Here is a 72,089-nt window from a genome sequence, read left to right as displayed (position 1 = left end):
AAAGAGAAAAATACGGGTTAAATGTCCTCTTCATCTAATGTAATCTGCCTCAATAAGGTATACTATATTGTAATTATTTTCATATTTTTAAAGTACCCTTTTCCTCATACTTAGAAATTCCCTCTCGGATTTGCAACCTAAACTTAACTAATGTCAGGCGTATTCTGAATGCCATTTAGGATAATAAATCTTTAGTACGTTTAAATTTATACCCGAGCACATCCTAATTTAGTATAAATAATCTATACCTCAGCAGATCTGAATTGGAACGGTGTGAGAGTATTCAGCCGACCTTTAAGGATATACAACTATTAAGAGAACATGTTTAATCCATGGTTCATTTATAATTTTACTACAGATCATTAACATTTGCCCTTATAAAGCTGCATAGCATTGTTACAACTCACAACAAACTATGATTGGCTGCATGACAAGGCATTATGGGAGGGATTTGCCACAAATAAGCCAACATTACAGCATATCCAGTGCTCAATGTCGTCTCTATATCGTCGTAATCACCCCTGCCTCAGACGTTTATTGGTCTGTGTATTGTTTGCTGCCTTTGTTTCCAATGGTGAAAAGAACAAAAACCTTTGAAATGTCTATGAAAAAATACACCTAGAAATTAAATTGGGGTTGTTAGATTTCATTGTTGGTTGAGTGATTGTATGTGATTCATTAATGAATCATTATTTGTTGTTTGATAAGAGTATTGGGTTGCTACTTTATTCAATGTCTTGTACATTTATCGTAGGTAAGTTTTATTACTGTATTTGCGCACAAATTCATAAAAAAATAAATCAGGAAAATAGAAACACAAAGCATGTTTAACAAGGTAATAAACACATGATATATAATATGAATAAATGACCTGTAAAACATAATTATGGATAGTGTTTGCCAAAGGCATGTATTTTGGTTTATATTTTTCTTGGAATGCCATTTGTTCTTTTAGTTTGTAGGATGATATAACAAAGATATGTACAACTTCACCGTCAGTGTTTTAGCTATTTACAATCGTTGGGAAGCTCAATTTTAAGGCCCACAACTTATGTAAACCTAACTGGATATTGATCGCGAGGGACAGAAAAATATATTACAATTATTATTGACATATATTGGCGTATGATTACACGTGTTTGAGTCAAGATACAGACAGATTTTAAACAGTGATTCAGCTCCGTAAATACTCAACTAATCCGTAAAACGATAGATTAACGACGAAAAAATACTGTTTTAATATATATGTGATAGTTTTAATATGTAATTAAGGGTAGCAAGCTGCTGTATTTGTAGAGCGCGGGACTACGGTCCCTGAAGTTCTGGGTTCAAATCCCGATAAATCACCAATGGATTTGATCCAAGTGATAATGGCACAACCCCTAGGTCTAGCCTGAAGTAATGTGAAAAACAATCCCAGGCTCGCGCCTAGCGTCCTAGGACAAAAAAGTATATATTTAAAACATGGGATGGTTCTAATGAAATATTCATATTTCAAATGCCTCAAAATCAACAATGTTTACCTAAAAAACTCAATTTTAACATAATTAGCGTATATTTGTTCCTTCCTTAATTTAAATGTCTAATCACGTTCAAGTACACTTATACCAAGTTGAAGTAAGAGAAAAGATACCTGACATTAAGGTAAACGTCAAAGTGCTCACTTATAGCTTACTAATTAATTGTAATTGTAAAAGACAAGCAAAAGTTGACAAAAATAGCATTCTATCAGGTATTTCCGTTTTTAAAGTTAGTGAGAATCATAGACAACTAAATTTTAAACATTTCAACCTATTAAATTGACAAAAATATTTAGAAATAAATGTAATATCAGAATTCTACTTGAAATATTTTACTTGAGCAATCAAACGAGATTGTTACCGGTTCTGTGAAAGAGTAATTCGCATGTCAAAGGAAACGAGATCATTGCCAGGATCCAATTTCGCTTGAAGCCTTCTGTATTCCTAGTATCATTGCTTGACGAAATCAGTTCAATTACGTACATAGGTTATTTGGGGAATGTATCAAACTAAGCTGGCTGCTACTTTTATAAGGTATCTCTCTATATGAACTTTCCATGGACTCTGCATTGGTTATTACATTAACCGTTTGTATATCCTAAAAGTTATTTTGTGTGTTTCGTGTTCAGTTATACTTAAATGCTCTGATGTTAACCAAATAATTTATCATAATTAAAGTGGCTAAAAGAAAGTGTGTGTAATATAGGATGACAAGCAATACTTCAATAAATATATTATTATATAGTTTTGGTTAAATTAATTAACTGTTCGCGGGATGGAAAAAATTAAGCAACAAAACCACATTTTACCAGATATACCAATCAAAGATTCTTCCAAATTATCTTCCATTTATCTAAATATAAACGAATCTAAGACGGAGTTAAATGAGTGGTGTAGCTCTTCCATCCTAATGCAGCCTAGCTGAGCTGTAATCATTGTTAATTAATTTTAACAATTTAATTTATAGTTAATTTTGTTGTATTGGCAGAATCACAACTAGTATATTATAAGCCTGTATAAGCTCTAAAGATCCTTTTTTGATAAAGACTGGCAATCATAAATGTTTAAAATATCAGTTACATTGAATACATTTCTAGGTTTATACTGATAGATTAATCGTTGCTGGCTGACTATAAAATTAACTTTATTAATTAGGAGCTATTTAGCAATAATCCAAAGAAAGATAGCACCAACAATTAATTAATATAATTTAAAAGTACCTAACGTAGATTTGCATATTATTTGTAAACAAAGTTTATTTGATAATTTCTAATCTTATGTAATATTTTAACGCATTGCAACACTATTCAAATAAGTGTTTTTCATTTACTGAACAATTAATTGGAGTCTACCTCTTTCTTGTAGTTGTTTAAAATAGGTAAATCAAAACGTAATATAAATAAATATTTAAATATACTTAAAATATATTTAAAACAGCAAATAAGCATAGAACGTATGATTTAAATAATCCATGTATAATGCTAATAAATATTTAATGTAAACCCCTTAATCTAGACAAAACTGTAGTGCTGCAAGCAGTATTGAGAAGATGCTGTACATTTCTGGGCTACAATTTCAAGAGGGCATTTTGAAGTTGAGGAAAAGGGTACCTCAAAATATACAAATAATTACAATGTATTCTAAAAACTATTAAGGCTCGACAGGAGACATTAGTTTGGAGAGGATATTTAAACCCAGGACACATTTTTTTCTTATTCGCTATAATTACTTTTTTTCACTATCTAAATCATTGAAACCTAGAGTGGTCAAAAGGCCACTTTTAATAAAATCATGATTTATTATTCAGGTCGTAAAACAATCATGCATACCAACAATAAAAAAAAAAATATAATCTGTAAGCCGTAATTTTAATCAACTCAATTTATAAATAAAAAAATATTAAAAACAATAATAATAAGTTGAAATAATGAGTTCAGTAAAAGTTAGTTGCGTTGAGTGTAGGCCTCTTCATTGCTCCAAGATGGTCGATCCATCTTTCTGTCTAGAGCTTAAAAGGGAAGTCTTAACAAACGATGCAGATTAAAAGTATCTAAACCTTTTATTACGAAAATATAGCTCACAATTATAGCGTGTGTAACATAGTAATTGAATATAATAATTATTAATTGCATGAATTTATTTATTTTTTAAATACAGTACATTGTTTGTTTTACGTACTTGAATTATAGACTATGATTTTAAAATATAATAAATATTAATAAGTATAAGGGTACTAAGTTTTAGACATGGAAAGTAAGAGACTAAAGAGCTATGAAAAATATTGATTATTGGCTTTCCCTATTGTTTAGCATTTTTTTAAATTTTTAATCTTAGCCAGTTCGATAGTTATACATACTAAAAGTTTTAACGAAGGTCTATTAGTTAAACTTTATAATCGTAATAACAACAAATAACTGTTTCGACTATTTAATGTTTAGACATCTTATGTTTGGATTTAGATCTAAAGGCGCAAAGTTTATTGATTCGTAAGGCATATAAAAAACTAACTGAAATTTAACTGAAAACTATAATTATTGCAAGTCATAATTTACAAATATTTTACGCCCTTTCTAGATTATCCAATGAATCGATCGGTTCTATTCTCAAACACGTTTACGGAAGGTTTTATTCGACTTTTACGGTATTTGTATTATTACAACGCCTGAATGCGTTTTATGTCTTCAATAAAACCGTGTTATATGTTCGATTTACTATCGGAGATACGGGGCGGAATGTTTCGGGATAAATACAGATGAAAGCTATTTCATATTTCAGTGCGTTCAGGTAACAAATTCTATGAATTCACTATTTCATGTGTCGTACAATACAGGCTCGTCACAATACATTGTTGCTTTGATCAATCACTTGAAAAAAAGGATGAAAAACTGTTTATTCGTAGAACTTTGAATTATATTGCATCTTTATTTTATTTAAAAAGTGACACAATAATTAATTACCAATTATGCAGCTACTGTCATGACAGAAAGGTCATGTTCCTTTTAAAATTGTTCTCATCGTCCTTTATAAGATACGTTGATTATCAACAATGCATGTAAAGGTCACTATTTACGCAACAGCCAATTTACAGTGTTTTCTATTTCGAAATTCAGCATTGCTTTGTCATACGCATTTTGTATTTGTTGTTAATGAAACCACACGACTTAATGAACGAGGTCCCTAAAAGTTCATGAATAATAGCCAATTTCACTACAAGTATATTCCACCTAACATTCCGAAGAGAGATTATAATTATATAGACAACTTGATGTAATTGATAAGGAAGAGACAACTGACATCCGCATGTCAAGGAATTCCAGCTTTAACAGTACCCCACGACCAATTTCTCCAATTTATGCTAGAGGATATTTCACTATCACAGAAGTACGGTATGACCGTCGTGACGAAGGAAAAAATCAAAGTTACATAGCTTAAGGGTGGAACTTCCTTTGAAGTAAGAAGGTGCCTTCTCAACAAACAGATATTTTTGTATCAAATAAAAGCATAGATTTAATCTGCATTGCACTGATGAAATCGTGGAAGGGGTTTACCACAAAAGATCCACAAAAACGATTTTAATACTATTTAAAGTTTCTTACAAAAGAAGAGAAACCATCTAACATAGTAACTCCTATAATAACTCCTATGACGTATGGTATGGGAAATATTTAAATCATTGAATCATCAACCTTTTTTGTAACTAACGTTACACTTATTACTCTTTAAGAGTGCTAAATGAAAAAAATTGTTTAATTTCACCCTATTTATCGCAGTTAGATGAATTGGCACAAGCCTTAAAAGCAACCGTCGATTTCGACGGGTTTCACCTAGTAAATTATAATATTTTTAAACAAAACTACTGTATTGCAAAGATCTATACTTAGTTGACTTTATTCTTTGCTCCACATTATTGGTTTCAAGGCTCTACACGACATGTAGCTAATTACAAGTCCGTAGTGTTTGGCCGAGTTCCGGTCTGGTTGCAATTTCCGGTGCAATCGTGATTTGTGGTCGCAGGTAAGCTGGGCACAATCTGTAGGTGGACAAAGGATTGGTCACACGCAATCCCTTCTAAGTCATTATGATTCGATATTATATACAAGGGCGGATAATAAATTGTTAAGGCCTATTATTATAATCATTGGCTTAAAACAGTAGGTGCTCATGAGATTTATTATCTTTGAATTTATTAACTACATCGTAGCACTGACTAGAAGGTGGACACTACTCTTTGTCTGCTTTCATTCTATAACAGTAGAGGTTTCGCTTTTTTACATTGAAATGAGTTGTATCCTTAAATTTGGTTTATAAACAGACATGTCACAACAGATAAAATGACAATTTAATGTTGATAGTAGGTTAAAAAGATTATCTACCCATTATAGATTAAATATACAACAAATCTACTATAAATATAACTTAAAATATACTATAAATATACTATCACCATTCAACACCCTCCCTGCGTCCATTTCTAGTAAATAATGCCATTGACTTTATAAAGTCAATGATAATACTTACCCAAAAGTCAGTGCTACCCTAGCAAAGTAGTTATTAGTTAGACTATTAAAAATAAAAATATAAAACTGATGGTATTAAGAAGCTCTAATGATCTTCGATTAAAGTAGAATTTTGAGTTTTAAAACACAAATATAAAATTAGTGGATAGGATTATATATACATTTAAAGTTAAGTGTAAAAATTAGGATGTCTTAAAATGATGAAACCTCAAGTAAATGAATTATATTTTTATTTAAATCAATAATTAATTTGTTGTTGCGGATTTAATTTACATATCTGTTAAATATAAAACTATAAATAAAATAAAATAATTACAAAGTTAATCCGAAGTAGTAAAGTAATCACATTTTGTACTAATCGTTTTAGTGATGCGGCAAAACCACTGCAGGACTAATTAACCTCTAATAAATATGTGAACGCCTAAAACCTCTGGCAAATAATTAAGGGCGAGATATTGACTTACCTTCTCGACATTGGCAATTAAATCAATTACGCTTCACGAACACTCATTTCCATCTGCTCGTGGAATCCATTCTCTGCTAAAACATTTTGCCTTCATAAATATGGACATTTTTATATTGAAAACAGAGTTCTAGGAAGGTTCTTTGTTAGAAAATGACAGCAAATCATATCCAATTTTATACAAGAAACATCTATTTGTATAACAAATATTTTGATTGTCTTTACACTTAGTACAGATTATACAACTTAATTTTACTTGTTAATACAATTGATACATCAGCCATTTTAATAAATTATAATTTGAAGGTGTGTGAACGTTGATGCCATGCCCTTTAGTAATAGGATATGAATAAGTTCGAATTAATTTTACGTAAAAAATATATTTGAAATCAAACTTCTGTAAATATTTTAAACGCAACATAACAAAATTTTCCAAAAAATAAATCTTAGAGCAATTTGTATAGTATCATTGTTGTAATGGTTTGTTCAAAGTGTGCTGGTGACACAAGATGCTTTATATCATCAAAATAGAACGGATAAACAACTTGAAAGCAACAAAGTTAAATTGTATTCCACTCCAGTTAACTAATGACAAAACCATGTTTGGAAACTTACAGAGAAACCACACTGAAAGCGCACGTGGCCAGTTTGACAAAACACACTTTCCTGCTAAATTTACACCTGTAAGGATAATGTTGACATAGGAGTAAGGATCAGTTATAAAAATGTAACTATTGTGGTTTTGATTCATTCAAGCTATCATAGCCAAAGATAGGAACGAAATTATGAATACTTAGACACAAGTATGTTTGAATAAAGAATTAAGAAGGAAGAAGTTAATTAATGAAAGAGTTAGGTTGCTAGTGAAGTTTTATTGCTGACAACGATCAAAAGAATAAACAATGTGTACAATGTGTAGTGAAAGTCATTATCATTAGCCAAATGTTCAAAACCTGATTCAAATTTTAAACCATCAAAAAACTTTTTTTCTCACTCCAGTGCGGTGATTCTCTTTAGCACTATTACCACTGAGCTAAGCGGCTATGTTGTTAAATATCACTCATTATTACTATTAACAAATAAGCTGTAGATACATTGTTAGAGTATAATGTAATTACGTTTTCTGTCAAATAAATAACCTTAATAAAAAAAAAATACCTTAATAAAACCTTAATAAAATATGGCTTACAAGTTTTACAATTTTAAAATTATATATGTGCAAAGGATTGCCATTAAAACATTTTGCCTTGACTTTTGTGATTGAATATATTACGGAGACGCTATCGGAATGAGTAAAGACTTTAGATTTAACTTTCTACATATCTATTACTTTTCAATCCCAATAAGCAATAACCAAGAAATGAGATTTATAGTTTACATAATTCTTTTGGGTAACGACATTAATACCAATATATTTAGAAAAGAATATTAATATCATAAATATATTAGGTATGTAGTCTTGCGAAGGTAGTTTTACTGATATCATACATAACTGTTAATTTGTTTGTAAAAATAAAATATATTTAAACAATTTTAACCGGTGTAAGTAATTCCAATATCTAGGAATTATCTTGAAACCAAATGACGTTAGTGATATTTATAACACCAAATAATAATTCAAAATACATAAAAATTCTAAATTTGTAAAACTGTAATAATAATTACATGACAAATCATCATCCTTAATTTTTCATTATTTGTAATAATTAAACCCTGATGTTAACCCTCATTCTGTAATGTAAAAATATTAACTAGCAGAACAAACACTTTATGAAACAGTAACGAAATTAAAAGGACCCCTAAGAGAGTTTTTATGCAAATAGAAAAACATAAACCAACATCTTTATTGTTGTGGCTGTACACTGCAACATCTAACCCAGAATGTTAGCACAACTACAGCTTTTGTGATGTTAATAAATAATCATTTTTGTTATGGGTTTTCCGGAATTGTTAATAAATGTAGTGATCTGATGTTACCGCACGAATATTGCTTTATGAATTAATTTCAATTGAATATTCATCCATACCAAAAACACCGTATTCCAATAGACCATATTTTAACCATATGGTCCATATTTTAGACTTCTAAAAACACATAACAAGTAACAACCCCTCCAATCAATAGAAATCACAAAAATTAAGTTAATACTTATTTGTTCGGGGAATGTCTCAATAACCACGTATCTTCTTTAGGTATTGTATATTTGACTAGCGCTAGTGATCCGTTTTCTTACAACAGCGAAACTTTTATTCTAAGGTACTTTAGCAAAGCTCAAACTTCACAAAAAGCTCCTCGAAAACTTTGTGGGTTTGAATTGCTCTAACGTAAGTGTTTGTTTCCTTCAATGTACAAAATGTCTTTAAAGTGGATACGTGACAAAGCAAGACTCCAAAGGATTTTTGACAGCAAAGTTAACCACGTTTATTTATAGGGTTGGTGTTGTGTACAACTGATTCATGACCTATTTATTTTAATTTTTAGAACATAGGTGTAAACATAGCTACCATTTTTAATTACTTGGCGTTATATTTCGTGCAAAAAACCCAACTTTAGATGAAAATATGTTTATGAGTTACAAATGCCCAATGAATTTAGAATCTTAAGTTCTCTTATTCTATTTATCGCTGAAATTAATTACTACTTCGAGTCAGCGACGCATAATACTTGTAGAGGAAGCATGTGTTTTTGTAAGTCTAATTGTATGGATCAATGTTCAGTTGAATTTAATTCATAAAGTAAAAGTCGAACGATAACACTGGATCCTTACATTTATTAACAATTCCGGAAATACCACAACAAAAACCAACATTTATTAACAACACAAAAGCTTTAGTTGTACTGGAATTCTTGGTTACATGTTGTAGTGTACAGCCACAACCATAAAGATGGTTAATTTTAGTCTATTTGCATAAAAACTCCCTGAGGGTACTCTTCATTTTGTAAATGTTTCATTAAGTGTTTGTTCTGCTTGTGAATTTTTTCACACAACAGCACTAAGGTTAACTTAGAGTTAAATATGATAAAAATATTAATATAATAAGGATTTTTAAAATTTTTGACCTTGTTTTTCGTTTAATGTAATAGATTATTAGTTACCTTCTATGGTTTATAGGCAAAGATAATTTCAAGTTTTAAAACACTTTTCATCGTCTCTAAAATCACTTGGGATAAAAAAAAAAACTCTTTAAATATATTTCTTTTTTCTTCTTAAAAGTTCACAGTGATACAGTAGATAAAATCAGTAGCAAAGCATTCTTGAGAAATATGAAATAAAAGATTTGATCTTAAATAATTTTTTAACCAGGCTGGGGATGGTTTTGTTAAAGAAGATGTTAAATAAAAAAATATCTTCTTGAACTACTTAATTAAAGTCACATCTATAAAATAATCTTACGATATCTCAATAATATATTCAATAACAAAAGTCAAGATAAAACGTTTTAATAAAAATCCTTTGCATAGATCAAATTGTAACATTTTGAGGCTTGACAGCTATATTTTTCTCTTTCTTTATTTTCAGAGAACTGAATTACATTTTTCACCACACTATGATGTTTTAGCTGTTTTACGTACGTTAATTAGTGGCTGAAAGTTACGTTTTGCTGGCCATGTCAGTTGTCATCGTCATTTGGGGACCGAGCAGGTTTTTACATCTCTAGGGCCGCAAAATCAGCTTCCCGCTTACTTTCTTAATACATGAATGAATATTAAATACACAATCAGTATCCATAGCATTGCAGTAGAACTGTCACCACTGCCTAGCAACTATTTATTATTATTTTTGCTGATTCCTCAAATTATTTCTTCACATAACCTTAAAGTTGTTGTTGTGTTGAATATCAGTGTGCATTATTATTGTGGTGAATAGTGGTAATAGGGTATAGTGTGGTGAAAAATAGCATTCGTCCCACGGACCGAAATGGTCTTGCAGCTCTCGTTCGTTCGTGATTATAGTCTTGTTACCCAAAGGTGTCTTTACGCAATAATCATTGCAAAACTATTTTGAATATATTGATGATGGTTTTCAAAAATACAGATGTTATTTATTGACTGTCAACCTCAGTTTTACCTATAATATACTTTTGGATTACCCGGCCCTAGGTACGAAATATACTATTACTCTAATGATGTGTTTACAAATCGTATGTTAGTAATTTATAATTGACAGCTAACTAGCTAAATATCTGAGAATTATAGGTACTGGGTTGCAGTTGAGGGGCTTCGGCTCTTTCGACACAAACAAAATGGAAAAAAAACACTCTATTATTCATTAGTCATCTTCTTCCTTCTTAATTCTTTATGCAAACAAACTTGTGTCTAAGTATTCATAATTTCGTTCCTATTTTTGGGTATAACAGCAAATAATCAAAACCACAATACCAACATTTTGTTTAACTGATTCTTACTCCCGTGACAACATTATCCTTACAGGTGTAAAGTTAGCAGGAAAGTGTGTTTTGTCAAACTGGCCACGTGCGCTTTCAGTGTGGTTTCTCTGTAAGTTTCCAAACATGGTTTTGTCATTAGTTAACTGGAGTGGAATACAATTTAACTTTGTTGCTTTCAAGTTGGTTATCCGTTCTATTTTGATGACAATAAGTATCTTGTGTCACCAGCACACTTTGAACAAACCATTTCTTCAAATATACCATACAGAAAGCTTACACTAAGATAGATTTTGTTTTAAAGATTAATACGTTTTTAAAATGTTATTTGCTGCGTTTTGCGTTAACTCCAACAACAATGAAAGTTAAAATGTGGTATCATTACAAGTTTAGTCACATATGAGTGATCACTTATTATGAGTAGTGATTGTAGTAAAATAAGATACTAATGCCATATGAAGCAGATCTCAAAGATCAATGACTGGCCTAAAACCCAAAATGGTATGGACCACTGAGTTTGATAGCCACTGTATAGACAAGGGTGGTCCAAAAAGAACTTAAACATTTTTAACATACATTTTTATTTTCAAAATTTTAACTACATGGTAACGTGTAAACGTGATATGTACAGATAAAAAAACTCAAGCAGTTTTTGGTGATATTCAGCAAATCTCAATATGGCCAATGTTTAAGGCTCTGCTGGCAACGCCGGCATAGCCCTAATTGGTGGCCATATTAAGATTTATAAAATAAAAAAAAAACTGTTTGAGTTTTTCTACCTTTACATATGTAAATTCTTATTAGCATGAAGTTAGAATTTTGTAAAACATTTATGTTAAAATGTGTCAGTTCTTTTTGGACCACTCTGTATTAGTACATAGAAGTTTGATTTTAACAATATTTTTCATAACGTATAATGGCCACGCCCCCACTACATCAATGTGTTGATGTTCTATTGGAATAGTTTACATTCATATCATAATTTATTAAAATGGTTACTGTATTAGTTGTACCAACATAAAAGTATGACTAAGGGGTATAATCTGTACTAAGTGTAAAGGCAATTAAAATATGTTTTACATAAATAGATGTTTTTCATTTAAATTAAAGATAACCAGCTTTTCATGTTCTAACAAAGAACCTTTCTAGAACTCGTTTTTACCAATATAAGAATTTCCTTTTTTACCCAGGCAATTTTATGTTTTAGATAAAAATGGATTCCATGAGCGGATGGAAATCAGTGTTCGTGATGCGTAATTGATTTAATTGCCAATGTCGAGAAGGTAAGTCAATATCTCGCCCTTAATTATTTGCCAGAGGCTTTAGGCGTTCACGTATTTATTACAGGTTAATTACTCCTACATATTTTTTACAAAATGATTAGCACAAAAAATGATTACTTTTTAATTTGCTACTAAATGGATTGACTTTGTAATTATTTTAGGTTTTATGTCCAACGGAGATGTAAGTTAAATCAACAAAAACAATGTAGCTATAGATTTTTATGAAAATATAATACATTTACTTTAGGTTTTATAATTTAAAGACTTCTTAATTTTCACACTCAACTTTCAATTTAAAATAATCGTATTCATTTTAGTATAATTTAATTTAAATGTGGTCTTACGATATTTCTATTGTAAAATTGAAAATTATATTTTAATCAAAGCACATTAGAGCTTCTTAAGATAATCAGTTGTAAATATATTTTTTAATGGTCCTTCGACAAACTACTTTGTCAAGATAGCAATGCCATTTGGGTGGTTATTATGTACTAGAAATCAATACAGAGTGGTGTTTGAAGTAGTTGTTTTACTATGTTGGATCATCTTTAGCCTAATAGCTTATAATTTATTTTAGACAGGTTGGCACATTAGGCTCCAATTTGTACCATTGAAACCTGATTGATTTTGTCCAAGACCGACGATTTCTAAATATCAAGGACAACCTTGCACAGTAATAATTTCAAGCCACCCAGTAATAATTTACAGATAGATAACATATTCATATTATTATTTTTCGTCTCGTTTAAAATTTTTGTTATGTTTTAAAGTAAAATAAACTTATTGAAATAACGCACAAAGAATATGCTGAATAAAAGAAGGAATAGTATTATTGGTTAAACCGCAATACATTACATGTTATCATTATTTTAAGAATTCAATTTTTCTCTGTGACTTTACATCCTATTGTAAAAATTGGGTAACACATACTACTATTGAATAAAAATACAATACCTAAAACTTCATTATGGGAATAGCTATAGTTAAATTTATTATAATTCACTTAATACCCAATGGTCAAAATACATAATAAATAAACGATAAAGTTGTAGCAATGAAAAGGTTAAAAATTTCAATCAAATAGTATAACAAACAAAGGCAACTAGTCCACACTGTTAAGTCCACTAAAGGTTTCAAGCCGTGGTTTGAAGATTTAAAAAGTATGATGAAAAAAAGTCTGATGGAAAATAAAAATGTCCGCCATTATGTATCTTGAGATGTATCTTGAGATCTAGAGGTACCATTATGTACCTCTAGTTTTCACGAAAATTTGTTTAAACTAATAATGAGACCTTTAAAATGAGGTGTGACTTGATGGGAATTTGGTTTATTTGTGAGTCGCATTTTGGGGTTTCGGACGAAATTGAGATACCAACAAAAAGTGCTATGCCATATAGATGTGTGTAGAGTTAGGTTTCCTTGATACAACCCAGAAGTTAATAGGGGGGTCCCATAAATTTGCCCAAACCTGTAAGTTTAATAATTATATATATTTATAAAAATAATATAATTTCGGGATCGAAGAGACATATTTGCATCTCATCAACATCACGTTCAGATCCCTCGTTAAACGCTCGTTAGGCCTCGTTTGGCTCTAGACGTTGGACCGTTGCCAGCCAAGTGTACGATAATGTTTAAGTGTCATATTTTAGCGGTTATTTGCTCTATGATTGAAATAAAAGAGAGGTTTATTAGATCTCAAAAGAAAACTTTAACTTAGATTCATCAGTTTTATTGGTGGTAATATTTTCGTGTTCGTAGTTAGTTATCGTATATTTTTTAATTTTTCATACGGAAGAGAATATTAATTTAATATATTCATGCAAATGTTGTATACTGTCTAACGTTGAAGTTTTAAAAACACTAAGGATATAGCTTGGAGCACAGTTGGCGGGTTATATTTTGTTAACTATTTTGAATACCTGTATACTTTGTTATCCTAATAGTTTCGGATCACATAAGAAGCGTCTTTTTTTTTACTGCAGTGGCATTTCACAAGAAGTAGTAACATGAAGAGAATCAAGTTTGTGTAGGTGTGCCAGGAATTGACGGCTTCAAACATTTCCTTTACATGTTAAAAAAATATTTATGACCTAAACACTGCCAATGAAAATCCAACTACGTAAAATATTGAAATTGAAAGTCAAACATTTTTAACAGTAAGCCTTATGGGTTTACTACTCTGGCAACGAAATAACGACGACAATTTTAAACATCAACAAACTAACAAAAATAAACAGCTGTATAAAGAAACATAAACCAAAGAGGTTTTCAATTTATGACTGGAGGACAGTGAAATGCTATCCTTACAACAGGAGCTAGCGCGTAATAGTAAACTGGAGGCACCGTTGATTTTATTGGGTTCGAAAGCCTAGCGAATCTCGGTCTTCCTGGTACTAAGCAGTAAACTTAAAACTACAATCCGTAAAATACTATACCACAATATTCCTTTAAATTTTCCCCTGCTGATATAATAAAATACAAAATGTGTGAGGGAGTATGTAATGCAACTTTTAGTCCAAAGACATTAGGAATACCAACATCAGTAACATTAGTAAAGGCTTAATGTTATTGGTAGATTTTCATCGATGTTCTGCGTTGCCGTAACTAAACACAATTAAAATTACGTTTCTTAGATGTACGTGAAAGTAATATGTTTTACAATTATTAAATACTAGCTGTGTGCCCGTTCTACGCACGGGGATCTTATAGTAGTCAGTTGAAACCTTCTTATATTAAGATTAAGAACAACAATTAGTTTGTATATTTGCAGATATGCTGGCAAAACTATTATATATAAACCCTCGCAAATACAGAATCTGACTGTTCAAGCCAAAATAAATGCTTCGCAATTAAATGTCACCCGGATCGTGTTGGTCCATATGTCCAATGATTAAACTAAAAAATGTTTTATAGATCCATGAAGCGTAGCCCTAATGTAGGCCTATACCTAATTGAAAGTTACTTTCCACATCGGTTAACTTAAACGTATTTAAAGTACTACCTCAACCTCACCATTTAACACTTTATTCCGGTTGACATTTTCAGTATCAAAGGTGCTCTTGTCCATTCCGTGAAACACTGATAAATAAGGACGTTAATGCGTTACCAACATACAACAAAACAACACAATACAACAATCCAACAAAGGCCACGAACTATTGATACATAAACAATATAAAGGCGTAAACAATTCATGATGGTTTGCCCAACAAATGTTTTACTCAAATAGGTTATCATTTTCTTAGCATACCGGGTAAGCTAAGATTTGGAATCCAGACAGAAAAAGCAAAACTTATACAGAGTTAAGACATCACTTAAATTGAATACGGACGGCTCTAATAAATAAGGTGCAACACCAACGATATCAAATTTGTAAACTACCAGTACCTACGTAAGAACCTACCTAAGAACTATAGTAAATCGGACCAATTAAATACATTAATATCTAGTCCCGAGGTTATTGATCTCTTGCTTTTGGATTTTCTCGTAAAAAGTTATAGCGTAAACTTATCGGTGTCAGTTTTAAAAAAAGCAACCTTACCCAAACAACTTTTTGTTATTTAATAGATTACGCATTCTCTAAACAATGATTAGTATATCTATTAACATTAGAAGGAAATGTGACGAAAAGCACACAATGTTGGGGTTTTGGTCATTTGTAATTTTATTTTTTAAGTAGGTAGGCCATGTATTCTATGGAAAAGTACCGGTATCAAGGATCGTCATCAAAAAGGTTGTTACAAATAAATATGCAGGCTTACGTACCCAAGATGAGCTATGGGCCTATTGGCTGTATGGTCCAGCGATTGCATCACACGGTGAGTAGAAACAGAAAGTGACACATTGGAAAAGCGAGTTTAGCACTTCCTCTGTTAAACCTCTGTTACAATCACCCACTGCAGTTGTGATTTTTTACTTTACACTTTACACAACCGCCATTGAAGCGCCGTCAATGAGTGGAAACCTTTTTTGTAAGCTATTGGCGACGATCATTTCAGTGTCACAGCCCTATACAACACTGATTCAAGGTCTTCTTTCTGGTTGTCAAAACTCAAGAAACATTTTATACTCAAAGAATTTCTGGTTCCGATTAGGACGATGTCTAGTTATTTAATTTCATTTACGGTTACACTATTAGACTATATTATTGCACTTGCGATTAATTAAATCCGTTATTATGTAAGAAAAACGTTTTTAATCTCACTTGGTTGGGATTTGCTTTCAAAACGTGATTCGAAATAGTTGCGGTATTTGTAAACAACATTTGTAAACATGTCATTGACAGCTAGAAATAGTATATTTCGTACCTAGGGCCGAAAATGAGGTTTTGCCGGCTCGAGATAGTTTTTAAGTTCGAGACGAAGTCGAGAACTTAAATCGATCGAGAGCTGCAAAACCATTTCGGTCCGTGGTACGAACACTATTTTTCACCACACTTTACCCTATTACCACTATTCACCACTATAATAATGCACACTGATAGTCAACACAACTACAACTTTAAGGTTATGTGAAGAAATAATTTGAGGAATCAGCAAAAATAAAAATAAATAGTTGCTAGGCAACGGTGACAATAACACAATTCTATTGCAATGCTATGGATTTTGATTGTGTATTTAAAATGCATTCATGTTTTAAGTAAGTAAGCGGACAGCTGATTTTGCGGCCCCGGCCTGTAAAAACCTGCTCGGTCCCCAAATTATGGACAGCTGGCATCGCCAGCAAAACGTAACTTTCGGCCACCAATTAACGTATGTAATACAGCCAAAAACATGATAGTGTGGTGAAAAAATAATCTTGATCCGAACAGCTGTTCGTTATTTCATAGACGATTATGTGATAAAAATTGAACGAAAACTTGACAAAAATCGCACAAAACTGCATTTTTGAACGTCCGTAATTTTATTTAAAAAGTAGTGAGGCTATATTTAAATCACTAAAAACACTCTCGCCAATCCAGTGAATACATTAAAATGACTTGGATCTTGATATGTACTCTGGTTTTCACGGAGAAGATTGCGTAAAATGCCATCTTGAGTGTTACAGACAAAGGGACAGACAGACAGACAGACAGACAGAAATTGAGATAAGACTCGTTTCTGCTTCTTTAATGTATAAAACGTAAAATAACCTAAAAGTATATAATTCTGAGCAATGTACAGACAAAACTCTAATTTTATTTATATAGATTCTATTGGTATTTTTGTCTCATTCTATTTCTAATTAATTACCAATCTATAAAAATCATAAATCAAAACTCGTGTAGTATTACTGAAATTTTCAAACACGAATTTAATAAGATCACCTTACTGGTTGTCCTTGGAGAATATATTTTTAATTGGCGTATTACTGTACTGTGCTGATTTGGCTGTTTTAATGGTATCCATCCATTCATACATTGATGTTATTTATATTAAATAACTGAGGCCTATAGTTTTCATATTTTACTTTGGTATCCTATAGTGCTGTACTACTATTATTTTTTCCATTTTACTATATTAATCAGAACAGCTACACAATAGAAAGACGAATTATTTTGGTTGGTCTGAACTTTCACTTTAGATCAGGAAATACTAATAAATCGAGAATAACAATAAATTATAAACTCATCAACAAAAAAACAGGTTTATTAAAAAAAATATTTAATACTGCAAATTTATATGTACATACAATAAACCTAATTAACACAAGAACCTTGCATCATTGACTTTTGGGTTATGAAGTAGTCACCCAACCTATGTACTAGCTGTAGCCAGTTTGAATACCTTCTAAATTAAATATAGTTGAAGTGAAGTCCCTTACATAGTGTGTGCAAAATTAAAAAAGAATGTTTCCCCCCTAAGCTTTTATTTTGGGATAGCTTATGTGGCATAATATATGCTATAGCTTTTACTAAGTTGTTTGGTGTGCATACTCGACTTTTGGCATTAGCACACTGTTCCATTAGCTCAACTAAACTAATCTCATTTTCATTAAAAACTGGCTACATCTTGGACAGTGGAAAGGGATATACTTCAATCAAAAATCAATGTCTGAAATCAGTGGTAGGAGGCCGTGGTGCTGTAGGACGGGCTGGGACGAGGCACTATACTGACAGCTGTGGATCCAAGATGACCGTGGGTGCTGCTAACAGGTCCGAACGTGCTGGAGTAGTGAGGCCCAACTGTCGAGCTTGGGGACAACTCCTTCTGAGTCTTGTACCTGATGAAGTACACCTCCGGTTTGGAAGGAGTAGTGGGTGCTGGAGTAGGGATGACAATCGCAGGAGAGTCCGCAGGGTGTTTATGCAACACGTAAATAAGAGTTTTCTCCTGGTCCTGCTGGGGAGCTGGAATAACCGGAGCCTGCTGCGCTGGGACAGAAGGTGCCTTGATGAACACTATTTTGTAATGCTTCTTCGGGGGTGGCGGAGGAATTACTTTCTGCGGCGCGGATTGCTCCCGCTCTGGCGGAGGGATGTGTACATAGATGTGTTTTTGGATGACTGGTGACTGCTCGTAGCCCCCACCACCACCTCCACCGGTGTGGCCTCCGAAGTTTCCCCCAAAGTTGCCATCGTAGCCGCCTCCCCCGTGGCCGTTCCCTCCCAGGAGCACGACGGTGTTGCCCCCGTGGAAGTTGTTGTCGTTGTAATCGTCAGTGAAGATCGGAGGTTCCGGGCGCGCGTGGGTCACTGCTAGAAGGCACCAGGCTACCTGCAATTAAATATTAAATTATTTAAACACCTTTATCATTTTTGTTAAAGTAATGGAATGGGAAATTAATTAAGTATAACACAAACACAATTTAAATTGCGATGTGGTAAACCTTTAACACATTTTAAAAATGACAGTAGCCTCATGTATTGACTTTTACCAAACTTAAAAGCTCAACACCACCTGGAACAGTTAAAAATTATCAAGGCGTGCAATTTTGACGTGTTCCTTCGACTTATAAAACTAAATATACGTGGACAGTTGTTATCAAATAAATATATTGTTTATGTATCCACAACAGATTTCCAATTACAACTAATTTAGTAAACATAACTTTTTCAAAAAATGTAACACTAAAATTCGTGCATCACAAACTATAGATTTAAAATAATCTTAAGTAATGAATACTCTACCTTACTAGTAATTTTGTGAATGTTTTAAAATAAAGTCCATGAAAGTTTTGTTGTTAATCTGGATGTTTAACTAACAAGGCCAAAAATAATAAATAGTGAAAAACCTCAACCGATTATCAAGTATCAAATATTAACATTATTTTTAGGAACTATTTTCAAATGGATATAATTCCAACCAGTAGAAAGAAAAGTTGATTATGTACTTTGAATATGCCAATAGAGAAAACGTATATCTCTTTTATGACACAATTTATTCAAACATCTGGCAAACGAGGCAGTAGGTGTCAAGATAATACCATAACTGATGGCACGTCGTATTTGTCTGAAAGTGAAGACGAACGATTGCAAAACACTCGATTTCGATTACCAACGGTACGAGGGCGTGACTGATCGAGGCGATGCTTCTTGTTTCTTGTTACGGGAAAACACCTTTCGATCTCCATTACGTTCAAGGAAGATTAACTGCGTGTTTTGTGACAATTCAATTAGCGAAAGTCGTGATATACTTTATTACCGTTTCTGACATGGTAAAGCGTGGTTGGGTGTTGAGTATGAAAATAGAACAAGGAAGCTCTATGTGTACAAAAGGCGAATATAGCAGCGTGAATATAATTAAGAAAGCAATTAGCTTCAAAATGGTAATTGTAGCTTGGTGTTTAACTCTCGAAAGAAAAAATTGGACATAGATATTTATGGATTTATAGAAATTGAAAAAAAAAACTCTTTGATTCGAAGCTCCTAAGAATACTTTGAAACCCATTCACCTAATTAATTTTAAGTAATTAATGTTCTTTGTTTAGTTTATATTTGGTGATGTATGAGTCATAAGGCTAATTGTGATTCCCAGAATTTCCTCGTTTTGATAACTAATGTTAAAGGTTCATTCCCAACTGAAGACAGGGACGGATCCAAGGTTCTGATACTGTTTTAGTAGTCAGAAATGTGAAATATACTCAAAAATCCTTCAATCTTGTATAGCTTAGTTGGTATATGGGAAATATGCAATTATTATTCTACTGATACTATACGAGAAAAGTTTAGGTATTATCTCGAAAAAAGTAAACTTTAGGTAAGTTTTAAAATTGAAATAAGAGGAATGGTAAAAATAAGTAGCTAGTAAAAAAAAAACTCTATACCGAAGAAGGTAGAAATACATTTTAAAGTGCTCAAGTTTGTCATTCCATTTTTTTTTTATTTAAGATTTAAAAATTTAAATGACCATCATCAAATAATTAAAGTTTTTTGTATGAAGTATAATATTAAACTCCTTTTATTGTTGTTGCATATTACCATGTTCTATTGACCTGTTGCCAAATCAACTCTTGCATTTGCATAAGTACCTGGTTAAACTTTCACCTCACTGTTCTTGTTTGATTCACGTTATTTTTGTTAGTGCTATTCTTAAAAATTATTGTATAATGCTATTTTTTAAAATCATTTTGTTAATGTTATCATATTTTCATGGAAAACAGTGCAATCTGCCAATGCATATATTATTGTAATAATGGTGATTCCGTATGAAATAAATGAGTAAATAAATAAATAAATATAAACTTATAACATTGTATACCCAATTTCTTAAAGATATCTTAAAAAGTATATTTTAATACCATTTATAAATTTAAAATGCAAAAAACAAAATTGTGAATATCACACTAAAGAGGTACGTTTTTATAAAACTTTTATTATTCTTTATTTTCGTTTTATTTTGACCGATTAAACCTATTCCGAAATTCTTTGTACTTACTTACGGGAAACTCCGTATAAGAAAATAAATCAATATGAGAATATGTTTAAATTTTGACCTCTTACGCGTGGTTTAGCACACCATGGTTTACTGAAACAGTGTAGGATAGAGGTAAGGTATAGAGTAAAATGTTTGGCACTTTTACTGCCTAAAGGCATATGTTTCTATAACCAGTACAATCGACCATTGACGTGTATAATCAATGCTATTGGATACTAAAGTAGACCATATGGACCAGCTGTCAACAATATTTTTTAAAGAAAAGAACATAGTTGTGTGATCCGGAAACAGAATGCACTAGTGTATAGAATTAAACTTTTTACATTATTTATTGTTTCTGACAAGGTTGGTTGGACACTTTCTATAGCTCACTATAAAGTAATTTTAGCGAATTTTTCATATAGGGAATAAGCTATTACCGTAGTACTCATTGTAAGACCGGGACCCGGGACCGATTTACTTTTTCGTTTTGAGGTCCCTAGAGGCCAAAAACACCATTCGTACACTTTTGCCCTCCCTGTTGCAGCAAACCTAAGTACTCGTAAAAGTAATTATATTTAAATAAAGAATGAATGTGATCTTTTTAAGGATACATTTTAGTGTGAATCCAATCAGGCAAATGGAAATTTAATAATTCTGCAGGTTTGCTGTGGCTGGGTTATTATTAGTTTGAATATGTTAAAAAAGTTCGTATGTTCGACAGTTATTAGCCTATTTAGATAAGCACAATCTGTCGGCTCACATCAACTACAACGATTTTGATTAAAACACTGGTGACAACTCCTGGGGAGAGTACTATGTATTTAAAGCACTGAGTTTGAGATCAGGTAATTCCATTTTGAAACATCAAACAGCTGGCTTTCTTCGTATCAAACCAGTAAATCAACCGATTACTAACCTTTTAAGACACTCGATTTTAAAATTTGGCCCCCCACACGTCAGCACGCTGGGTAGATCGCTCGTTAGGGATTCTATTACATAATTATCTTGTAATGACGGCTCCCCACCGAGTAGTCTGCGGCTCCGAGGCGAATCGGGAACAATTGCGATCTTGTAATCATCATAATACATGCGATAATGGGGTTGTATAACGGCTCAATATGATACAAGCATAACCATATCTTGTCATAATCATAAGTAATGCCCTGCATGATTGTGTTGCATGAATTGATCAAAATAGCACTTGTAATATTAAGTTTATACATCAAGATATTCTTAGTGTTTTTGGTATTAACCTCATTATAAGTAGTAGTTTTATTCATATGTAAACTAGAAATTTTAGCATTTTAAGCTTTTTAATATGTTATTTCTTGGTTGTGATATTCTTCTTAAACAAAGAATTTAAATTTAAATCATTGCAATAACAATTCATGGTTATAATTAGGTGCAGATCATCCAAAGATGGCCAGTAATAGTTTATTACGTTACTAGTCCTAAAAATAGTTTTTTACCGGACTAGTGTGGTCGTTCCCGTGCGAGACGAAGTCGAGTGCGGGATTACCATACGAGTCGGGTAAACACATTTTGGACGAGTGACGTACGATATTTTACGCCATACCACTCTAAGCTAACATAACAATAAAAAATCATTATATATACCCACCGACTAAAGGACTAACAATCACTACTCATAATGTTTTTGCTTATAACCACTCGTTTCCTAATGTAATCAACTGGTTGGTATCCGGTAAAAACATGACGGTACAGTAGTACCATTGACTATATATACCTCAATAGTAGTACGGAATGAAACCCCATTCGATTAAGCTGGAGGCAAACAGCTGTTTTCTGGACTAAATCCTTGCGTGGGAAGTTCGTCAAAACATTGTAGTGTGGCGTAAAATATAATGACTTAAAGGATTGCTAGTTATTCTGCAAGTGCAATGCAAAGGGGCCAGAATACTTAAGAGAATAACGTAGATCTTTAAATATATTCTAAAAATCAGTTACTCACGCTTACTATAAAAATAATACAAACAAATCTTAATCATACTTATTGCTTATTTTAATACAATCTCCTTTGAACTTGCATACAACTGTGTGGCAGAATCAAAACTAATAGCTTTATTGTTGTGTACATCAGGCTGTAATGAGAATCGAAAGATTAACTGAGGGAAATACTAGTAAACACAGAAACAATAAATTAAAACAAATCCATCAGCTGATACATCTTCAATATTTTAAAGTGATTAAATACAGCCCTTTAATAAATTTTGTGCTCTTAGGGAAGGCTTAACTGATATTTTTCATGGATGTTTCACATTATGTGGCTGATAGGTGTGCGGCTTACGGTTTTCTCAAAAGTTCTTGATCCATAATTGCCTTATATATAGATAAAATAACGTACTTGGACATAAATATACTTAAGGTCCTCACTAAAATCTATTTAATTCAAGGGACACAACTTTTCTGTGTAAATGCATAGTTAAAATAATTATTTAATTTATCGTGTGATGCTGAAGTTCACTAGTAAGTTTATTCCAAGATTCTAAGGGAAGTTAATTTGACATATATCTGAAAATTACTAAATTTTAAAAGTCCCAACTTGTAAAGAACAAAACTGATTGCAAGTAAAATATATTCTAAATAAGTATAGGTCAATTCTTGTGTAACCTCCAAAATGTAACCTTTCCTCCGATTTCCCAGGTAAAAACCGACTTATGCAAAGGCTGCAGTGTTGTTCAGGTGCATTGAAGCACGTTTTAGAACGTACAATCGGTACAATGTGCGTTTTGTAAGCGATCAGCTGATCTTTTGTTGATCAGTGGACCGAGAACACCGCTTTATTCACATATTGTCAGCCGATCAGCTGATCGGGTCCACCGTAACTATAATAGTTACGTCATTGTGGTGAAACGTATGGGACCAGTTTCTCAACGAACTTCACTATAACTGTTTATCCTAAACTGTGTAAAGTGATCTGTTCTGGTTGAATTTCACAGTCGGTTCGTTTCAAGTCTTTACATAGTTGACTGCCCACTGTGAGAAATGAATATTGTTACGATTGAAATGGATGAAATTTATTTACTTCGCGAGTGAATAAGACTGTAGGATTATATGGTTTTGTTTGTATCTTATATCGTAACTGATCATAGAAAAATGCATTATATTTACTTATTTTAAACTTTTAGCTTTATCCTTCTAAACTCTTAAAGCTCTAGGCTAATAACTATACTAGATAGACCTTTAGTAAAACTACCTATGTTACATAGGATACATTCAATGTATTCAACAATTTTTTAATTGAAACAAATATTGTTTCAGCTAAATTAGCTCAGTGTTTTTTGCGTTAGTGAAAATAGACAAAAATACACGTTTCTGAATTATTAGTACAGAAATAAATACAATTTTTTGAAAACATCCATTCCCTAAACATTACCTCTTATGTTCACTTTTTTGAATTTTCAGAACAAGTCAATGTACAACTTAAAAATCTTCATCAAGAGAATTTATAATTTAATTTTTCTAATAGAATAAATGTATGCAAACGTTACACATATATAAATATGTTAGTATCATACAAATTTAAAATATGCAGCTTTTACAATAAACATATTATGTAACACAATATATTTAGTTTTCCCTCTAACCTATTCAAAACTAAACATCATTACGATATTTAAATATTTGAAATATTTTTATTATAAGTTCTGGTCATATGCGTGCTATAGAAATAACAATCCGATTAAATTGAGAATATGATACGACTGGACCTTATTCTTATTTTAAAACAATAGATGAAAATTGTGCTAAGCATAATAGGGAACCCCACATTTCACGTAAAGCCCTTAAATTGGTTAGCCCGTGATAATTGTAAGATATATATTCCCCGGCTTTCAGAGCTGTAAGTTAAGGGTGTTGTAAGTAAAAACCGATTGGTCTCCTCTAGAAAAATATGGAAAATCACATTTACTATGCTTATTTTATGATACCTATGTTAATTAATCCACCCAATTAATAATTACCCCATTGAAAACATGTATTTAAGTTATTTTATTTAGGGAATATCTTAGGCTTAAGTGATTTCAACATATTTAAGGATAGGTTTTCTGAAAAGACTAAGCTTGTCTGGACGCGACCCATTTTGAATTATTTTACTTTTGAAACTAAATGGCTACTTTTTTAGTAATTTAAGTTATGATAACCAAAATTGCCATCATTTGAAAAAAAAAATTTCTTATGATTATATCTCTCCATATAGTGTATTGCTACTTCAAATCGTAACAAATAAATGTCATAAATATTTATTTAATAGTTAAAAAGATATAAATTATAAAAAAATAGGGTGTATCTTGCTTACAAAACGTTTTTAAAAATTGTGCATTCTTGATTTTCATATTATTTAGACTTGTAACAGCTTAAAATCTTTTTTACCTTCTTAATGTTCTTATCTGTTTTTATCTGTTGATTATATGTTTTACTGTATTAGATAACGGATTTGCTGAATAATATATACTCCACTGCGTCTTCATCCTGTTTTTAAGCAAGGATAAAGCACAAGGAACAAGAGGAAGAAAACTCAAATATTAAAACGCAAAACAAAACGGGCAAAACTAATGAAGTCACGTAATGATGAAAACGTCAACGGTTTTGAGTTTCTAAACGTCGCTCATTTGAAACGCTGAATCAAGATTTGTGAAACTCTTTAAACCCTGAATCAGTTGAATGTCTTTTGATCTTACCTTTTCAATCTTCAAAGCTGTTGTGATTTAATGTATTCATATACTACTAGAATAAAATATACCTCAGTGTAGTATAAAACAAATTAAAATAAAATTTCACTTATGTTGATGAATAAGTATATCGATTTTTTTAGGTGAAAGGTAGATGGGTTGAAGATTTTTTTTTCTAATATTATTGAAGATAATGATTTTGGAAATGCGTTAATATCTAAAACCCACACACGTAGTTTCTAACGTGTTAACAAAGTACACAATTTAACTGTTATATAGCTACAATTAGGATTCTTGGATTGAAGAACATACCTTTTATAACATTATAAAACCAAAGTTTAGTATATTAATTCATATATTAATTTTCATTACCCCGTGTACAGTTTCTTAACTGGGCTATGCTAATATCGATTGAAACTATCGATTCGATTAGTAAACCTTCTTGCGATTTTTTTCCACCATCAGCAAGTTTGGTTGGTTAGGTTATGTTATGATAGTTTTATTTCATAATAGATATATTTAAAAATATCGATTATTAATCAATATTTTCAATTCGATAGTTTCAATCAATATTAGCATAGCCCAGTTATGAAACTGTACCCAGTTAATGTTATGAAAGTTAGCTAATTAGATACTTTTTCTTTTAATCACACGCCCTGTAATAAATAATTATTGGATTTTTTCAAACATTAAAACATCTTTCAAATAAGGATTTTTATAAGGAGTTATTAAAGTGCTCCATCTTGTATATAAGAATTTTTACAATTTGTTTATTGGCGTGCAATATATAATTAACATATCTATTTGCATATAGAACATTTAATCTTTAATTTTGATTAAGATTTTTACTATAGTAAATGAGTTTTTTGATGAATTCAAGCAAGCAAAGATAATATCTCTGAATTACACTACTTCCAACAATTCAACCTTTATGAGTTCTTCCCCTTAAAGGGGGTTTCCGACCACAATACATTTCGAAAAGCTCCCTAGACCTATTGTCAATAAAGTCCATTTAAAATTGTATAACATTAATTCAACAATTTTTTCATGATGAATCTGTTAGTGAGGTGTATTTACAACGGCGTAACCTGTCCTGGTTAATGATGGACTACCTAACTGAAATTATCACAAATCCCAAACGAAACAAAGAACATGGATTGGTCAAAGAAGCTATTACAAATTGTCCTTAAAACCCGGACTAATGGACTAAACATGTGAAAAAAGCAATATGCAATAATCAGCTTAAACATTTCGGAAATAAAAACCTAATCTGTCCTTTAGTGTAAATGAAATAGCTTTTAATTGCCAAATATATAAAGTTTTCGATACTTGAAGTTAGTTCGTGAAAATAATAATTTTGACGAATCAAACTTAAAAATTAATATACTTCAGATATATGAGGAGTATGGTAAGACATGATGTAGTGTTCGAAGTACTTTCCATGTGTATAAAAATTGATATAAACATTGGTATTATGTTTCATAATTACTTCCATAAACTGACGATATTTTAGGTATTTGTGCGTGTTTACACCACATGTACATAATGTGTAATGTGTAATTTTATTTTTGTATGTTCGTGGGGATTGTAGCTCATCATTTATTTTGTAGTTAATTGTATTTTATGAGTGTAAAGTATCGAATATGACGCATATAGTGAAAATATATTAGTTTTTTGTTTGGTTTATTAATTACACTAAATAATGAAAATGATTTGTAATTTATCATTTATACTCTGGTCGTTTCAGTAGTTTGTGTGTGTAGCTTATCATTAAACATGTTTACAGCAAAAATTATTTTTAAGGTTAATGCATCACAAATTATGCATGTCGAGAGAATTTTTGGTATAGTGTATTAAAAACTACAAAGGATATATAAAGTGCAGAGTATAATGTATACAGTGAGTATTTTTAATGGTTGTAGTTTGATAAATGTAACATATAAGTGTTGTAAGTTTGTAGTTCGATAAATATGACATGTATCAAGTGTTAAAGGTTTGTGATTTGATAAATAGTTATATTAAGTAGTGTAGGTTTGTAGTTTGAGAATGTAACATGACAAGTGTTGTCGGTTGGAATTGTGATAAATGTAACTATATCAAATGTTGTAGGTTTGTAGTTTGATACGTTCAGCATGCATCAACTGTAGTAGGTTTGTATTTTGATCAATGCAAGATATGTCAAGTTTTGTAGGTTTGTAGTTTGATAAATAAAACTGGTATTAATAAATTGTTGTAGGTTTGCAGCAAGGGTTTTAGGTTTGTAGTTTTGTTAATGAAATATGTATTAAGTGTTCTATGTTTGTAGTTTGATAAATGTAAAACATATCAAGTATTGTAGGAATATTGTGTGATAGATGTAACATTTATCAAGAGTAGTAGGGTTGTAGTTTGATTAATGCAACATGTATCAAGTGTTCTAGGTTTGTAGTTTTGTTTTGTAGTGATAGAAAACATATCAAGTGTTGTAAGAATGTTGTGTGATGGATGTAACATTGATCAAGGGTGTAGGATTTTAGTATGACAAACATAACATGTATAATTTTTGTAAGTTTGTAGATTGATAACTGTTTTAGTTGATAAATATAGCAGATGTCATGCATTGAAGTTGTTTAGTTTGATAAATGTAACATATATCAAGTGTTGAAGGTTTCATTGGATAATGTATCGTAGGTATATTAAGTGGTGTAGGTTGTAGTTTTAAAATGTAACATATAATGTTGTACGTTTGTATTTTGATCAATGTAACATATATAAAGTGTTGTAGATTTGTAGTTTGATAAAAACATAACACGTATCAAGTGTGGTAGGTTTGTAGTTTAAGAAATATAACACATATCAGGTGTTGTAGTTTTGCAGGTTTATAATTTGATACATTTAACATATATAAAATGTTTGAGGTTTGTAGTTTGATCAATGCAACATGTTTCATATTGTACTAGGTTTGTTCTTTTCTATATGTAACATGTATCAAGTGTAGTGCTGTAGGTTTGTAGTTTGATAAATGTAGCATAAATGGAGTCATGTAAGTTTGTAGTTCGATAAATGCAACATGTCAAGTGTTTTAGGATCGTAGTGTGATGAATGTAGCGTATATGAAGTGTTGTAGGTTTGTATTTTGATCAATGTAACATATATAAAGTATTTAAGGTTTGTAGTTTAGTCACTCACCAGCACCGATACTCCAGCTGATGTCATCCTGAGGTGGTCACTAGTCACTGTGCCTGGTCCAGTCTCTCGGCCACACTTATAGCCGTTGTTATGTCACTGATTTTCCTCTTACACTTTCTACCTGTACTGGGAACCCTACGATCCCGGCATTTGTCTGTGTGTTATTGAGTATGTAGGCTTACTAGGTCAATAGGCTACAATTCAGATCTTATGGTTGCGTTTGTTTGGAGAAGTTTATGTTGAAGACTTTAATTGGTTTACATGTTAACCAAAAACCATTTTAATTGCAATAAGTATTTGTCTGAAACGAAACTAAATTGTAATCTAGTAGCAAATTTTATTTTAAGACAATAAATTATAAACATTGAATATATTACATATGGAACTTTCTAGAGTTTGAAATATACAGAATGTTGGTAAATCATAGGTAGGAACTGAAACCGGACAGTAATTATCAAAATTGGAATCACGCATGGGGTTAGAAACATAAAAATATCATTCACATCAAATAAATTCCAATATTAAATAATGATTCTTTTACCAAGAAATTTGTTAAAAGTAGTTCTATATTACGTGTGCACAGTAAAATATACACATAAATATTCTATTTACACTACAAAATTATGCTAAATAAAACATTCTAATAAATAAATCTTGAACCTCGCGAATCAGAATCAAGTTTTAATTTTTAGTGCCTATTTTTATCATACACTTGTTAAGCCTAGTCATTATTTCGTACAACAATTTAATATTGAGTATAAACAATAGAACTTCGCCAAAATCGTTTTTTTTGGGGGGGTTTGGTACCTTTACTAACTGTTTTTAATTATATTTTCTTTATACTCGGATATCCATTAATGGGATAATACAGGATTCGCGAAAGCGTATGAGTACTTAAAATTAAAAATTTTACTTAAATATTCTTAAAAAAAAACGCTAGCATCAATATTGTTTATGAAACGATACACGTTTTCTGACACCAATAGCATCAACATGTAGTTGACCCAACTAGGAAAGTGTCCTAGGTGGAACTTTAAACCAAACAATGTCTATAGTGGTAATCCTCTGTATGTTAATCATAGCTAGACTTGAAAAAATTTTGTTTTTTTTTGTGATAGAAAGGTAGACAAACACCTCATATTTATTAGAGTATAGATGTTAGGCCTTTAAAATACAACTAAAATACCATAAAAACCTAATATAGATGTTAGTTGCAAAGTATATCATGTGCACATTCTATAAAATAACTGAAGCTTCGAGGCAAAGTATGAGTTGAGGTTATAACGTTAGGATTTTATACAATTTCACTAGGCATTGTGTATAATGCAAAGGCGTTATACACACTCACAGGTATTAGGTAAAATATATAATAAAGATGTTTGTATATAAAAAAAACACATTTACTTAAGATTATTGATTTATTTTGTTATGATTATAATAGGCTAGTTAATTTTACATTATATTTACCAATGTCAATAAAGGAATAAAAAATCTAGCAAATCTGTAAGAAAAATTTAATTTTTTGTACATGGTAAGCGTTAGTTCAAATTATACAAGTTAATGCTAAACAATGATACAACAGTCTTATAAAGGTCGTTCAGTTCAGTAGCGAATTTTATGCTTTACCTATAGTGTCAAAGGACATTCTATAGAATGACTGGACAAACTATATAATGCGCTATATTTCATACTCTGCCTAAAACATATTATACAAAAACGAGCAAAGGAGAAAAATATGTCTTAAACCATACATGAGAAGAAAACAACAATAGACGACAATGAGACACTAAAATACATTTGATTAGCCAAAGTAATAGCTTGTTGCGTAATTTATACTTTTTGTTAAATTAAAGCAGAAGAAATATTGTACAAGACAGTGTTTGCATACGTAACTGAGTTTTGGTTCAGTTTATATTTTTTGTTTACTTATTTCATAGGTTTTTTGTTCATCTTCAAAAAATTAATTTTTTCTACAAATACTCAAGTTTGACATTTCTTTAACAAGAAGAAAACATACTGGAATGTATTAGTTGCTTACGAGTCGTTTTTAAAAGTCCAAGCACTGTTAACTTAGTCATAACATTTCCTAAAATAAATATTTGTATTTGTAATTTGTTTTTAAATCACTCGTCTTAAATATATTATAAATATCTCTTAAAGCCGTCACCTTTCATTGGTACAAGTCAGGAATCTACTTTTTGTTTGGATAGGTAGTATCTGTAACCATAAAAGTTTTATAATTAGAAGTCAATAATTCAAGGGGTTCAAAAGCTATACATTTATTATTGTTATACATTTATTAAAAACCCCAAACACACAGAAAAACAGAGAACTACGTATTTAAGACCCATGTTTATATGATGTTTGTGTATCCTCTCGACCTAGAGAGCACAATATTCTTTTACTGATTTTATAATCACTTTGTATAATGCAATTAAATCTCACCAGTCTTAACACAATGGAATCTTATATAATAAAAATGCATACAGTACAGTACCACACGCAAGGTAAAGCAGGATGATCTGTAGACAATGCAGAAGACGTTTTATTACTAATTATCTATGGAACTCATGCGGAACTAACATGCATGCCTGATCAAACGATGTGTAGGACGTATAAAAACACTTGTTAAAGCACCAACTGGGGCGTGTAGCACACGTCACACAGAGGAACAAAAACCTGGAATTTATTCTCTCCATTGATCATTTAAACTCTTTGGACTATTTTTATGTGCATGTCCATGAACAATAAGGTTTGTTTGCCATAATAACTTCTAATTTATCTGAGAAATGGATTGGAAACGTTTTGATACCGTTATAAAAACAAAACGTCTGTACGACATACACTGTTTCTCATAATTCTTTAAACATTTTAAAAAGTCATTATGAATTTACAAATGTATAGGGTGTCCCGTAAGTAAAAATGATTTCGAAATAGGTTTAATGAGTAAAAAGAAAACAAAGTAAAATTTTTACAAAAATCTTTGTTAGCGAGATATCCACTGATTTTTGTTTTAAAATCATATCTTAAAAACTTTGTACTTACTTAAAGGACAACCTGTACAACACAAAATTAAAAACACCAAAAACATTACCAAATATTGAGTAAATTGATTATTTGAAGAAATCAACATGAACAAAGACAACTTTTATCAATCATTCATTGAATAAACCATTATGAATGAAAATTCCTCCGTCGCAGCAAACCTGCTGAGTAAGCAAATTTAAATTTTTCTAATTAGACCCTTACTTAAATATTTCCTCAAACATATCAGATTGATTCTTAAGAGAAAAACATTTTTTTACGCTTAACTTTAGTTTATTGCTACATGGAAGGACTTTTTTATAAACATTTATAATAGTTTGGTGCCAATTACCAATTGTGACCAAAACATATTCATGAACAAGCACCAGTTTATTTATCCTCCTTAAGAATAACACAAGTAAAGAATTATTGTTTTGTTGTTGTAGTGTCAAGATCAATTTTGAAATTTTTTTCTTCAGTAACAACACAACGTATAACAACGCTTCAATATATACAATTATTTATTTTTTAGAGCTTTAAATAATTATGGCAGCCATGGTAATAGTTCTTCCCAATATGGATGATTCTCCAAAAACAACAAATCTGCAAGGAAATTGGACAATAAATAATACACTTTCATTTTCTTGCATAAAAATTCGAACTATTAAAATAAAGAAAACAAAAAAGTGCTATTTCTCTTTACTTCTAGTTGTATTGAACAATATTTTAATTTAATTTATAAACTTCTCATCTAATTTTCTTTATTGGTAAACAAAAAAATATGAAAAGACCTTCACCACAGAATTTCAAATAGTATATTTCATGTGTTACGTCATAGCAAAGTATTGCTTAGCGATTCCATTACAGATAAAAACACCCAACTTCCCTTAGCTGATGCAGAGTGTACTTTATTATTCAGCAATAAAAAACTGATCTTGTAAAATGCATACGTTCTTTTCCCTGGTGTACACGACCGATCTAAAGTACTGTATTTCTACATCCGAGTAAATACATTTTTATGTTTACATACTTTAGGAAAGTATGGTTTAGTAATGTAGTCTTTATAGCTTAATATTTACCTAACCAAAAGAATACCAAAGAAGATATTTGTTGAGTTAATCTAATGCTGAATAATCTTTCCTTTATACATTATTTTAATGACGAGGTATAGGTCCTTGCTGAATAATCTTTCTTTTATACATTATTTTAATGACAAAGTATAGGTCCTGGACCACAGTATTTTTTTTAGCATTTTATTCAAGCATTTTTTTATAGGTGAAAGTTTGGGTATAATTTGGATCAGATCAACATCCGATTCTTCACAACCCTACTCCCTCCCAAATTAGACCAGCAGAATTTTATCCGAAAAAGTCTGTATTTTGTGCTATATAAAATCAAATACACGCTCACATTATTATATTCAATATTATATGTACGTTTTACGTACTGTTCCGTAAAAATATCTATACTCAGTTATAAATGTACATTAAGCCTTGTTAACATTTTATGTACTGTTTATTATAAGTTTTTTTAGCATGTAATAGTATATTTCGTACCTAGGGCCAAAAATTAGGTTTTGCCGGCTCGAAATAGGTTTTAAGTTCGAGACGAAGTCCTTAAACCCTTTATGATATAAGTATTTATAAGATCTAAGATCGAAACAGAATTATTTGATTTATCTCCTGCAATTGAGGACATTTTCCCAAAACAGTGAAATAACGAGTATTTATTACATCCAGAACGTTAAAACGATGCAGATTGGTCTGTCAGAACACAAATTACAACAGCAATATCGCTCTTTGTCCTGATATTGCCTATCTATTACCGTATTTGTTTACGCGAAATTACAGTGATATGCGTTGGACAATATGTTAGTGATTGGTGTGTGTCTACTGGAAACCATTTCTAATTGACAAAACTTTGAATGTATAACGAGAGTAGGTCGATGGTTTTGATTAAACAATCGCGGTGGTTAATCTAGCTGTTAACAATTATTGCATTGTTATTACTAGATAAATACTGTTATATTTAATTCGATTCTGAATTCCATTTTCACGTAAGTTAAGGCAGGATAAATGTATTGGTTTAGAAAACTTGGTTAATATTACTGTCACAAAATATTCTATGGATGAAAAATGTACCTCTCATTTTAGTAAAGAAAGCGAAATAAACTTCTCCGACCACAGCTGTTGTGTAAAAGGGGTCAGATCTAAGGGCTAACTGGGAACACTTCAATACGTTATCCCGAGCAAATGGTGTGCGTTTTATACTCTGTGCTATCACAATACTTTCCTTTGAAAGGCAGTATTTTGTGGTGTTTGATAAAAATTAGGTTTTGTATGTTTCATGATTGAAATTCAAACGGACTATAATGTACTCGAAAATTAATTTATAGTAATTTAATAATATCTTTGAAATATGTGTGTCATTCACAGGCTCTTAAATTTACTCAAATAGCTATTACTTATGTTAAGTACAGCAATGAAAAATAATGGTAACAGAAATATTAGATTTTTCTTGTCCCCTACGGTTAAAAATAAAATATGTGTCTTAAATAATGTAGTGTAACAAGCAAGAAAATGATACAGTATTCAAAGGGTAAAAACGAAGAGCAGGGTTTTGTAACTAAAACAACCAGAACTGTTATTAAAAGTTAAACAGTTATCTTAAAATATCATTAAATAATAATTATGTTACTAATTAAAAAAATTATCTATTATTTGTCAATTACGTTCATTAAAGAAAAAAAAAACACTGTTGTGTAATTTACGGGCACCAAAAAATTAATGACTTAACATTTAATAAAATCCATTAAATAAATAAGTGCAATATGTCTTAATACTTAATACTTATCAATGAAATGATGAGCATAAAAAGTAGGTATTTTAAGCCAAGTATTAATGGAGATGAGTGTAGGATATATCTTTAAGTAAAAATATATTGTTCACTTTTCTGATAAAAGATATATCGATGACATGAAATCGTTGGAAAAAAGTGGAGGAGTAAAATATTTGTTAAAATTTATATGACGTTCATACAGCTTGTTGTCTAGCTAGTAAACTTTTATATGTTATATAAAGTGCCTTCGAACGCCTAAATAAGCTTAACCTCGTGGGAGCAACACCATATATTACCGTTACTTTTGAGCTCAGTTTTAGAAACAATGGTGTCGGAGGAGAGTGGGTATTTATTTATTCATTCTTAAAGGTAATCGCAATTTTTACCAAAAAAACTTATTGGGTTTTTGCGTGGACCGCTATACATTTGCTTTTGTGTTAGTTGTGTTGTTGACTTTTTTAAATGTAAACAACCAACTTCGATCACAGAACCGAATTCTACGTTAAAAATGCATAGCTTGAGTCTAAAAATGTTTTTGAAAAAACTTGTTTTCTACCTCTAATCCCCTAAGTATAAACTAGTAATTGAGTAACTGCTGTCGCAATGTAACAGCACTGTAGCAGCTTTCAGATGATTGACAACAGAAGCCTAGAGGACGAAGGGCTTTCACGGGATATCATCCAAACCCGCAAACGGCACATCTAGAAGATAAGAGCTTAACATTTATATTCAATATACCTACAAAAACAAATACTTAGGGGTCGATTTGCTGCACAAAAAAAATCTTTTTATAAAATAGATACACGTTATGCAAAGAAATTCATTATGTTTGAAAGTCTTAAAAATACAATAGCAATGTATTCAGTGCATCAATTATTTATTAGCAGGTATTTCAAAACGAAGTTTACTCAGGGTTGAAAAAAATACTAGGTAGCACTCCGGTCGACGAAGACATGCATTCTGATATACAATTAAATTACTAAGTATGGCTATGAATTTACCTAGAATCTATTTAATAGTAATTTGTAAATTTCAGAAATCATTATTAATCATAACGCAAATATAGCAGTAGATGATTTGAACCTTCAGAGGCGGCTGGTTATTTAGTTAGGAACGTAGTTATTGCCAATTAGTTATTGATTTGTGTGCCTAATTTGGCTCTACATTGCCTTTAATAACTCATAATAAGTAACGACTTGCTGTCATCTTCAATAATTGCCTTTACAGGTGTACGTCTGCTCAAAGAAAATGTTCAAACATAGCTCTTTATACTCTAACTATAAATTATATATTTTATCCTGTTTTAAATGTCATGTCAACATTTTTATTTTGAAAACCCAATACCTGTGCTTCTAACTAGCACGTTTACACTAGTGGAGGACGTATATCAGGTATGAAGAAAAATGTTGCAGATTAATACCAGAAGAATAAGATAAATAAAAGTATTGATTGCGTGAGTCTATGTACAGTGCGCAACTGAGAAGTAATTTTATAATTATCGACATACATAGCTATTCATCAATTGCGTTATTAATTATTTATTATTGATAATTCAATTTTCAAAGCATTACTATGTACCTAATTTATGCATAAATCTATAAATTAATCAACGAAACACCTCAACAATCAGTAAATCCAATTTGCGTTTCACATTGCATTTTGTGTGTTGATAGAGCACACTATTACAATTACAATTGGCATGTAAATACGCTTTATCTCCTAATATGATTCAAAGTCTTTACATTATAGGAAGTATGGTCTATTAAGTAACCATTTTTCATTACTTTAGACTTGCTGGTGTTTACTGGTCGTGGAATCGACTTATAGTTAGTTAAAAGCTAAATATGATTGACAGGATTTGAACCCGTGGCCTTTGAATCAAAGCTACGTGCACTTTCACTATACCAGCTGATTTCCCTAAGAGTAAATCCTAAAATAAATTTTAATTTTGGTAATAGTATGTATTAAAACGTGTTCGTATATAAGTCAAAACGTCTAAATAGTCGTTCATATGGAACATATATAAAAATAAATAAGTATGGAGTACAGTTTAAAGGAAAGTTCTTTTAGTGTGAGCGGTAGTTAGTATTACACATGATTAACTATTATTAAAAAAGTCGTAGACTATTTATTTATAATATCAAATAAAAAATACTCTGATGTCTTTCAATAATTGGTACACTTTCAAGTTACTCCGTCCCCAAATTGACTAAATGGAAATAATTGGTCTTTGAGAGCGACCACTACCATTAATGGCAATTGAAGAAAATTACTTTCATATAAGGACTCAAAGTGAATGCAACTTCAAGGCCTGCTTTTAGCTCTTGATAGTTCTTGATTAAATTATGAGATCTATACCAAAGGCAAGTAATATTGATTCTCTGTACAAACGGTAAATATTACTATTACACGAAAACTACGAGTTTTATTATTATATGTTAACTCATCTGTAATTATATAAAACAAATAAGATATTTGACTACAATTTTAGTAGAGGGAGATAACTATTACAAAAAACATACTCTTAACCATAAGGTATTTTTTTCTAGATACAGTATGCTGAGTGTCCCGTAATTCCCAAAAATAGGGAAAGGTTTAGATTCTCACAATAAAATTGAAATCAAAAACTAATTTGTTTGTAAAACACTTAGTTAGCAAGATATCCGCTTTTGGTTTTTTTTGTTTTGAATCCATATACAAAATTAATTTAGTAATCTAAATTTATTTTTAATATAAATTTTTTTTTGTATTTACGGAAAAAACATAAAAAAAATGTTAATTTCAAATGGATGTAATTTTAATTTTAATAAAATAAATCACTAAAAAAGTCTTAATTAATAATATAAAAAAATTAAATTCATACATATGATATATACCATCATCTATAAAACGACACAGGAGTTTTGAAAGTACAAATAATTGACAGCTGAAAATCACAAGTTTTAGTTCTACAGACTGTTAGGTTACTCCTCATTTTGCGTCTTTATTTCAGAGTGGGTGTATATGAAACACCAGTCCACTATGCCATAGTATTTGATTAGGATAACATAGTGAAATTATGTATGAAATATTTCGTTTATCTACAAGTTATTAAGTTGCAGATTCCCATATTTCAATATAAGTTAAATAGAACTTTATTACTAAATTTTTGCTTGTGTGCTTCATTTTCCGTGAGCAATGAAAACATTTCCGAGGAAACTAAGCTTTTTATGAGGCGGTAAATTATAATACAATAAATTAAATAGACAGTTTAAGTTGTCTAATAAAGTAAACACTAAAAACAACGATTTAGTGATAAATTGCAGAGTAAATCAAATAGTATCAAATCAACAAAAAACATGTCCAAATATTGGGTAAATGGATTGTTTAAAGAAATCAACATGAACACAGACATCCTTTACCGATCATTCACTGAATAAACCATTATAAATGAAAATACCTCTGTTGCAGCAAACCTGCTGAGAAAGCGAATTTAAATTTTTCTGATTGGACCCTTACTAAATACTAACATATCAAATTGATTCTTAATTCGAGAAAAAACATTGTTTACGCTTAACTTTAGTTTGCTGCTGCATAGAAGGTATTTTTGGTTACAATTTTTTAATAGTTTAGTACAAAGATTACCAGTTGTGACCAAAACATATTCATAAACAAGTATCAGTTTACTTATCCTCATTAAAAATAACACAAGTAAAGAATTATTGTTTTGTTGTTGTCAAGAAAAACTTTTAAATTTTTTCTTCAGTAACTACACAACGTATAACAACGCTTCAATATATACAATTATTTATTTTTTAGAGCTTTAAATTATGGCTGCCATGGTAATAGTTCTTCTTAATTATGGATAATTCTCCAAAAACAACAAATCCGCAAGGAAATTGGACAGTAAATAATACATTAACACTTCCATTTTCTTGCATAAAAATTCGAACTATTAAAATAAAGAAAACAAAAAAGTGCTATTTCTCTTTACTTCTAATTGTATTGAACAATATTTAAATTTAATTTATAAACTTCCCATCTAATTTTCTTTATTGGTAAACAAAAAAATATGAAAAGACCTTTGCCACAGAATTCCACATAGTATATTTCGTGTATTACGTCATTGCAAAGTATTGCTTACCGATTCCTTTACAGATAAAAACACCCAACTTCCCTTAGCTGATGCAGAGTGTACTTTATTATTCAGCAATAAAAAACTGATCTTGTAAAATGCATACGTTCTTTTCCCTGGTGTACACGACCGATCTAAAGTACTGTATTTCTACATCCGAGTAAATACATTTTTATGTTTACATACTCTAGGAAAGTATGGTTTAGTAATGTAGTCTTTATAGCTTAATATTTACCTAACCAAAAGAATACCAAAGAAGATATTTGTTGAGTTAATCTAATGCTTAATAATCTTCCCTTTATACATTATTTTAATGACAAGGTATAGGTCCTTGCTAAATAATCTTTCTTTTATACATTATTTTAATGACAAGGTATAGGTCCTTGCTAAATAATCTTTCTTTTATACATTATTTTAATGACAAGGTATATATAATTTGGATCAGATCAACATCCGATTCTTCATAACCCTTCTCCCTCCCAAATTAGACCAGCAGAATCTCATCCGAAAAAGTCTGTATTTTGGGCTATATAAAATCAAATACACGCTCACATTATTGTATTCAATTATATATGTACGGTTTACGTACTGTTCCGTAAAAATATCTATAGTCAGTTATAAATGTACATTAAGCCTTTTTAACATTTTATGTACTGTTTATTATAAGTTTTTTTAGCATGTAATAGTATATTTCGTACCTAGGGCCAAAAATTAGGTTTTGCCGGCTCGAAATAGGTTTTAAGTTCGAGACGAAGTCCTTAAACCCTTTATGATATAAGTATTTATAAGATCTAAGATCGAAACAGAATTATTTGATTTATCTCCTGCAATTGAGGACATTTTCCCAAAACAGTGAAATAACGAGTATTTATTACATCCAGAACGTTAAAACGATGCAGATTGTTCTGTCAGAACACAAATTACAGCAATATCGCTCTTTGTCCTGATATTGGCTATCAATTACCGTATTTGTTTACGCAAAATTACAGTGATATGCGTTGGACAATACGTTAGTGATTGGTGTGTGTCCAATGAAAACCATTTCTAATTGACAAAACTTTGAATGTATAGTGGGAGTAGATTGATGATTTTGGTAAAAAAAATCGCTGTGGTTAATCTAGCTGTTAACAATTATTGCAGTTTTTATTCGATACTGGGTTTTTGTTTCAATTAGGTGTATTAGTTTTTGTACATTGGTCTAATACCACTAAGTTTACAAGTTTGAAATGTTACATTACAAAATCTTAGGTTAGGTTAGCTTGTAGGTTAGGTTAGGTAATTTACTAGCATTAATTAGTATGGTGTGTTTATTTGCTAGTAGTAGAACACTGCCACTCAACTGATCTTCGGTGTCAATTCACGCTTCTTATCAGTAAGATAAGATATAAAGATAATATACAAACGATAATAAAAGATAGAAGATAATATAAGACGAGATAGAAGAAATGATAAGCCAGGAGATAACATAAGATAGAAGATAAGATAAGATAGTAAGATAAGTAAATCCAACCAATGATAGTTTGTAAAATGGTATACATTACTGGTGTGATATACAATTACTGGGTCGCATTATGTTCTGTGTAACATACATCATAATTGGGATTGTGTATTGTTACATAAATGGCACGTAGCGGTAGACGTTGGCCCAAAGCTTTTACTAACAAGACATGTACTGCGTTTTAGCATTGAGGGTACATAATATATGTCAATATTGAATAGTTTCTGACACGGAGAGAATGTTTTCGTGGCCTGTGAGACGTTTTGCTTTATTTTTAATGGGTTAACGTACGGCTAAATGGGAGCTTTAAACCATCGATAGGCGTCCTTTAAATAACTATGAACATTGTTGGTGGCCTGGACTTGAACCCGAGCATAATCATAATCTTGCAGAATCTTAGCATAATCTTGTCCTATAACTTCTAAAGCATCTACATCCCATGGAATGAAGATCTATACATCAAATCTTCAAGTTACACTTAAACAGATTTACTGAGCGTATTTGGTATAGACTATGTTCAAGTATTAAGGATGAATTGAAAATAAATATTGATAAAAACATACGTTACCAACAGTTTTGAAACTAAAAGTTAACTGTAACGTGATCAAAAATCTTGCAGCTAATCATTCGAATTTCGTATAAACTAAAATAAAGACTACAGTGACTATTGCAGTTTTACATTATGCATATTTTGGAAAAAAAAAATAAAGTGAAAAGTACGCAAAGTGATACTACGGAAATAATAATTTTCTTAAGTAAAGATATGTAATTTTTCTCTAATATCCTTACTATAGTAGGATACGAGTACTATACGAGTAGAGGGATTTAGCGGCTCCGGCGGCAGTGAGCGTGAGTGAGCGTGTGAGCGTGTGACGTCACACGACGCCGCCCCCGCCCCCGCCCCACCCCCACCCCGACGCCACCCCGCCCCCCGACGCCCCCGCCCCCGGCGCCACCCCCACCCCCGGCACCACCCCCACCCCCGTCGCTAACCCCTACCACCATCGCGCAGGTTCAAGGTCATCCTTTGTTGTCTGGAACCACCCTACGCATCGTGGGAGGTCTCCAAGCCAACCCTCCCTACACCATCACTCACTGTCAGCCGCAGCTGCTCCGCAACACCTGCGCTCCAAGCGGCCCCCCGCTCCTCCCTTGTATTCTTTGTTCTCCGCATAGCGCACACTTATTTACCACCAATAGGATGTTAGCTTATTTTGACCAATCAGAGAGCAGTTTTGTTCTCCGCATAGCAACAAGTCGCTCATCGCACGCTCCCCCGTCGATCTCTATCCAGTCTGCTCCCAGCTACCACAGTGATTAGACGTATTCGTGACTCTATTAAATCAAGTAATTTATCCATCACGAGTTCGCGCTTTGTGTCATCATTGGATCATCACAATAATAATTATTGTAAGTATTTTATTATTAAATAACAATTTTTCTTTTCATTATAAGTGTAAACCATTTTTAGAAGTGAACTAAGTATGATTATTAAATATCACATTTCAAACTACGTTTAATAGTATTGATAAATGTAAGCATTTTATTATCATATTTATAAAAATAATCATTTTAGTTTTGTGAAGTAGTAGTGGGAAACAATAGTATACCATACAACTAATTTTCAAAGATAGTATTTAAAGTGATTACTACATTTGAATTTCATGCATTAGTAGTGGAGAAATGGAACATTCCCACCCTCACATTAAATATTTAAAATATGTTATTGAAAGTGATTGTACATTTACATTTTGTACATTAGTAGTGTGGAAACAGATATTTTATCACGTATTATAATTATCAACGATAGTATTCAAAGTGATTACTACATTTCAATTTTGTAAGTTAGTAGTGCGGAAACAGAGACTTCATCACATAATATAATTAACAAATAAAGTATTTTATGTAATTATTATATTTAAATTTTTATGCATTACTAGTAAGGTAACATACATCTCCAGGTATCATACAACGTATCAAATTTAGTATTCAAAGTGGTTGTTATATTTAAATGATTTTTATTTACATTTGGTGTATTAGTAGTGTACAAACAGATATTCCATCACATATTAAAATTATCTGTTGTACTAACAGAAAAATATTTGTGTGCAATAGTAGTGGGAAATAGATTATTTAGTCAGTACACTAATCGCATTTCAATGATTCAGATTATGGAGAATGTCCTAGAACGACCATACGTGTGCGCCATTTGCAGCAGCAGCTTCAGGCTGAAACAGCATGCTGTTGAGCATGTCAGGACAGTTCATTGCAACGTCAACGATTTGCATAACTGCCCCGACTGTGGTCGTGCATTCAATCGACGGAGCAACCTCCTACGTCACCAACGCACGGTTCACGCTCCAACGCCGTCAGTAGCATGCCTACTACCTGCGCCTAGAGTAGAACCATTGCCTGAACCCATACCAGGACCATCATCAGCTCCATATACAACACCACTACAACCAACAGTTCAACATGAGGAGATCCGTCCAGCAGGTATGTATTGTTTTTTCTTTGTTTTACTATCCTTATCTTTGATATTTACTAACAGGTAATTACATTATTCAAAAAATAAACCAACAAACTACTTTTAGCAGTTGTTGTACGTATGTATTTTGTTTCTTAAAACAAACTAAATTTTATCCATTAAAAATATTTAAAAATCCTAAACTCTACTAACTATTTTTTTTTTTACCAAAAGCCAAGTGAAATAAAGATTATTAATATATATCATTAATATAATATAGCTAAATATAATTCTGAAACAGTAAATTAAATTAGGCAAAAAAAACATGTAAAATAATTATTTATATTTATCCGTCTGTGTAATATGTGTACTAATGTTTTTTCAGGACTATTCGTGTGCGAGACGTGCGGGAAGACGTTCTCGAGGAAAGATAATCTACAATGTCATACCCGATATCGCCGCTGTCATCCAGTCAAGCTCACCTCAGCACTACCAGGCTTCAGTGGACTACAACCTCCACCTTCCCCAGCCACGTCAACGTCGTCAGGATGACGATGAAGCACCAATCATTCCATCCGACCTGGCACCAGAGGGCTTCGCAGAAGTCGAGACTGCATTCCGCGGGCGGTTAAAGACATACCGTCTGATCGAACCTGTGGATGAAGCCATCACACTTCAAGAGTTCCTCAACAATGTGCGTGATCAGGTAATCACACTCATGCGCAATTTGTTAGCCATCATTCATGCCCTTAAGGTAAATCTCTGGATTGAATGTGAATTTGTTAATATTCACGGTGAAACGTGTAGGCGAGTATTAAAAACTTGCAACGTAGTCCTGCTCCAAACATCAGATGTTGATGAAATATGTAGGGAGTTTATTCTGAAACTTCTGTTGGAAAAGGAGACATGCGAGCTACGAGGATCGGGATGGAGCTTTGTTAGGGTTATGACTATGGAAGTGAGAGTTAATGTTTATAATCCTCTCAGAGGTAGCTCCTACATCCCACTGCCACAGGAAATAGCCGCGAAACAAGCTGTACTTAACGTGCTGAACGATGCGGACGAAAGGTGTTTTGAATATGCCATTTTATCCAAATATATTGACAATCCTTCCCACGCACAACTTCGTCCAAATATGTTCACTACGGAGGTTCGTGCAACAGCAAATTTAAATTTTAGTAATATTGAATTTCCAACAAAATTAGATCAGATCCGCATGTTTGAGCGCAACAACCCCGGCGTTAGCGTAAATGTGTACGGTTTGGACAGTAAGAAGAAGAAGAATAAGACCAATGGTAGGATTGAAGATAAAACATATGTATATCCACTCCGTGTCGTCGACCAAGAATTGGTTAATCACTTTGACTTACTATTTCTGACAAATCAAAGCACAACGCATTTTGCATTTATTAAAGATTTTGAGCGGTTGGTAACTAGTCAGTTGACTCGTGGTAAACGTGCGATTTTTATATGTAAACGATGCTTTGCATATTTTGACAACCAACCGACTAAATTAGGGCTCAGAGGGGCGGAGCGATTAGAAGAACATAAACGCTACTGTTCAAAACACACGCCACTGAGAACTGACCTTGCAGAAGAAAAGGAAATTAAATTTAAAAATTATGAGCGAACTCAGCGTAGTCGTTTTACGATATACGCAGACTTTGAGTGCGCACTTGTACCACACGAAGCTGACCAACCTATCGAACCTACACCAACTATAGTGCCACCTGCTTGGGACCCAGCAGGTAATAGAATAGTAGGGGGAGGTCAGCAAAATGCAAATGCACCTAATAATGTCAGGAATATCCATACACCGTACGCATATGCTTATTACATTCATGACGACCAGAGGGATGTCAACGATGGTGACGCAGATGATGATGACCCAGCCTGCACTACGTTCTCCAAGCTGCGACTATACCGAGGTGAAGACACCGCTAATCACTTCATCAACTCTGTACGGGATGACGTGCGGAAGATTGGTGACATCCTCTATGGACATCGGATACCAAATGATCCCCCACAGTTAACACCACAAGAGGAGATAATATATCAACAGTCTACAGTATGTCATATCTGCAAAAAAGAGTTTGGTCCTGCTGATGAAGACAATAAGGTGAGGGATCATCAACATTCACCACCGTACAGGTTCTGAGGAGCGGCACATCGATTTTGTAACCTCCGGTACAAGGAACAAGAACAAGTGAACATGTACCTGCATAACCTATCCAACTATGATGCACACTTTATTGTCAGAGAGCTCGCAGTGGATAAAGGTGATATTGATGTGCTCGCCAACACCGAGGAAAAATACATTACCTTTTCTAAGCGATTCAAACATCCGGGAGCAGGTCGGAGGAAAAGCATCAAACTACAATTTGTCGATTCATACCGACTGATGTCAAAATCACTAGCAATATTGGCATCAATTCTTCCAGCTGATAAAATGAGCATAACAAGAGCTCGCTACCCGGATCAAGAAGAGTTTGACATGCTACGTAGGAAAGGCATTTTCCCTTATGAGCACATTACATCCCAGGATGTACTGAACGAAGAAGTCCTACCACCAAAGCAGGTTTTTGGGAATAATGTGACAGATGATGATTACGCGCACGCTCAGCGTGTCTGGTCCAAGTTCAACTGCACAACCCTCGGACAATATGCTGACATCTACCTACAAACAGACGTACTACTGTTGGCAGATGTGTTCGAGGGGTTCAGGGAGATGTGTCTAACACACTACGGCTTGGACCCAGCACATTATTTAACATTACCTTCATACGCGTGGGATGTCATGTTGTTCAAGACCGGCGTGATACTTGATACCCTTCAAGATGTAGATCAGTATTTATTTTTTGAAAAGGGTATTCGAGGTGGACTCACCCAATGCGTCACTAGACACGTCACCGCAAACAACAAGTTTACCAGGATGGAAAATAAAATTGGTGATCGAAACGGTCAGTGCGCATCAACAAGTGAAGCAGATAATGAAGAGAATGATGATGATACATTTTTAATGTACTATGACGCCAATAACTTGTATGGATGGGCAATGTCTCAGCCATTACCTTACGCCCAGTTTGAGTGGCTATCACGTGCGGAATGCGATGACTTGAACATTGCAGAAATTCCATCGGATGGTGAGTATGGTTATGTACTGGAAGTGGATCTGGAGTACCCGAGGGATCATGCCATTCATGATAAGCACCGTGACTTACCATTCTGTCCCGAGGTGCGAAAGGCACCAATTTATCAATTACCATATTCATCGGATGACATCACCAACAGCGGTGCGGGAAGATCCAATAAACTTATGGCCACACTAACGGATAAGGAAGAATATGTGATCCATTATCGTTACCTCCAACAAGCTATGGAAAATGGACTACGACTTTGTCATATCCACAGAGCACTCCGATTCAAACAGTCACCGTGGTTAAAACCGTACGTGACATTGAATACTGAACTCAGACAGCGTGCCAGCAATAAATTTGAAGTTGAGATGTTTAAGCTGATGGTAAACGCTGTCTACGGCATGAGTCTCCAGAATGTGAGGAAACATCAAAATCTCAAACTAGCAGCCTCCCACAAAATTTACACAAAGTATGTGGCCAAGGCAAATTTCAATGACAGAGTTTGGTATAACGAGAACCTGGCCCTGCTTCAAATGGGAAAAGTGAGAATTGTACTTAGTAAGCCAGTATATGCAGGAATGTGTATTCTGGACCATAGTAAAAGATGGATGTACGGTTTTCACTACGACATGGTAGAACGATACGGATTGAATAGAATACGGATGACGTATATTGACACTGATGGGATTATTTATGCTATCCGTACCAGAAACGTCTACCGCGACATGATACAACACCTCGATGACTTTGACACTAGCAACTACCCCAAAAATCACATCTGCTATGACGGAAGCAACGCAAGAGTCCTGGGAAAGTTTAAGGACGAAGCAGGAGGAGTCACTATCAATATGTTCATAGGGTTGATGGCTAAACTATATTGTTTTGTTTTCGGTAAGAGTTCTTGCTCTGAGGGTAACGGAGATGATAACTACGATATTGGTGCACCACCACCTGTCAAGAGGGCAAAGGGTGTTAATCGCGATGTTGTTAAAAATAAATTGACTGTTGATGACTACTTGGACTGTCTCTATAACAAAACTTGTAAGAGCACAGACAATCAGCGCTTCCAAAGTAGGCATCATATTATGTACACAGTCGTGGTGAGGAAACGATCTCTGGCACCGTTTGACGATAAGCGATACGTCATGCCAGAGGATGGAATTTCTACACTACCATGGGGGCATTATGCTATACCCCCCAGAGCACCACCACTACCCGCAGCACCATTTTTACCAGCTCCGATGGAGTTGGACGAAAATTAAATTGTATAGGTAACGAGTCGCATGAGTGTGATGGTTATAGGGCGTTTATGTGTGTGATAAAACAATAAACAGTGAATAGACACTTTAAAGATTATCATATTATAATAATATAGTTAATAGCATTCAGATTTATGTTACAACTCAATGTAAAAGTGATATCATTTAAATTTTTGTTGTATAATATTTTTATTTAAAGTTTACGACTTGGTCCCTGAACTCAAACTATTCTTTGCAGAAACATAATCTCAGAATATTTGCCGTAAGTAATGTATATAATGTTTATATTTCTGAATAAAGTTGATTGATTAATTGATTGAATATTTTAGTTATGATTCTAGTCTTTGTTTGTTTTCTTTTGTTTGTTTCTGTTAATAAACCAGACACATTTTGTATGACTTGTGCGTTATATTTTTATCCCATCAACCTCTTTTGAATAAAACTAAATTTGCAATTTTTCACTTGTAAAAATAATAAGGTAACTTAAAAATATAGGTATAGGTAAGTATAAATTATGAAAGACTAATTTTATAATTGAAAGCTTTTTATTTGAAATAAATCATACACTCTCAGTACAGAGGGATATATTCTTCATTATAAAAGAATATTGTTACATTTGCAAATCATTTTTTGTTTAAGTACAATTGAGTAAAGACTTTTTTTATGATTGCATCATTTTGAGCAGTCGATGTGTTGTCAAAAAGGTGAACAAAGTCCACCATCTTCATATTGTGGTGAGTGGTACGAAGATACAGGTACACCAGACAGTAGTGAGCGCAGACAGAAGAGTCGTCACTTTGGAGGCGGTGATCATTGTAGATGTAGCGACACTTGGCGTTACGTTTCAGGAATCCCTGGTAGGTCGGTAAGTATGGTGGCTGGCCATAGCTGTCAAAGTATTCAATTATTCCATTTCTATTCAAATAGAATGACACCCAATGTGTACCCCCTTCGTTGTGCGGATCAGTGTTGACAATCATGGCGGTGGATGGAGAGATGTGTTGTGGGATTCGGTCAGCAGCGTAAACTCCCACATTGCTCACAGGTAGTTTGGATAGATGCCTTTCTATCTGCACTGTGTTCATTCTACAGTATCATAACCAATAGTAGCGGCAGAGGCAGCAGTAGTAGTTGTACTAGTAGATGTGCTAAAACAAGAGCAGTAGTAGGATCTCGCATCTCCACTGGTATCCACACATTCATCCAAATTTGTTGTCAGATGTAACCACCCACGTATTGCGACACAGTTGGTGAGCGCACATCGACTGTTTATAGACTTGTGATTGCGACATCGCAAAACGTTTGTTGACATTAAATTATTGATTGAAGTGATTGATTCGCAACCAATTGCACCAATATCGATTACGTTGGTAGTAACAAAGTCCATCACATGATGACGCTTTAAATATTCTTTCTTCTCAAATCCCTTGACGTAAACCGTCGGTCTTCTTGATATACAATCAGTCAATTTGTTAAAAAGTTCATAGTACGGAATATCACCGAACTCCCATCGTAGTCCGTGGCAGTGTTTTGTGAGCCAGTAGCTTTCCCGCAATTTTTCATCTGACAACTCTGATCGATCGTAAGGTGGTTTAGCAATATGATGCATAAGTAGAACGCCGGTGTCAGCTTCCAAGACGCAAACTTCCTTCAGTGTATATTCATTTTGGTTGTCCTTGAAACATTGAATGTCCACAATGATGGGTGATAATATATTCAATTTCTTGAATGCTCTGCGTAAACGGTCCATCTCAAACGAATGTTTATAGAAGACTGATCGATTAACCGCCAAAGTCCACAATTACATTGCGTTGTCGATCAATCTCGATGACATTGTCAAACTCGGCATAAACCAAACAGTTAACAGTTTCGGGAAGCGCGTCGTCGAATCCGAGTTCCATTCGAACACTACCGTTACGCACCAGATTCCAATGTGTTGTGTCACTTGCAGATAAGTCTGGAGTTAGGTCGAATGCCATCAGACAGTATCCTTGTCCAAAGTCTTCCCTACTGATAACGGTGCCGGCATCGCTAAAATGTACACCAGAACCGGAGAACATCGAATGATATGCCATAACATATTTATCCTTTGATTTTTCAAAGTGGGGCTGTAATGGTTTTGATGGAACTTGTTCTCCGTCAACATATAGACAAAAGAAGTTTGTTTTAAAATGTTCGAAGTTGTAGGGATTCTTTTTAAAATCTCCATTGTATGCGGCATTCGTAACCATTCCCACTATGATGCGTTTCGGCACTTGGCCGAGAAACATATTGTCCAAAGTCTTGTTACGTATTCCAGAGGGTAGTGTAAATGTTTTCAGCTCCACTCGTGTGATTGGATATTTTGCCGTACCAGTCTGGAGTGTTTTACTGTGCGCCAACAGTGCGGTGGGACTTATTTTGCATCTTCGAATCCAGAGACTAATATCGACAATATGTACCTTGAATTCACCAGCGCTGGCCATAATGGAGAACGCATCTTTTGATCGAATAAATTTAAATCTCAACTCTACGCCATTTAGCATGAACTTATTCTGATTGCAAATATCCACATGCAAATGTCCGAGCATATCAATCTCACGGCTTTTATTAGTTAGCTCCCGTCTCGCTTTGAGTCCTTCATTTTCTTCCGCGCAATCGTTCATGTCAATACCATCGTCCGTGTACCAAAGACTGCATGTTAGATGTGATTTTCTAGCATCGTATCCATAGTTCATTAACGTTTCAACGTAAGCTCGATATGCATATGTGTTGTTTTGGGGCGTAACAAGTTTTTGATTCATAAACATATCCACTTGACTAAATAGTGAGTGTAGCCAGTTGTTGACTGGCCCAACTGTTTTCGCCTCTTCGTCAGTAGTGACCGCAGTTCCATTAGATTTAACAATAGACGCGGTCAATTGTATCATTGTTTGTGAAAGGTCAGTATATTCATCGCCATTACCCGGAACTACAAACTCTATTGGCGCATCATCGGTCAATGTGGATATTGGTTTGTACTGGACCCATTTGCCGCTTTCAATACTCGTCTGCGTAGGTGGTAAGGAGAATAAATCCAGCTCGGTCTTGACACACTCACATGATTTTTGATGTAGAAACGACATTTTACTCCTTCTTCTTTAACTAACTAAAAATATCAATAGACTTTAAATTTTCACTGCGATAAGTACGCTTCTTCGGCGAAGTCACCTTCTTCATTGACTCTACTCCTCCTCGTTGTCGTTGTTGTCGTCTCCCTACTAGTCTCTTGTGTTTCACTCCTCCTCTTCTTGATGCAGACGTCCGCACTCTAAGAAGTTTAGCCAACGACTGTGGTGTAACAGGCTTTCTGCCACGGCCGTGCATTGCGCGTTTCGCAGAAGCCTTTCGCGTTGCGCGTTTCGCGTTACTCTTACGCGTTACGCGTTGTCTTTTCGCGCTAATGCCACCTCCACCACCAAGCATCATACGTTCCATCTGCTCGTCAGCTTTACGTTTCAACGATCCAGTAAACTCTCTAAGTCGTAAGCTGGCGGCTGTTTTTGGATCTGTAATTTTACCACCTGCCAGATCGGTTAGGAATCCAACACCGGATCTTAATGCTTCTTGTCCTACCGATTTTGTTCCGGACTTGATCAGCGGAGCGATAGTGCGAATCATACCGCCCAGAAAACTACCGATTCCATGCCCTCGCTGATATGGTGCACCGTGAAATACTCGATCAATAGCACCGCCAGTCTGTTGTAATTGTTGCCGTCGGTAGTATGCCAAATAGGGATCATTCAGATTGATTATCATTATTGCTGCACTCTCCTAAAATGAAGTTTCACGTACGACGTTCCAAACATGAATGGCAGTTTTTTCCCTGTGTGATCCCTCAGGTCGATTTCCACTGTTTCAAATGTGGATTTCATAACGGGTACATAGTGCGGACTTGTGAATGACACTGAATTGTACGATCCGTACTTGTACGTATCTATATTGACGTTGACAATATTCAATAATGGTGCTGTAGTATCGCCGATAAATTGTGGCTCTATTAAGTCGCAATACACATAAATGTGCGCTGGAATGCCCAATGCGAGGTTTGGCACTTTAGAACCAATCAGTTCGGTAATATTTGGTTTTAATATATTTTTCTCATCATAATCAAAACCCAACTGCTGTGATAGTTTTTCACTCAGACTCACATTCGACACGTTTTCGTTCATGATCCTGAGTTTAACTCTGTTGATTCTCGTGTCGTATGAAAATTCCATATAATCGTGGATGTCTTCATGTTTGTTGATTGTATTCAATAGATCATCAAGATTCCTATAGTATCCACCTGTTATTTTAATAGCGAAATGTTCTGTATCGCGGATCGTTGATCTCGCTAATAAACTATCATACTGAAATCGTATTGTTTCGTCATCAACATTGTTTCCGTTCACCACAAATGAACAAGGATAGTGAATGTCCACCAAAGCCAATTCCCACTTCCCGTCTAATTGGATGTGTTTGGACAAGTGTGTGGTATAACTGGTCACTGTATTTTGTGGGAAATATTTCATAGAACTATTGCTGGGCAATGTCATGAAAAATTGACTGATGTTAGACATGTTGTAAATCGTGCGCAGCTACCCAAGAGTTAAACTCGTCTCCGTAACCTTCCCACTTCACTAGGTATCGCTTACTGTGTCCTCGACCTTTGGTCTCTATTATTTTATCAATCTTAAACAAGTGATTGACGGGTAATGTGACTTTTTGTATTTCCTCTTCATAAAACTGTCCATTCAATTCTTCACCATTGAGATCGGTAAGTGTGTACAAAGGTAGCGGCATAAACAAATTCACTCGATGTATCGAAAACACTTCTTTACTCCAGTTTGTCTCGTAGCCTTTGCTAAATCTCCCTTTCTCCCTGGCTATTCGAACTGTATCGCCTACTTTTAGTTTTGGTTTCACTCGTCGTGGTATCTTTTTAAACATATGTTTTAATACATTGTAGATGACATGTTTGTCCCCACCGTCCACATCTACAGGACGTAATCTATTGCCCAAACTCCTGTGCACACTGTTGTTGTACGCATTCACCAATTTTTCTAACACATTGATGTAACGATAAGTGTTTTTATGAGTCAAGTATCGCCACATACGAGTCTTCAAGGTCCGATTTACTCTTTCGATCACGCCGCCTTTGATGTCTGGATTTTGTGTGGTGACATATTTTATTTTATATTTTTCAAACAATCGTACGGTCTTTCTACCTGTGAATTCACTCCCTTTGTCGGTTTGTAAGCACGTTGGTGTTTTAATAGCTTCTTTGAAAATGTCCTCAAAAGCTGTAGCCACCTCAGCACCTTCCTTCTTCTTTAACGGCCTAACATAAAGACGCTTACTAAACACATCAATCACTGACAGCAAGTAGTTAAAACCATCATTGTATTTGCTCAATCCTCGCATATCGTTTAAATCCGCTTGCCATAGTTCATATGGTCGAAACACCATATACGGATTGCGTTTAAATCGTTTACGGACTGGTTTATGCAAAGTATAAGTGTCTTGTGTTTGTAACCAATCAACTATTTTACGTTTGGAAATATTTTTCTCTCTCGCTCCTCGTACTAACGGAGCTACGCCGCCATATGAGGCAGGATCGCTTGGATTATAATACAACTGTTCCATTGTTTACGGTTCGTACGGTTCCCAATTGTTGAGTGACTGCACAATCGAATCTTCAAGAACCTCTCTTCTCACTGCACGGTGATCAGCCACTTGCCTCTGTGGATACGGAGCGTGACCCACTCGCCTCACATATGCCGACTGTAAACGATCTGGTAATAAATATCTTCTTCGTCCTGTAACTGATACCGTGGCTCCTCCTACTCCTCCTCCTCCTCCTCTTGCCCCATCATCAGGTTCATCCATTGTTTCTTCTACCGAGTCATATACTGATTCGTCTGTTGCCTCATCAAACATTAAATAGTCCAACGCTTGTTTGTTATGTATATATTCTTTAGGGACATTCATCAGTTTCAATGCTCTCAACATTTCGTTCCATCCTGGTGGTAATGAATGTGCTGCTCGAACTCGTACTATTGCATGTGTCACGTCCACTAAATTGGATCCTGGTATTTTGTTACCCTGTATAATCACTTCAAAATTATCATTCCAGCTAATCAAACTGTCGTCGCGTGTTATGAAGCGCAACAAGTTTCGTGCGCTATCCTTATAAGTCTTTGAAAATGTTTCAACAATTTCCTCTATTTGACCGGGGTAAATACGTCGCTTGTTAGGTCCTTGTTGCCCATGCTGCCTGTCTCTTTCACCCACCTCGTTAATCTGATCGTCTAGTCTAGTGTTCACGATGGGGATACTAACTGGTTCACGATTACTTGACGCTACGTTTAAAAAACGTTGTAAAACTTGACTGTACAACTTCCATTTATCACTATCATTGAGTTTTGTATTATTCATTATCTCTTCCATTTCGTCATCCAAACTTTTGTATGAACGTTCAGTTGAAAGTTGCGGTTGATTAGCAGACGATTTTAACCGTTCAATTAACTCTTGTGGAACAATGACCATTCTTCGTGCATGCTCCATTGTCGTGTGCTCTGTGTAACTTCACGCACGGTGTCTCAGAATAGAATGCCAAATCTTTATATGGATGTAAACGTAGAAGTCACTTGGTTAATACAATTTTAGTTATTCAAAGCTGATTGTACAACTGCTTGTAACACAGTACTTAATAATAATGGGATAATAATTCCACCTCCTTTTTGTACTAAATATTTGCGTTTTTTATCCCAACATTCACCTCGTTTTACAATTCGACGAAGAGTAGTCTTATGTCTTCGCAATTTTTGTTTTGTCTTCTCTGATAGAGGAACGTTACCTCGTAACACATTGTAAATGCATTCACAAACTGTACGAATAGTACTCAAGTCGCACACTTTTAATAGCCCTTTGCGCTCTTTTGGAGTAGCATGTATTAACACTTTGAGTAGCGCTCTGTCCTTCCTCAAGCACGACATGATGACGACTAAATTATTTTGTTTTCCTATTTTGTTTCGGTACGTACACAAAATGGTTATCATCATCTGGAAATATATTACTCTGTATTCGCATATCGTCAGGTGTTGATTGTTTCAGATCTATCAATAGGTAGCCATGTGGTCTACTTGTTGCATCGGCATACGCTTCCTCGATAAACTTTGAATTTTCTGGATGGATTTGTCTAGCTAAACACTTGATCTGCACCCTATCTCTAGGATTCTTAAAACAAACTAAGTAATGCGCATTTAGTGATATGTCTCTCTGGCCACGTCCTTGGTGGAAAATATTTTGAGTTATAAAAAACACACTTATATTCCTATGATGACAACCTTTTGTAAATAGATCAACCACTATGTTATTTGTTTCTCGCATCATATCATCTATTACCACAAGTATCGGTTGATTACCGTCAAAGTCTTCCATGTTTGGTAAACCTTCAATGTATTTTATTTTTGAGTTTGATGAATTACCAACTCCTCCTCCACCACTACCATAATGCCAGTATATACTAGAGAATGATGTGTCACACATTTCTGAAATTTTATCAATAAACCTTGAGACAAACACTGATTTACCACTACCTGAAGGCCCCGCCACAATGGCGGAGAATGGGTGTAACCACTTCAAAGTCATACTAACTACTGATACCAATCACTCATTGCTTTAACTATAGTATTACCTTCGGGTATAAGTCAATCATTTTAGTCAAGTATTTATGTTTGCAAATAAATGAAATATTTATTACTTACGAAAACTATCAAAATCTACATTGGTTATTTTAAGAACATATACATTTTTTTACGTCTTGACGTTACTTGCTTTACAATATTTACAAAAATTCCAACGGTGTGAAGGAGGTGCCGGGTCTGGCTGCGTGTTTCACCAAGCGAAGGCGATCTCCGAAGCCGTTGTTGTAGCGATCGATGTCCGAATTGCTCACCACATTATTAAAGCGTCTCGGCAGATAAACTCGCAGGTAGTAGTCATCTTCCGTCTGGGCCTCAAGGATGACGATGGTCGTCTCGCCGAATGGTGTAACTACTCTCTCCATCATCGTTATTAGGTATGGAACCTCAGCAATCAAGTCGGTAATTCTGGTGTACGTCGGGGAGTTGTTCTTGCAGGTGTTGAGTGAGGTCTTCAGGTCCATCGGTGTAGCCTGTTCAGTGGTCATCACGTTGTATGTCTCAACAATGTCGCTCATAGTGTAGAAGCTAATAGTGCTGGTGCTAGTGGTGAGTCGTTGATGAACTGGAGCAGACTGATGTTTGTCTCAGACAGACTGGGGCTTTTTATTCTGATCAGCGGCCATTTTAGTTGGTGGGAGAGTGGGGGGATTAATAATGAGCGCAGCTGTTTTAACACACGTGTTTACAAATGTCTAGAAAAAGAGTCGGTTGTCACATGTGGATAGTTTATGGGCACATGTGTTCATTAATTCATATAAACATCTCTATTGCTTTTTACGTACCACACGTTTCTTTGGTTTTACATCTAGCTCGCCACTTTTGCATTGTGTAACAGTTTGAGTTAATCCCGTGAGTTTCGGAGCACCAGTTGTTTTATCAACCCACATGTTTTCGATCTTTTCAATTGCTTCATTAACACTTTCTTGCACTGCTTTGTCTTTGTCCAAATATAAACCGCACATGAACTTCATGTCGACACCTTCATACACTTCCACTTTCAATAAAACACTTCCTTTGTTTGCTGGATTTTGCACTGCATACATATTACCTTTATCCATCCATGATACTATGGGACAATCCGCTGGCGGCTTCGGTACCCATCCTGACTTTTCCACCTTGGTCTTAGCCGGGGAACTCTTCCTTTTCTTCATACTACCACTAGTACTGTTTGTGATTGGAGTCTGTTGAACTGCGTTGTCCGTCATACCGTCTATCTCTTGCATAAATGATTGAATGTATTCGTCAATGCTGCAAGAGGGATTCATATTCACACTGTTCGGCTGCTCCACTGTGACTGACGTGATGTGCAATGAGTTAGGGTAGAGGTGAGCAAGCCAATGCAGGTGTGCCAACAATATATTTTAATAATTTTTCAAAACATAACTCATGGTTTACATTTTGACACTCTATTATATGTTGTAACCTTAGCAGAATAGGTTTACGTAATAATGTTTCAGTCTGTTCTATTCTCAGTTTAAAACGAATACTATCTAAATGTGAGTAGCATCTTCTGTCTTCATAGTCCGCAAAATAAAATACAGTAACTATTGGACTTGAAAAACACACACTTTTCTTACAATTTTGTGTCATATGTACGCTATTTTCATAGTGTACGTCTATTACATCACTATTCCTACCACTTTTTCAGTTGGGTTGGTCGTTCAAACAGTCTGGCAGGTAAAACGGTTAAAATATTTGAAATATGTGAAATACTGCTCTCTGATTGGTCAAAATAAGCTAACATCCTATTGGTGGTAAATAAGAAATAAGTGTGCGCTATGCGGAGAACAAAGAATACAAGGGATGAGCGGGGGGCCGCTTGGAGAGCAGGTGTTGGGGAGCAGCTGCGGCTGACAGTGAGTGATGGTGTAGGGAGGGTTGGCTTGGAGACCTCCCACGATGTTAGTCGTTCAAACAGTCTGGCAGGTAAAACGGTTAAAATATTTGAAATATGTGAAATACTGCTCTCTGATTGGTCAAAATAAGCTAACATCCTATTGGTGGTAAATAAGTGTGCGCTATATGGAGAACAAAGAATACAAGGGAGGAGCGGGGGGGGCCGCTTGGAGCGCAGGTGTTGGGGAGCAGCTGCGGCTGACAGTGAGTGATGGTGTAGGGAGGGTTGGCTTGGAGACCTCCCACGATGCGTAGGGTGGTTCCAGACAACAAAGGATGACCTTGAACCTGCCCGAGGGTGGTAGGGGTTAGCGACGGGGGTGGCGCCGGGGTGGGGTGGCGTCGGGGGTGGCGTCGGGGTGGGGGTGGCGTCGGGGTGGGGGTGGGGCGGGGGCGGGGGCGGCGTCGTGTGACGTCACACGCTCACACGCTCACTGCCGCCGGAGCCGCTAAATCCCTCTACTTATACGATCATCACATTCTTGTTATTTAGTCTACAAATTGATTAGCCAAAGTAATAGCCTGTTGCGTAGTTTATACTTTTTGTTAAATTCAAGCGGAAGAAATATTTTTAATAGTCGGAGGACAGCGAGTTATGTAATAAGCTCTTTGGCAGGAGCGAAGAATTAAAAAAATATTTATCCTTGACGCCTGATAATTAAACACCTGGTGTTTCAATTTAATTATGACAGCAAGACGTTACTCAATTTAGGCTTTGTTCAAAGCAAGTTACATTATAAACAGGTACAAATCAATAACTAATTGGTGATCAATACTTAATTTAGACACTAAATAACCAACCACTACTAAAGGCTCTGTACATTTACAGCTACCAATATATCCCTTACGATGATTAATAATTCATTTTCGAATTCATACGAAATACCAACAAAGGGTAGAATAGAACATGTATTTATTCATTTATTCCAATGGGAAACCCATTACATTGATACATTACAAAAATAACAATAGTAAACAAGGAAAGATGTGACTTTACAAATATTCAACAACAACAACGTATTAATGCAATAAGTCTAAATTACCACAGCAAAAAATGTGTGCATTGACCAGGTAAAAATATAACATAACCATGTAACAAACAATTAACAACAAATAAATATTTTCAGATTGACAACAAAAATAAATAATTTATTTTTTAAGTAGTTTTTTATTGTAAGTAGTTGACTAAGTTTCTCATATACTCCAAAGTATTTCATAACCTATATGTTTTCTAAGTTTTTTTTTTAGATTGGAAGAAATTCATGTATTCGTACAGGAATCCTATACAAGTTTTTTTTTGTCCTAGGACGCTAGGCACGAGCCCAGCATTGTTTTTCACATTAATTTAGGCTAGATCTAGGGGTTACGGCATTATCACTTAGATAAAATCCGTTTGTGATTTGGCTGGATTTGAACCCGGGACCCCAGGAACCGGAGTTTCACGCTCTAACCACTAGATCAGCTCGCTCCCCCATCCTATACAAGTATACAGGTATCATACAGTAGTGTGAGACTTCTTAATTTATCAGACTAGCCACTTGAAAAAAAACCCTTTGCTCTTTTCAAAATAGACCTAGCGTTTTTGTCACATTTGTGTAGGCCAAATAAACATGTGACCCAAGCCCTCAGTGCTTACACCGTAGTTATTAAGTAATCCAATATTTTTTTAGTTCAATACATTTATTATTTTATTAAAACTTTATAAAAATATTTTCGTTATACTCTACCAAAACAGCCGTTTTCATACATGCATCCAGGGTCTGAAGTAACTCTTATACTCCATAGGGAGTAAAGGTCATCTGCCCTAAAAAGTTGTAAACTTGATTGCAGGCTCATGCAATCGCATGTATCGAAATTATTTATGGATTGATTTCATTGGTTGGAGCTTATTGATGCCATCTTATCAATAGTTCGACATATCGATAGCATAATGAACACCAACACACTACCTCGAGCCAGCAAAACCTCATTTTCGGTCCTAGGTATGAAATATACTAGTATCACACGGGCAAAATGTGTCTTTTCATCCCTGGCTCATTTTCCGACATCACCCTCTCATCGGTTGTAAAACTTCAGCTCGGGCCGAAAAAGTCACTTTACGAATAGTGATGAAAGGTGTACTATTGATTGTTCAGAGTAATATAAAGCTTCTGATTTCAGACAGCTATCAATGACTAACCAAGCTTGTAATGTCTTCCAAGAGATAACTCAATAAAAGTAGACTCTGGTATTTAGTGGAGTTCTAACTGCTTTGTGGTAAGTAGCTAACTTGGTTGCTGTCCAGTTCTACTAATTTAATTATTTAAAATGAATTACGCAATAAAATTTTTTACGCATTTAATATCTTATGAACAAAATAAGCAATTGAATATACTTTAAAAATGTTGAAGCAACATTGGGTTAAATTGAAGAACCCTTCTTTCTATAATCATCGTTCTCAATAAAAAAAAACTTGTTTACATAACCTCTATGAGGCAAAGTGCAGGTTCTTGTATTGTCTCAAAAATCTAAAAAGTTCTAAAGTCTTCAGAAAAATCCAAAACCCTAAAGTAATTTTTATAATCCCTAAAATCCATCCTCATGAAATAAGGGCACGGTAAATGTGTTGGTTTAGAAAACTTGGTTAATATTATTGTCGCAAAATATTCTATGGATGAAAAATGTACCTCTCATTTTAGTAAAGAAAGCGAAATAATCTTCTCAGACCACAACTGTTGTGTAAAAGGGGTCAGATCTAAGGGCTAACTGGGAACACTTCAATACGTTATCCCGAGTAAATGGTGTGCGTTTTATCCTCAGTGCTATCACAATACTTTCCTTTGAAAGGCAGTATTTTGTGGTGTTTGATAAAAATTAGGTTTTGTGTGTTTCATGCTTGAAATTCAAACGGACTACAATGTACTCGTAAATTAATTTAAAGTAATTTAATAATATCCTTGAAATATGTATGCCATTCAATAGGGTCCAAAACTCACACAAATATCTAAGACAATCTCTCGTATTAAGTACAGCAATAAAAAAATTAGTAACAGAAACATTAGATTTTTCTTGTCCTTTATTGTTTTATATTGAAAAATTAAATATGTTTCTCAAATAATGTAACTGTAACAAACAAGAAAATGATACAGTATTCAAAGGGTAAAAAACGAAGAGCAGGGTTTTGTAACTGAAACAACCAGAACCGTTATTACAAATCAAACAGTTATCTTAAAAGATCAAGTAATATTAATTATGTCACCAATTAAAAAATGAGTTATAGTTTTTCAATTACGTTCATTAAAGAAAGAAAAAAAACAGTGTTGTGTAATTTACAGACACAAAAAAAATTATGACTGAAAATTCAATAAATTCTACTAAATAAATAAATGCAATATATCTTAGTTTTTATAAATATATTTATAAATATTTTGGGGTCGATTTGCTGCACAGAAAAATCCAACAAAATCTTTTTATAATATATATACACGTTATGCAAAGACATGCATTAAGTTTGAAAGGCTTAAAAAAATAAAATAGCTTTGTATTTAGTGCAGCAATTACATATTAGCAGGTGTTTTAAAATTAAGTTTACTCATAGTTAAAAAAGATACTAGGTAGCACTCCGGTCGACGAAGACATGCATTCTGATATACAATTAAATTACTAAGTATGGCTATGAATTTACCTAGAATCTATTTAATAGTAATTTGTAAATTTCAGAAATCATTATTAATCATAACGCAAATATAGCAGTAGATGATTTGAACCTTCAGAGGCGGCTGGTTATTTAGTTAGGAACGTAGTTATTGCCAATTAGTTATTGATTTGTGCGCCTAATTTGGCTCTAAATTGCTTGAATAACTATAAATAAGTAACGACTTGCTGTCATCTTCAATAATTGCCTTTACAGGTGTACGTCTGCTCAAAGAAAGTGTTCAAATATAGCTCTTTATACTCTAACTATAAATTATATATTTTATCCTGTTTTAAATGTCATGTCAACATTTTTATTTTGAAAACCCAATACCTGTGCTTCTAACTAGCACGTTTACACTAGTGGAGGACGTATATCAGGTATGAAGAAAAATGTTGCAGATTAATACCAGAAGAATAAGATAAATATAAGTATTGATTGCGTATAAGAAACTTTTCATGATTGTCGTTATAATGTGCGCAACTGAGAAGTAATTTTATAATTATCGACAAACTATTTATATAGTTATTATTTACATAGCTATTTATCACTTGTGGTATTATTGGTTATTATTGAAAATCCAATGTTCAAAGCATTCCTATGTACCTAATTCATGCATAAATGTATAAACCAATCAACGAAACAGTGCAACAATCAGTAAATCAAATTTGCATTACATAATGCATTTGTGTGTTGAAAGAGCACTAATCCATTGAGTTTGAAACTGGCATGTAAATAGGCTTTATCTCCTATTATGGCTCAAAACCTTTACACGATAGGCAATAAGCTCTATTAAGTAACCATTACTGGTGTTTACTGGTCGTGGCATCGACTTATAGTTGGTTAAAAGCTAAATATTATTGACAGGATTTGAACCCGTGGCCTTGGAATCAAAGCTACACGCACTATCACTATTACCAGCTGATTTCCCTACGAGTAAATCCTAAAATAAATTTTAATTTTGGTGATACTGTATTACGTATTGAAACGTGTTCGTATATAAGTCAAAATGTCTAAATAGTCGTTCATATGGAACAAATATAAAAATAAATAAGTAAGGAGTACAGTTTAAAGGAAAGTTCTTTTAGTATGAGCGGTAGTTAGTTTTTTACACATGATTAACAAATACTTAAAAAAGTCATAGACTGATTATTGATAATATCCGATCAAAAATACTCTGAAATCTTTCGATAACTGGTACACTTTCAAGTTATTCCGTCCCCAAATTGACTAAACGGAAATAATTGTCCTTTGAGAGCGACCACTACCTTTAATGGCAATGGAAGAAAATTACTTTCATATAAGGTCTCAAAGTGAATGCAACTTCAAGGCTTGCTTTAAGCTCTTGATAGTTCTTGATTAAATTATGAGATCTATACCAAAGGCAAGTAATATTGATTCTCTGTACAAACGGTAAATATTACTATTACACGAAAACTACGAGTTTTATTATTATATGTTAACTAATCTGTAATTTTATGAAACAAATAAGATATTTGACTACAACTTTAGTAGAGGGAGATAACTATTACAAAAAACATACTCTTAACCATAAGGTATTTTTTTCTAGATAGGTGGACATGCTGAGTGTCCCACAATACCCAAAAAAAGGGATAGGTTAAGATTCTCGCAATGAAATTGAAATCAAAAACTAATTTGTTTGCAAAACACCTCTTTAGCAAGATATCCGCCATATTGTTTTTGTGTTTTGAGTTCATAAATTAAACTAATTTAGTTATCTAAATTTATTATGATATAACATATTTTTGTACTAAGCTATTTGCGGAAAAACCATTAAAAATAATTGTTGATTTCAAATTGAGGTAATTTAGATTTTAATCGAATGAATCGTTAAAAAAGGCTTATTTAATTAAAAAAAATTCAAACCTTTTTCGTCGTATATACCATTTTCTATAAAACGACATAGAATTTTAAAAAGATCAAATTATTTACAGCTGAAAATCATGAGTTTTAGTTCTACAGGCTGTTAGGTTACTCCTAATTTTGCGCATTTATTTCAGAGTGTATATAAAACACCTGTCCACTATGCCATAGTATTTGATTAGAATATCATAGCGATATTTTGCATCAAATATTTCGTTTATCTACAAGTTATTTAGTTACAGCAGATTCCCATATTTTAACATAAATAATAAAAAAAAACTTTATTACTAAATTTTTGCTTGTGTTCTTCATTTTCCGTGAGCAATGTAAACATTTTCAGTGAAACTTAATCTTTTTATGAATTGTAAAACGTATAATACAAAAAAATAATACGGACAGAAAGAAAATGTCTAATAAAGTATAAACTAAAAACAACGATTTAGTGATAAATTGCAAAGTAAATTAAAAGGTGAGTTGAAAATAAATAAGGGTAAAGTACTGTAAAACTATACTTTTCGTTGGAAAACACTTAACGTAGTGTGAGGAGAAGTGGTTTCCAAACGAAATGTTCGTTTTAGCTTTAACACCCTGATATAAAGTCTTGTTGGGAAAGGTTTGGCCTTTGTTGTGGAAAACACCACTTTGTAAAGGATACCCGCAATTGGTCGTTTTTCATTGACTTACGATATTATGGTTGTCCAACGGATTTGTCTTATATTTCAAGTACATATATTTATTAAATTTAGTTAGTCATATACGTATATTTTCGAGTACTGTTAAGTGTTTGATCCATTAATAAATACAAATAAAGTTAGTATAAACTGTTATTGCAATAAATTATAGTTTTTATTAACTTTGTAATTTGAAACCTCGTTTAATTCCGTAATTGATAATAGGATAAACCATAAAAAAATACAAATGAAAATATATCAGTTTTAATGCGCTAAACTAACATCATTAAAACCAATGTGAACATAAGGATTTGGTTTACCTAAACCAGGATCATTATCCACACAAATTATACATATTATACATGTACACAATAGAAAAATGTTTAACAATATTTCACAATAGAACATTTTAATTGTATACAAGCAAAATTTCAATAGGAAGTACTCTTTTATAAGATGCCAATTGAGAAATACACTTAATAAAGGAATTAATATTAATAAGCGGGGTAGAAGTAGTTTGAGAAATTAATAATCCAAGATGTAGTATAGTTTATATTCTTCACAATATTCCCAAAAATGTATACATATTCATATCAATCATGCACATTTAAAATAATGTTATTATTCATAACCCCTTCGCCGAAATAAAATAATGGATGGGCCTTACTTTAAATTGCTGGCTTTAACTGGACTCTGGCATAAAAGCAGATGTTGTTTATCTCTGTCTACAAATCTACACAAAAACACCAAACAAATCTAATAATTACCATTCTTAAAAAAGGTTTAAACAATTAAAAGTGGATTGAAGATGTGCTTTCTGATACAAACCTTTCTGAAAATGTGCTTTTTAAGAACAATATTTAACAGGTTTGTCTGAAACTTTAAATATTTACTGCATTTGTTAAAACAACTCAAAATGATTTAACATTAATACCTTTCATACTTTACAACCCAAATAAAACTCTGACAACTATGGAATACTCTGAAATATTCCTATAAAACCATTTAAGATTACTTACAATTTTTACAGCAACCTCTTTGCTTTAACAGCTGACCCATGCAATTGACGATTTAAGTTTGTTTGTTTACATTTTTGTTTACTTATTTCATTATTTACTTTTATGTTCTCAAAAGAGGTGCAGTGAGTGGACAGTGAAGCTATTTCTAGCTGTTTGATACAAGTGACACATAATTAAACACATTATTAAATAATTAAAGGTGTTCGAAACACGACGAGTATGAGATTAACAAACCGTGTTTGTTGTTCGTTCCAAGAGGTTTTCATTAAAAAGTATTAAAGTATAAACACATCGTGATAGAGAGCGACGAGTTCAGGCACAACCGTACCCACCTCGGCCACCTTAGGACGTAAGGTATGAAGGTTCCACTGCTTTTAACATCCGTTCAGATGTCAATTTCTTGAACTTGGGCCCTTTAAATAAAATACAGTATGAAGTAAAATTTGAATAAATTAATTTAATGGTGGCTTCTGTACACCCGTGAATTTGCGGGTAGAACCTCTTGTAACCATTTAAAATAATAGTTGTTAAGCGCAGCAACGCGCGCCGGGTAACTGCTGGTTATTTATAATATACGATCATAAATACTACGAAGTCTTTCATTAACTGGTACCCTTTCAAGTTACTCTGTCCCAAATTGACTAAATGGAAATAATTGGTCTTTGAGAGCGACCACTACCTTTAATGGCTATAGAAGAAAATTACTTTCATATAAGGACTCAAAGTGAATGCAACTTCAAGGCTTGCTTTAAGCTCTTGATAGTTCTTGATTAAATTATGAGATTTATACCACGGGCAAGTAATATTGCTTCTCTGTGTAAGTAGGTTGACAGTATAAACGGTAAATATTACTATTACACGAAAACAACTATTTTTATTATTATACGTTAACTCATCTGTAAAAAAAAAAAAAAAAAAAAAAAAAACAATAAGATATTTGACTATAATTTTTGTAGAGGGAGATAACTATAACAGAAATCAAACTCTTGCCCATAAGGTATTTTTTTCTAGATAGGTGGACATGCTGTGTGTCCCGCAATACCCAAAAATAGGGATAGGTTTAGATTCTCGCAATAAAATTTAAATCAAAAACTTATTTGTTTGTAAAACACTTAGTTAGCAAGATGTCCGCTTTTTTTTTCTTTTGAATCCATATACAAAATAAATTTAGTTAACTAAATTTATTTTTAATGTACATTTTTTTTGTATTTACGGAAAAACATTAAAAAAAATGTTAATTTCAAATGGATGTAATTTTAATTTTAATAAAATATATCAATAAAAAAGGCATATTTAATAATAAAAAAATCAAACTTTTTCCTCGTGTATTTTCTATAAAACGACACAGGAGTTTTGAAAGTAAAAATAATTGACAACTGAAAATCACAAGTTTTAGTTCTACAGACTGTTAGGTTACTCCTCATTTTGCGTCTTTATTTCAGAGTGGGTGTATATGAAACACCTGTCCACTATGCTATAGTATTTGATTAGGATAACATAGTGAAATTATGTATGAAATATTTCGTTTATCTACAAGTTATTAAGTTGCAGATTCCCATATTTCTATATAAGTTAAATATAACTTTATTAATACATTTTTGCTTGTGTGTTTTATTTTCTGCGAGCAATGTAAACATTTTCAGTGAAACTTAATCTTTTATGGTTTGTATAACGTATAATACAATAAGTAATATGGACAGAAAATAAATTTATAATCAAGTATAAATTAAAAACAATGATTTAGTGATAAATTGCAGAAAAGGTGAGTTGAAAATAAATAAGGGTAAAGTACTGTAAAACTATACTTTTCTTAGGAAAACACTTAACGTTGTGTGAGGAGAAGTGGTTTCCAAACGAAATGTTCGTTTTAGCTTTAACACCCTGATATAAAGTCTTGTTGGGAAAGGTTTGGCCTTTGTTGTGGAAAACACCACTTTGTAAAGAACACCTTCAATTGGTCGTTTTTCATTGACTTACGTTATTATTGTTGTTCATCGGAAAAGTCTTACTTATATTTTTAAATACGAGATTCATTAATAAATAAAAACTATACGAATGGAAATGTATCAGTCCGAAGCGTGATCATTATCCACACAAATACATATTCTACATGTCGTTTATTTGTTTAAGATATTGTATTTTAACTCAACGTATGTAGTTGAGTGAATAATAAAGTTCTGTGTTATAGATGATTTACTAACCTTATAAATTTCTGACTATTGTATGTATTTTCAAAACAATATTTCTTAATAGAACAATTAAATCTTATATAAGCTCAAATTCAATATGTATGCATGTAGATGTGTCTTAAATCATTTTAAATGGAATAATCTTTATACTATAATCAACCAATTAAATTTTATGTAATGTAAAACTCTTATTTTTTGCAGTCTAAACATGCAAGATAATTTACGAATCCTAAATGTTATGTTAAGTGTTATGTTATGTCTACATACAAAATTACTAAAAAGCAGATTGAAAATTCAAAAACATTTTAGCTTTTAATCAACTGGTCTATCGTTAATGTTGCACAGAACAGTTTTCACTATAATAAATTAATTGGAGAACTTACATGGTTTTCCATTAGAAATTAATGATCGTAGATTTATAGACATCGTTAGTAGTGGTAATATTTCAACCATCACATTTTCTAGTATAATGTTGCAATATTAAAATGTTTTATCACAGATAAAACATACTCCCTTAGGTTTTATACATATTATTTCATACGACTAATGCAAGTTAGGGGTACTGAATTTCATAATTGTAAAAAACCCCTATTCATGCTGCCTTATTGCTTGGATTTAGTTTACAGTGAGTAATAAATTAGCTGGTATAATTCCGTTACTTTACTGTTTTATAAGTATTACGTTACATAAAATTTATATTATTATTAAGGTTTAATTATTCGTATACTCAGGTATAATTTAATAATTATAATAAATATAATTGAACCTTTTAACGAAAAAGGATGTTTGAAGATACGAAAAATACATTTAAACTCACTTAGTTCCCAAACGAACTTAATATTTCAAGATAATCTCTTTAATGCGTGTGCAAGTAATAGTTTAATGTTCCCGCTACAACCCAATAAAGGCACAAACTGACCGATACTGGACAATTGCTTACTCGGTGTTGAAACCATATTGACCAGCAGGAAATCTACTTCTATCACCTCAGCAACCACGTTGTGCCATATTGAGCGATGTTGGGTGGTTTCTATAGTAAAACTGAGTTAAGTGAAACCGTTTAAAGGCATTAAGCCTAGTTTTGCAATAGCAAAATTAACGTTCTCCAAGTGGTTTAGCTTCTTTTATATTGTAATAGGAGATTTACTAGGGCTGAAATGGGCAATAAATGTCATCTCTATTATTAGAGTAAACATAAAGGTATAAGGTACAACCATTGATTTATCACTTAACTGGTCAGATTAAGATATTTCTAATCACTTTTTAATTAAAATATAGCAATCTGTCACAGAAATAATCGGGTATAAATAATTAATTATAAATAAATAGGATGTTCCGTCAGGTAAACAGCCAAATTCAAAATGGAATGGAAAATAAGAAAATTAAATAATAAGGCTAGGCTATCCGGGGTTGCCTTAGTTTAAAACTAGATATCGTTATATTACTGTTGTTTTTTATCATTTGATATTATTGAATTTGGTGTCGTTTGATAGGAATTCTAGACACAAAATATAGTGTTTTTGACATTTCTTTCACAAATTCCAGCCGATTTTTTTCGTTTAAATTTTATGAACCTACATACAAAGTTTCATTAAGATCGGTTGGAACAATCTAAAGATACGAACGTGTATGTGAATAATACAAAATGGTAGATATCTGGCCAACAAAGCGATTTCGGAAACAGTTATTTTTGTGATTTTCTCTTTATTTTGACCCAAGAAATCTCTTCATAAATTATGTACCAACCTTTTTTGAACACCCTTTGTATATAATTCGCGTTATTTTATTTATGTTTTTAAACGCATACGCAACAACTTTTACATATCAATATTAATTCTGTTATTATTTCAATCATCACAACGTATAACAAATCTAAATGTAATTGTGTTTTTATTTTTAATCTTACAACATATGATCGCTGTAAAAAGTATTGTGATAGGACTGAGGATAAAACACACACCATTTACTCGGGATAACGTATTGAAGTGTTCCCAGTTAGCCCTTAGATCTGACCCCTTTTACACAACAGCTGTGGTCGGAGAAGATTATTTCGCTTTCTTTACTAAAATGTTCCTCTTTGAATTTCCTATATGGAGTTAAAAACTGGACAGTGTCAAATAATTAGTGTTCAGTAGATACACGGTGTTTGATTAGACAAGAAATATGTTTGATTATCATTTGTTTTAAAGCTGAAATCAAGGATAAAAAATCGACTGTAGGATATTTTTTATTTACGAAAATATGATAAAGTTTCAGAAAATTTAAATTAATTCACTATACACTACAAAAAATTTAAAGTGGAAGGCATAAAACACATATGTAAGAAACAGTTATGGTACTGAACAAAATAACAATTGCGTATTTTTCACTTCTTAAAGTGTGATTTGTATTACAAGTGTAATAATATCGCAGTTATGAAGTCTCATTTATTTAGTTTCTTGTAGTCTTTTGGTGTGGTTTATGTAACGTGAGATTGAAATAAGTTACGTTTCGTATTTTTCACTAACTATTTTGGCAATGCAATAGTTTTTAAATTCTGTCCCGAAAGAAAATATTAAGGCCACAAGAAAATTTTCTGTGAAAAATCGTCATATTTGTCACGAGTAATAATAATATATTTCAATACAATATAATTTATATTTATTGTAATTGATTAAAAATTATTTACAATTAGTTACGATTGAATAATGTTTTATTGGAATGTAACTACAAGTTAATTGTCGTATTTGTCTACGCCCAAGTTAACCAGAACGTAGTTTTTTAGATACAAAAAGAATGATAAGTTTTAATATTTATCCACATTTACAATTATTATAGCTATTACATACACTGAAACCTTCTAAGAAAAGCAATTTCAGAGTACGTAAGTTTAAATATAAAATACGAGTTTAAATTAGGCTACATTCTTTTATCTCAATAACACATATATAAATGAAAATAATTAAACAGTTTTGACACCATGCTTAATCGAAACACTAAACTATTCACACAAAAACGTTGCTTTAAATGTTTAAGCTCTTGGCAACAACGAACTTTCAACCAATAACAATCATCCATACGTATAACATTTCCCTCCATCTAAGACAATAGATACATTGTTACATTGTACAAACAACAATCATGTTTTGTCCGACTCATATAGCTGTAATTTCGCAACGAAAACAAATACGGTAATAGATATCAGTATCTAATAAACAAAGACCGATATTGCATCGGTAATTTGTATTTGTTTAAACAATGGACGTAGTAAATAGTTGTTATTTGGCAGCTTGTGAAATATAACAAAAATTTGAATTTGGAGGAAGAGAGCTATATTATGAACAAGTAACTAATCGTTTTGGTTCCAAAACATATTTTGATATCCTTTCTAAAAAAACCACAATTATTACAAATAAACCCACCCCAGGAAAACCTTCATGCTAAGCGAATTTCTATTTTCCTGGCTAGATTTACACTTTAATATATCCTTAAAATTGTTAATTGTTTTTCCTATTTAAATTGCAGTAATTTTAATAAGTAGGTTTGCTACTACGGAAAAGGTGATGAGGTGTGTTTTCTTATTGAAATGTTGATAAGTATAAAATAAACAAAATTGCCAAAATTTTATTAAAATGTATCCATGAACAAGCAAACTACAACAGTTTATTTATTCTCCAAGATAAAACATAGAAATTTTTAATTTAGACTTTTTTAATTTTCTCCGTTACTGTTAGGCATACGCTTCAGTACGCTAAATTTATTTATTTATTTATTTTTAGCTCTACAAAACTTTGAAGAAAGAAATTGAAAAATTATTCTTTTTAGGGCCAATTATGGGAAAAATGTTAAAAAAAAAATCTTTTCAAATCAAATCAATAAAAAAATCTTTTTTTAAATCCCCCGTAAACCCCCGTTCCCATAGTTCAATCATGATGGTTTTGTTTTATATACACAAATTTGAACTGAGGACGTTTTGTCCTCGATAATATCTTGTTCCCCATATGGGAAATTGATAAATAAAATCATTTTGGAAAAGTCATAATACTGATACTTAATACATATTAATATTGCCATTATGAGAGCTTTATTATTAGAAATTGCACTCAGTAGTCTTATTTGTTGTGCAAATTCATACATATTGTATTGTTTACTAATTAAAACCATCATAATTCATTGCAGGTTAAAGTTAAAGTTTTTTTTTTTTTTTTTAGGAATGCCTAACATCATGAAGGGAAAGACTAAATGATTTCTTGAAGATAATTCTTCTCTACAATTTAGAAGACGATAAAATACCGGGGAAAGTAATAATATTGATTCAATGTATAAACAAACGACAATTACTGGACTATTGAAAAAAAATTAAAGTTAAAAAATGGCTTTTTGTAACCTTTATCTAGTATGAAAAAATATACAACTAGATTATCTACTAAAACACTAGGGTGATGTGACTTTTTAATTGGTCTTGGGTTCAGAACAATCTTTAGCCTTATTTATGAAAGTCCAAAATAAATTTTAACAATTTTAGGATAGGAAATATTTAATGAAATTGAGAAAGATACTATAGAAGTGTATAGTTTGTAATTCGTGTATTGGTAGCTGTTCTAGATGCGGTGTCGTGAATTCCTAAGAGAGTGAATTGAGACGAGTATTTTTAAGCATTTAGTTTTTTCCGTATAATTCCACTAGGCAAAATGCAAGATATCATCAAAGAACTTATGGCAATACTATGATTGTGTTGATTGTAAGACCTATACACTTACTTGCCAGTCGTTGTCCTTTGAATAATTTTCAAGGTGAAAAATGCCAACGTTAACACATTGTTTACTTAAATTAGTGGTTCGTTTCAACAGTAGCAGTTATTCTCCCTATAGAAATACGTGGTGAGATCACACATTGCTGTACACATATTGTGCACAATGCTACAATTGTGCTGACAACATTGTATTGTATTCAAACTGCATATCTGAACAACCTCGGACTGGTGAGTGAGATGAACATAGCTTTGTATTGTGCAAGACGAGATACCACTTTCAATGGTAAAAATAAATATTCAATACACAGCTGCAATGTTGAAATAGTACCTAGCTATATTTTATAACAAGATCAGAAAGTAAGTAACATATTTGAAGTGCGAGATTTATCGAGCACTTTAAATGGTCGAGAATATGTATTGACCAGATTTCACTCGTGTTTTGAACGTTACTTTTCGCTACACTACAAAGAATAATTATTTTCTTCATTACAAAACTCATCGAATTTTTTAGGTTATGCCTTCGATTTAAAGTAAATGTTTACTTTAGCTGTTAAAAATTTGAATCAGTTGATAAAACAATAACAAATATTTGTTTGTATACGTCAGAAAAACCAAAAAAAGATAGTAAACATTACTTTCGCATAGTTAACATTCTTTTGCCGTATTAAACAATGTAATGTCCGCACTATTGAGTACTATGACTATCCACAGTTCTATCCTGATAATTAAACCAATTCGTATATACCAAGGCAGAAATTCCACTATAAACTGTAGGTCCCTTAGTTGCCATTAGCTGTATGGGCTATTAATTAACAGCTGTTTTAAAGGATATGTCGGCCTTAGTCACTAACAAGACTACAAGGTCGTGCCACTCATCCTACACTCATCGCCGTTCATACTTGGCTTAAAATACCTACTTTGTATGGTCACCATTTCATTGAAAAGTAAAGTAAAGTATTAAAGTATTAATGATAGATTTTTGCAGGTGATAAACATGCAACGCAAACATGTCATTTTACAGTAGTGTAGTAAAAAAACATATTTCGATCCTGTAACGCTATTTAATCTATTTAAATAGTATTATATATATATATTTAATGTAAAAAATTAT

The 72,089-nt window shown here is 32.9% G+C and overlaps 3 protein-coding genes across 3 annotated transcripts; 1 reads left to right on the top strand and 2 right to left on the bottom strand.

Moving 5' to 3' along the window:
• Positions 1-18,025: 18,025 nt before the first annotated feature.
• Positions 18,026-41,516, bottom strand: LOC129002693 (uncharacterized). The gene is made up of 2 exons (XM_054430693.1): positions 41,439-41,516; positions 18,026-18,867 (listed from the first exon to the last, which is right to left on the bottom strand). Exons 1-2 carry the CDS (start codon positions 41,514-41,516, stop codon positions 18,211-18,213), a joined length of 735 nt encoding a protein of 244 aa, XP_054286668.1. The 3' UTR covers positions 18,026-18,210.
• Positions 41,517-45,021: 3,505 nt separating this feature from the next.
• Positions 45,022-47,208, top strand: LOC129002687 (uncharacterized). The gene has a single exon (XM_054430680.1). It carries the CDS (start codon positions 45,022-45,024, stop codon positions 47,206-47,208), a length of 2,187 nt encoding a protein of 728 aa, XP_054286655.1.
• Positions 47,209-48,986: 1,778 nt separating this feature from the next.
• On the bottom strand, positions 48,987-49,670 carry LOC129002677 (uncharacterized protein F54H12.2-like). Its single transcript, XM_054430668.1, has one exon. It carries the CDS (start codon positions 49,668-49,670, stop codon positions 48,987-48,989), a length of 684 nt encoding a protein of 227 aa, XP_054286643.1.
• Positions 49,671-72,089: the final 22,419 nt, after the last annotated feature.

The sequence above is a fragment of the Macrosteles quadrilineatus genome, unplaced genomic scaffold (assembly GCF_028750875.1).
Source record: "Macrosteles quadrilineatus isolate MER2022 unplaced genomic scaffold, UCM_ALF_1.0 Scaffold_1__1_contigs__length_201487025, whole genome shotgun sequence".
In the NCBI taxonomy this organism is placed as follows: domain Eukaryota; kingdom Metazoa; phylum Arthropoda; class Insecta; order Hemiptera; family Cicadellidae; genus Macrosteles; species Macrosteles quadrilineatus.
This window is presented reverse-complemented; position numbering and strand designations above follow the sequence as displayed.

Coding starts and splice junctions, on each gene's coding strand:
- LOC129002687 (XM_054430680.1), top strand. CDS start 45,022: ATGTACCTGCATAACCTATCCAACTATGATGCACACTTTATTGTCAGA.
- LOC129002693 (XM_054430693.1), bottom strand. CDS start 41,516: ATGCGGAGAACAAAGAATACAAGGGAGGAGCGGGGGGCCGCTTGGAGC. Junction 18,868..41,438: donor CGGAGCAGCTGCGGCTGACA/GTGAGTGATGGT, acceptor ATTTAATTGCAG/GTAGCCTGGTGCCTTCTAGC.
- LOC129002677 (XM_054430668.1), bottom strand. CDS start 49,670: ATGGCCAGCGCTGGTGAATTCAAGGTACATATTGTCGATATTAGTCTC.